The following is a 72,089-nucleotide window of genomic DNA, read 5'->3' on the forward strand; positions in this document are numbered from 1 at the left end:
CAACGACGAATTGGTACTAAATGATTCAAGCACTTTAATATTTAATTCATAATCTCGCACGCCACCGTTTTATCGCCGGCCCCTATAAAAGTTGTATCCCTTTACGACTGTCCTTGCTTACCTTATGTGATTAAATTATTTATTCCTGTGTACCCACTTACTTAGTTACGGGTGATGGGACTTCCCTTGCTGTTTATTTGGTCCTTTGACCATTGGATGTTCTATTCATATATTTTATTTATAAGCCTATTTTCTAGAGGGATGGGCAGATTATGATAATTGATGCGACCCTGATAATCCTTTACTTTTTCCGAAAAGGGAAAATCTCCAATGATTCTTTATAAGGTGCATTATTTTCTACCGTAGTCCATGCAACTTGTTAAAGTATATTATTGCTATTAGGGATAAGGTAAAATATAATTATTAATAAAATATAATATACTTAGTTAATCCTTAAATGCATGATTTTTTTCTTTTAACTAGAAATTAATAATGTGATAGACAATGGTTTTCTGACTCTAGGAAAAATAATAAAAAAATATTTAACATCGATTTTAATACTAAATCAGTGTAAGAAGTAAAATAGGCTAAATCTTACTTATATAAATATATAATTACTAGTAAAATTTATAAGATAACTTTTACTACTATTAAAAAGGTACACTATTTGAGAAACCCCTATGATAAAATGATTAAACATAAAATAGTTACTAACTCTGAAAAAATCTGCCTGTATCATGTACTAAAAATCACCATCATCCAGTTTTTTCACACTTTTCCGCCATTTTTTCTTAAATAAAAACATTATTTTCAACCATTTAAGAAAAAAAACCGGCCAAGAGCGTGTCGGCCACGCTCAGTGTAGGGTTCCGTAGTTTTTCGTATTTTTCTCAAAAACTACTGAACCTATCAAGTTCAAAACAATTTTCCTAGAAAGTCTTTATAAAGTTCTACTTTTGTGATTTTTTTCATATTTTTTAAACATATTGTTCAAAAGTTAGAGGGGGGGGGGACGCACTTTTTTTCCTTTAGGAGCGATTATTTCCGAAGATATTAATATTATCAAAAAACGATCTGTGTAAACCCTTATTCATTTTTAAATACCTATCCAACAATATATCACACGTTGGGGTTGAAATGAAAAAAAAAATCAGCCCCCACTTTACATGTAGGGGGGGTACCCTAATAAAACATTTTTTTCCATTTTTTATTTTTGCACTTTGTTGGCGTGATTGATATACATATTGGTACCAAATTTCAGCTTTCTAGTGCTTACGGTTACTGAGATTATCCGCGGACGGACGGACGGACGGACGGACGGACAGACAGACATGGCGAAACTATAAGGGTTCCTAGTTGGCTACGGAACCCTAAAAATGGCGGAAAAGTGTGAAAAAACTGGATGATGATCCTACAGATCTAAGAAAAATAAATAAAAAAGTCCAGCTTATATTTTGGCTAGTTTATTAAAAAATACATGCATTGTAGCCAAATGGCAACAATATGCATTTAAGGGTTAAACATTTAAATTGTGTGTATAATTGTTTGCAACTGTATAATAAAATTATTTTTTGTCTACTTCATCTATACCTATAGATTAATAAGTAATGTTATTCTCCTTTATTTATTTTGCTTCTTAGGTTAAGCTGTTTATAATATGAATATAAAAGTAAAATACAAAACCACATACAAAACAATACAAAATATATAAACACATTATAAAAAACCTAACCTAGGGTGCCGCCAGCAGCGGGGCAGGGCCCAAGCTGCCGGTGGTTAGGGCTGCAGAGAGAGGAACCGTCGAACTATCCGCGCTGAGTCCAAGATCACCGCCTTCTGTATCTGGCCCTTGATCCAGCCACCTAGCGAGAGTCTCTTAAGATGTTGGTCGAGACTCTTCGCTATGAGACCGTTCGCTGAAACGACTATCGGAACAATGATCGTTGAATCAACATCCTACATGGCGGTTATCTCGTGAGCCAAGTCTAGGTACTTACTGGACTTGTCCTTCTCGGCTTTCACGAGATTCTCATCATGGGGGATGGTGATGTCAACGAGCACTGCCCGGCGTTGCGGTCGATCTATTATCACAATGTCAGGCTTATTGGCTACAATAGTCCTGTCAGTGATAATAGATCGATCCCAATAGAGCGTGGCACGACCATTTTCGAGAACTGGCACAGGTAAGTATTATTAAGAAATAAATAAATCCATAAATAAATCCAACCCATAAATTAACTTTCACCACTAGCACTTTCGTATTTGACTCACATTCTTACACACCACTTTTTATTTTATAATCTAATTGAAAAAGACAATATTCAAAGAAATAAAAGTTATATAAAACAATTATTTTATATTTATTCCCTAAACATTAATCCTACCAAAATATTGCATTTTCGAACAAGAATTGACGCGACCGCAATGCTGCCGCTCCTTCAGAGCGGGACAGTCGCGGCCCTCGTTCTGTCTCGCTCGCACAACTGTTCGCGTCCGGAACTTGTCTCCGAAGCCGCAGGTTGTCGAACACGGTGTCCATTCGCTCCAGGTCGATACTAGGCAATCGTCAGCTGGAACAATACAGTAATTTATGAAAACGAGAAATTGAAGATTGCTACCTATCATCAAGCAGCAGGTTCTGGACATATTCAAATTTTAAAGTCGAAAACTTCAAGGGACCAGATAAAGATAGGCTGCTGCTAAACGTTCGCGAGCGATCCACCTGACCTGGATTAAGAGCCAGTTGCATCAACCACATTTGACAGACACATCATCGTCACGCAGCGGACGTCTATGGAACTTCCCATATAATAAAATTTAACGAACGCTTTAACGGTGACAGACGGTTTGATGCAACCGGCCCTTATATTATGACATTTATGACTGAAACAGTAGCACTATACCTATGGAAGACTGACAGAGAGACTGTAGGTAGTCGAAGCGGGTTTGTAAAATTGCTGCCAAACTCTGACTCGAGTGGCTCCTGTACTTATAGTTCTTAAAACAAAATACATAATATACTTACGTTGTATCTTGTTAACTGCGTGATGCAGTCTTGACCTGAAGTGCCGAGGCAAACGCTTGCCCAGACCCATCCTGTGGCCTTGGGCTACGGCTAGTACCACGTCATCCATGTTCGTTAGATCTTTGCCAAACTCTGCTTCTGTTGTTGTGGTCCTGAAAGTATAAATATTTTAAGGCGTTCTCAATATGCGCTTGCATTTTTAGCGGTCTAAAAGTTAGGTGATAGTGAAAAGCTCTGTTGAGATTATGTCGTCATTATAAAAGTAACACCGATTACATACATTTATAAGTAGTGGACTTATAGAAGAGGTCATCTTAGTAGACGTGCTCTGTATACTCAAAGAAGAGACTGGCCAAAAGATAAAGGTTCTATCAGATGACTTACGTAGTAGGTGCCTGAGTTACAACGACAACATGATTCTCGGGTAAATCTGGTGCTGGTGTACCAAATGGCTCTTCCTCCAAATCCATAAGTTCTTGAACTGAGTTCTTTGTAGCTATTTCTTCTGAGTCGTCATCGTAAATCAATGCCCGTAATTTAGGATGCCCTTTACGGTCGTTCTTCTTACGTAATTTATTAATAAGTTCCTTTCGAACTAAGTTGTTGATATCGATAGTAGAATAAGCTTTAATCTGAAATATCATTAACGTAATATTAATATACTAAAAGTCAAATTATTAAAGAATAACTAATTAAGAAAATTCCCGTTGCCTAAATGGATTCGAAAAGTTGGGAGTACCTAAATCTATTCGAGCGTGCCTATTCTGCAAAATAAATGAATACCAGCACGGGAAGCATGGTCGCGCGATAGACGATAAAATAGCAGGCCGTCCCTATCGCACTATTTGTAAGTGCGATAGGGATGGCCTGATATTTTATCGTCTATCGCACGACCATGCTTCCCGTGCAGTACACAGTCCTAAATGAGCTAGGTATTATAAATATATCAGGCCATGTCGATCTTCATTTATGATTTCTATTATTTATACCACGTTAAGCCGCACGCTTCAAGAGATCTTCTTAGACTAATCCAGGCAGTGTCAATCTCTCGTTAGGTAACTAATATTTTGAAATCTATTTATGATTTTCGAACACCAAGCTGAAATGCGAAGCCAATCATAATTAATAATTCGAATCTTTTAGTAAGAAATATGCGTTATTTCGATGTTCTAATGAGACTAAGTATAATAAACCGCATTTTCACACTTTATTCTATTCACGATTTTTACATATTATAAAATTATAAACGGAACTCAAGGGAGAGGAATAATAGTAGATTAACTCGTGTCGATTTAAAACACCCCCTTCGGTCGTGTTTTAATTTATCGCCACTCGTTTCGAACTTCCTTTTTTACGCACTTTTATCGTACGACGTTTTTCAGTACAGATAAGCCTCCGAAGTTTCGACCTGGCATATAATGAACCACTTCTCGCACTAGTGCGTAAAAAAAAAACACCATCTGTACTGAAAAGTTAGTTTTAAAACTGAATTATACGCGATTAAGGATGCCTTTCCACTAGAGATTCGCTACGTGGATGTGTTTGATATCCACCAATCAGGTTAGTCGAACCGCTTAGCTTCGTTCTGGTGGGATCGGATGCGTCCATAGCAACGTAACGTAGCACACTTCTGGTAGACAGGCACCCTTAGTCCGTTTTCACATTATCCGATCCGATATCCGAGGTTTTCAATAGAAAAAATCCAATATATGGCGCCTGTAATGTATGGGATATCGGTCCGACATCCGATATCGGATCGGATAATGTGAAAACGCACTTAGCCCCGTTTACGATTGCGTTTTCATAAAACTGCTATTTATACCTTAGTAAATTCCACTTTAGCGATAGCAGGCAGTTCCCTCAGTGATGGATAGTAGAAGCCAGACGCCGGATGGTTGGGGTGACGAGGTTTGTGCTTGAAGACCGGCTCCGGGGGATCGTTATCCCAGCGAGGAGCGGTGAACGTTAGGCCCTGGGCTGCTCCAGCGTCCAATGGGTACAGCTGCAATGGCAATATTTACAGTATTTTTTATGGGTTGTTGGGAGTTGTTGTAAGGTAATTTAGATTAAGTTCTTTTCGCCAATATGATTGTATCTAAGGGAAATATAAGATTTTGCATCTAAAATCTCAGTATAAATACATAGAATTAATACATAATACGTCTACATAATGAGTTAAACTTCCATCTGAATTCATTTGCCAAGTCTCTTGTGAAAGTTGCATGCATCCTATCGTAACTTCCACAGGGGATTCATACTTAGCTTTTGCATTTTGACTTACTTGTAATATTACATGTTTTGTGATTAATTTAACATTATACATAATAGTCAATACTCACGTCTAAGGTGATTTGATCTATCCATGAAGAGTCGACACATAGGTTGAGGCTGTCTACTCCAACGAACCAATCAGGAGACGGTATAATGCGGGAAATTAGCGATACCTGAAATAAACGATGTAATCATTAAATTCAAGATACTTTAATTAATTTAGGCCACGTTTGTCTTTTCTATGGACCAAAACCAAAGAGTTTCAGACAAGAGTACATAAAAACTCCCAAAACAGGACCTCAAATTATAAGAGTCAGTGTCATGTAAATGTCAGTATGGGTATTGCACTTGTATTTGCTTTGAACATATTTTTCATGCGAATTTCATAGCACACTATAATTATTACCTACATGTGTTTCTGTGATGAGCAAGTGAATTTAAATCATATTTATCTGCATGGAACGTAACATATGTTTTACATGGTGAACCTGAATCCAGTAACCTTTCTAAAATAACACGATGTTATAATTGTAGCGGCTCGTAAACCTTACGTGCTACCAAATATCGAGAAGTATCTACAATTTCTGTATGCGTTATGATTACGGTTCCTGAGTTATTTGTGAACAATGTGTGGACTCTGGAGTGCAAAGCGCGCAAAACTTTGAAGGTAAATGTGGAGATGACCGTCTGTCAGGTAAAATGCCTAAATTATTAATTTATTACTTTTGCCTTTGTGCATGTGCACATACCTACTCCACTCTGCTTAAGGAAGGTCGTAGAACAGAAGCAAAATTCTTTTCACCACACCAACTGTTAAAGGCTTACTTTGCTATTCGAAATCATTTCGCATTTTATCCAAAAGAGTGCAATGCAAAGTAATTTCGTACAAATTTTAACTTGATGCCTTAAGCTGGCTGGTAAAATTTACCTATAAATGATGATTTTGAATCATAAATATTGAATAAATTGATGGATTTGATTTAATCTGATGTTTTATAGTTAGTATTTTGTTCGTGTTGATGTGGTGAAAAATTTTGTGTTTCACTCGGTGGCAGAGTTTGTTTAACCTTCGTGCCTTGAAACCGTCGCAACGCTGAAGATTCCACTTTTCGAATTCGGGTATCAATATTGGCACGTGCGGTTAAACAACTACTTTGCCCCCTTGTAAAACAAATAACTATTGTCTGGCTGTGTGTTGAGAAATTCAATAGTTATTTGTTTTACAAGGGGGCAATTAGTTGTTTAACCGCATGTGCCAATTTTGATACCTGAACAAGCGAAAGATTCCAATATTGAACCGCGAGCGTAGCGCGAGTGGTTCAAGAAGTGGAAACTTGAGCGTTGCGCTTGCGAGGGCATCAAGGCACGAAGGTTAAACAAACTTTGCCACCGAGTGAAACACAAAATTTTTCACCACACCAACACAAACAAAATATTGACTATAAAACATCAAACTAAATCAAATCCATCAATTTATCCAATATTTATGATTCAAAATCATCATTTATAGGTAAAATCTAGCAGCCAGATTGACATCGAGTTAAAATTTGTATGAAATTACTTTGTCCCCTTGTGGATAAAATGCAGTTTTGCTATCTGTTTTCGAATAGCAAAGAAAGCCTTTACCAGTTGGTGTGGTGAAAACAATTTTGAGGTCGTTCCAATAAAAAAAAAATTGTGCACGTGCTGTAAGTAATAATAATAATACGTATAGCTTTGTGCTAAATTATGTCACTGAAGCCCCTAAGGGAATAATAAAAATCACAGTATTTTGTACTACAGAGACCCATTAAATTAACGCCATATATCTCCATACCCCAGCGGACGAGACCTCAAACTTGTTGGCATAATTATTTATGTAGATTACAAACTAGTCAAACTATCAGTATGTAAGTGAACCCACGTCAGGGTTCGAACGAAAGGCTAAGTGGGGTCGAAGTCTAATTAACAATAGTGTACGCAGATATAGGACTTACGAGTAAGTACCTTGTATACACACGGGCCTTTATAAGGAAAAAAATCATGCTTACAATGCATGATTAAAAAGAGGTCAGACAAACTAGACTTTACGAAAAATTAGGTACTTTCCAGTAAGCTGGGGATGGTTTTTCCCTCACGGGACAGGCCTAGCCTAGTGTGGGGGTCATTATAAAATGTAACTTTGTGTACCTTTAATTTGGAAATAAACCATTTTGTTTTGTTTCTTTGTTTTGTTTTGTTTAAATACCTTCATTTGACAACGTACGCTACGTCAATGAAATATTAAACTGTAATCAATGCCTTATCAAAATAATCTGCAAGAAAAGTCCGTACTCCGTGCTCTTTGCAAATCGATCACGTTCTTTATCGTATCTTGTATCGTTTTGGCGCTACAGAGCCAGTTACGTTATGTTCGCCATGAAACGTTAACAATTTTGAATTTGAATAGGTTAGCAAGTAACCCTGAACAACAGCCGGCGTAGCCGAATGGCAATCGTCAACGCCAGACGCCGACAGAAATGCAGTCTGCAGGGTTAGCACAGGATTTCCGCGAGAATATGTCGCCGCGAGATAGACTATCCGTCCTTATGTCATTGATACAGTTAGAAGAAGACATGTGATCTATCTCGCGGCGACATAATCTGGCGGCAATCATGTGCTAGACTAGCTCTGTCGCGCCAATACGCAAGAGCTAGAGATACATAGCTACGAGACAGATTATCGTGAGCGTTTGTGCATTTGGATACGTACCCAGGGTACGTAGCAGAATGGCACAAACGCTCACTTAACGAAACGCTCGTAGATATTTATTCATATTCATATTCATTCATAAATGAATATGAATAGATGTAGATATCTATCTCTATCGCCTATATATCTATCTCTATCGCTCTTGCGTATTGGCGCGACGGAGCCAGACTACTATTTGCGGCTTTTCGTTTTCGTTTCGCGTCGCAGAAATGCCTTTCGGCTACGGCACCAGGTATATTTTCGTTAGAGTTCGCCTTTCAACGCTAAAAAAACTCGGCTAGTAGCGGTCAAGTCGCGGGTGTACTAAAGTACCAACCATGCTGTGTTCAGCGTCCACAAACACCGTGTTCTCCGTCTCGCCCACGCCGGCCGCTATCCTCGGCGCCGAGAACTGGTCGTATACTCGCGGTTCGTCGTCGCCTTCCGCGACCAGCGCGTCCAGCTTACCGAACTGGGCGAACTGGCGAACTGACGGGCGAGCGGTGTCCCTTATACGGAACAGTTGCCGATCTACTAAAGTACTCACCATACTGTGTTCAGCGTCCACAAACACCGTGTTCTCCGTCTCGCCCACGCCGGCCGCTATCCTCGGCGCCGAGAACTGGTCGTACACTCGCGGTTCGTCGTCGCCTTCCTCGACCAGCGCGTCCAGTTTGCCGAACTGGGCGAACTGGCGAACTGACGGCCGAGCGGTGTCGCCTATACGGAACAGAGTGTATGTAGCGCTGTGAGATTGGCCTGGAACATGGGAAATTGTAGGATGTTTATTTAGGGTGGAATGTTCGGTGTTATTACATATTCCTACACTGAGCTATTTTGACCATGGGATCAAACTAGAAACCTTAGCAAATGAAGGCAGCGAAAAAGAGCTAGGTTTTGTAAAATTTTGTCAGCATTTTAATAAATAATAAAGTTAAACGTGATTTGCATTGGCTCCTGAAAATTTACTAACAATATACGCAATGAAATGGTTCAATAAATATATGTAGTTTATTTATTTATACAAAAAAAAAATACACAGCATTACAGCGGACTAATACACTGTGAAATTTATAACAGACAGTATTTATACAACTAGGTACATAATACAATCTCAAAAGGTAAAAAAGAAAAACACAGATAAACTAATACAAGACAGAAGATTCACGTTTACATCTCACAGAACCTCATAATTACATTCTTTACACAGATCCAACCAACTACTTGCAAAATACATCACATTCCGGTGCTGATGCGAGTAGAGCATTTATATACTGTAGAGCGCGGACAAGTGGTGATTTGCTATGGGATACAGTACGAGTTTTGGGTACAGCTAAAAGTTGACAACTTCGTGGTCTGAAATTAAATTGGGCCTTAGCTATAGATGTAACGAACAAGCGCACAGCCTGTGCAACCAATTCCGGGCAGAGTTTTCTCGTAAGACATTGTAATGTTTCAAACAACCTGTTGTTTACAAAATTGTAACACTTTGTAATGTTTTGAATCTAAAAACGTTTATTTTCCAAGTAATGGAAAAAAAAAACACTAGTTTACTTCAGGATTAACTTAAATGATTACCCGCACGTAGAACAAGAGAAGAGAATACACACATATAACCAGGGAATACATTTTGCAATTTAAGTCCTCCTGAATAACTTTTTATCCTTTCTTAAAGTTATTGTAATTCAGGGCAATTCAGTAAAGTACGCTATCCTCACCTCAGCTCCCGGGCTGAGACCGTTGCGCCGTGAGATATGCAAATCAAGTCATTCCTTGGCTTTTATGGCTGCTCCTTCCTAATTATGGAGCGTTCTCTTTGTGGCTATAACCTTCATTAATGCAATCTAGAATTAACAATGTAATAATGTGCACAACTATGTATGGAACTAATCGTTAAACTTAATTGGAAATATTTTTAAAGGTATCCAAGTTAAGTAGAACCTAATTTTGTCGAAGAGGTATCAATTAATTTATTATAAAAAAAATGAAAAAAATAATTATTTCAGATAAGTAGGTATAAAAATTATGATTTCTTGGTTATAAATATATGAAATGACAAGCGCTAAAATGATGGGGTTAGGTTAGTTGTGACATCATAAAGTCTTTTAATGTACGGTTGGCGGAATAACAATGAAATACGGAGCTCGATTACATGTGTTTATTGTTCAAACTCAACTTACAGACTACTCAATACATGGATGATACATGACATATATATCTATAGATACACATACACCACACGCCCCCTCTTCATTTAAAAAAAAAATACATAATAGAGAGTGTGTTTTTTTTTTTTTTTAGGAAACATATGGCTTAGTCCTATTTTTGTGCAATATATTTTGCTTATTTTTATTATCTAAAATGATTACATTTGGTTGTATATCCTTAACTACCTTATATGGGCCTAAATATAAAGGGTCCAATTTATTGGCGCGAGCTTCATTTTTTACCAAAATTAAATCGCCTTCTGCATATTTTACAGTGTTTACATCAGTGTCGTATCTGTATTTTCTTACCTCTTTGCTTTTACAAAGATTTGTCTTAGCATCTAATTGCGACTTTTGAATCCTATATTTTAATTCGCATGGGTAATCGTTATGGTTATATAATGGGTCTAAAGTATCTGTTAGATGTGTCGGTATACTACATAATTTGCCAAAAACAAGTTCAAATGGGCTATATTTAGTTTCACTGTGTACAGTGGTATTGAAAGCAAAAGACCAATAAGGTAACCATGTACTCCAATTTTGGGGTGCGTTGTTTGTTTGAATACGTAAAAAGGAAATTAGATTTTTATGACTATTTTCTAACGCACCTATAGTTTGATGATGATAAGCGGTTGAGGTTAAGTGTGTAATTTTTAAGAGTTTGCACACTTCTTGCATGGTAGCTGAAATAAATTCCGTCCCTCGATCGGTAACGATCTCACTAGGTATGCCGTAGCGTAGAATGAAGTTGTTTACAAATGCAGTAGCAACCGCCACCGTTTCTTTAGTTGTTAGGGGATAGGCTTCGACATACTTTGTGAGGTCGCATTGTAATGTTAATATATAATTATAACCATTGTCATCCTTAATTAACGGGCCAACTAAATCTAAAAATATTCTACTAAAAGCTGACTTACCTGTGTCAGTTATTGACATTGGTTCTCGTATATACTTACTGTGTTTCTGTCTCTGACATGAATCGCACTTTTTCACGAAATTTATGACATCTTTTTCCATGCCGTTCCAGAAATACAGTCTTTTAATATTGTTTAACATTCGCCTAATGCCAGCATGGCCACTAGTTGGCAGCATGTGGTAGTCATTTAGTATGACACGGATTGTGTCTGTATCGGTAATCCTTTTTATTCCTCTTAAAATATGTAACCGTGGGCCGGTCCACGTTGGTAATTTATTAATGGCACGCGTTAACTCTTCTACTTTTTCTTTATTATTGTCATTCTTTATAACATACAAGTTATTTACATTTATATTTGTACAAAACAAACTCAACGCCCTCGCAAAGGCAGCTCGTGCGCAATACGATCGGGATGATGGTTTGACGTAAATTATAGACTTCGTTTCCAAAAATGCGAAGTCTTCGCTCTCTTTTGTGACATAATGTTGCAAATTATTGATATCTTTGTCATGTAGATTTAGCAAGAGTTCTGTGTAATTATTTGGTACTTTTAACATGTCTACCACTCGGGGTTGGGGTGTTATAACTACTTGACTGTCAGGAGATTTATTTTGTGGTTGTAACATATTTTCATGTTTCCTTCGTTGAGCCCTAGTTAGAACTGCTATGATGTTTTCATGCATTGCTTTTAATTCGTCACTACTGATTCTTATACGAGATAATGCATCGGCTGCGACATTGTTTGTCCCTTTGACATATTCGACGTCAAAATCGTACTCTTCCAGTACTAAACGGAATTTCATTTGGCGACTATTTGGATTAGACATATTAAATAAATATATTAGTGGTTTGTGATCTGTTTCGATTTTAAATTTCTTACCATACAGGTATGGTCTAAAGTATTTTATTGACCAGACAATCGCCAAAAGTTCTTTATCTATAGTAGAGTAGTTGATTTCCGCTTTATTCAGAGTGCGACTGGCATAAGCTACGGGTCTATTATCGCCGTTACTCAGAATCGCACCCAACGCATAACCACTAGCATCAGTTTTCAAAATAAATGTGTTATTTTCGTCAAAGTTTGGGTATTGAAGTATGGGTGGATTTGCTAATTTTTTTTTTATTTCATTAAAGGCTGCATTGCAGTCATTTGTCCAAACAAATGGTACATTTTTCCGGCATAGTTTTGTTAATGGTAAAGTAATTTCTGCAAAAGAGGGTATGAATTTTCTGTAGTAGTTTGCGAATGCAACAAATCTACGAACGTCATCTATATTTTCTGGAGTTGAATAGTTATCAATAGCTTTTGTTTTTTCTGGATCAGGTTTGACACCGTCTGATGACACTATATGCCCTAAATATAATAATTCTTTCTTTAAAAAGTTGCATTTATTAGGATTTAATTTTAGATTAACTTGCCTAAGTCGAGATAATATGTCTATAAGATTTTTATTGTGGGTTTGTAGGTTTCGGCCGTAACAAATTAGGTCATCAAGGTACACAAGACATTTTTCATGATGCAAACCCGCCATTGCAATTGTCATGGCCCTGGAAAAACAATTAGGGCTTGTTTTCAGACCTTGGGGTAATCTAGTTAGCTGGTAATGCCCTGAGTGTGTAGTGAATGCTGTTAGTTTTCTACTATTTGGATCTAAATTTAATTGATAATAACCTTGGCTTAGGTCAAGATGTGAGAAATACATCGCTCCTGAAAGCGAGTCTAAAATGTCCGTTATATTAGGAAGCGGAAATTTGTCATCAACGATCTGATTGTTTAGTTTTCTAAAATCTATAACTAATCGCCATTTTTTTACGTCAGAGTTAGATTTTTTTGGAACTAGGAGAACTGGGCTAGACCACTCACTATTGGATGGTTCGATAATGTCGTCTGCCAACATTTCTTTAATTTTTTTATCTATTTCATCCCTATGAATTTGTGGCAACCGATAGGGTTTCACATAAACAGGAACGGAGTCTGGTTTCAGTGTAATATTAGGTTGATAAATGTTTGTGGTCGACAACTTATCTCCTGGTAAATGGAATACGTCAGAGTATTTTGCGCAAATATTTTGTATTGAGCGTCTTTCCTCTGTATTTAAATGAGACAAATTTAAAAACGACAGCATTTTTCGAACACGTTCACTGTCTATATTGTCGCATTTTTCAAAGTTACAAATATTGTAGTTGTTTAAAGTAGTCAATTCCGGATTTAAGTTCGTTAAGGTCACGCCATCTTCCCGGGTGTTAAGTATTTGTATGGGAATTTTTCCATTAATAGGCGGACTAATACTTCCTGCAATGAAAATCCCTTTACCTATTTGTTTCGGAGTTACTATACAATCTTCTTCGAAATTTGTCCTTATAAATATTATTTTTTCGCATCGCGGCGGTATGAATAAGTTATCATTGTCATCCGGTTGTCTTGTACATATTGGTAACGTAATAATCTTATTTAAGTCATGGTTAAATAATGAGAACATATCGTCGTAATAATCTATGAAGCAATAATATTTTTTAAAAAAATCTCTACCTATCAATGCATTCGTCCAACACGGCCAATCTTTTATGACGTGAAACTTGTGTTCAAATTCCGCACCATTTATAATGAAGCTAATGTAAACATATCCTTCGGTATCGAGACGTCCCCCGAGGCCATTTACGGGAATGCTACTTTTAGTAATCGGAATGCTAAGCTCAATTACAGTTTCAAGGCTTATAGCGCATAATGATGAGCCCGTATCTAATAGCCAAGAACATGTTACGTCATTGACGGGTAATTCTATGTAGTCACTACTATCACATGAAAATATGTTATGCACGAAAAAACTCTGATTCATTTTCCTGTGTTGCCGGATTATTTGTAGTCTCGCTTGAATTGGGTAAATTTTGGTTTTCAATGTAATTTACACTCGGGCGGTTGTAGTTGTAATTACCTCGATACATGCTACGCGAGTAACGATTACCCCGGTGCATGTGTCCTCGATAGAGCGGGCGCCCGCGGCTGCCCGTACTATAAGTCGCAGTCGAATCATTTCGAGTTGCGTGTGAGTAGGCGTGTTGACCCCTACTACTTTGGTTGTACCATGTGTTCCTGCCTCGGCCTGTAAATGGACGGGTGTTATACTCACCTGAGGGTCTTCCTCGGGATCCCGTAAACATCTCCTCTTGCGACTGCTGCTCCCTTGAAGAAAGTTCTTCGTCTTTAGCAGCTCTTATGACGTCCTTTAAGGATTTGTAGTCACGCGCTGTTAATATAATGCTTAAGTTACGTGATCTCAGGCCGTCAGTGAAATTTCTAATTGCTAATTTTTCATTAATCGGTTTTAACACGTCGAATGCTTTTTTGTCACCGTCGGCCTGCGATATCGTTAAGTCTACGAAAAGTTTTTCTAATCTTTTACCATACTCATCGATAGTGCTAGTGCCTTGTTTTTCTTGAATTAGTTGAGCGTGAAGCGCGGTAGGGGATTTTTTTGTTAATAAATGCAATTTTAGGTCGTCTATCAGGTTTTTACAGGACGTATAAGAAGATGATAGGCGTAATTTTGCGCTTTCTGTCAACCTAGTTTTTAAAATAAATTTTATTAAATTCGGTTGACTATCCGAGTCAATCATGTCACTGTACAATTCTATGGCGTCAATCAACTTCTTGACGCTGTCTTCATCGCTCGTTATTTCAGGCAATAAAGACACCGCCGTTTTAAGGTTAAACTTTTCCATGGTGTTTTTGCTTTCAATGCCCTGTGCCGTACAAAATTCTTGTAACTGTACGTACAAGTTTTCTATTCGAATACAAATTTCTTTAATAGGAATTATGTCACTACCCTTAATAAGATTTTTTGATATATCTGCATCTAATGTCTCTGAACACTTTAGGTATTGTGTATACAATTGAGTAGCTTTTAACAAGGTATTTTGCAACACATTAGGAGTTCTTTTAATTTTTGCTAATTTTTGTGTATTGTCTTTAAGTTTTTTTAAATTGTCGAAGACACTAGAAAGTTCTTCCACCATTACATACTATAACTAGGACACATTGCACTATGTAGCATAGCACACTGTTTTTTTTTCTTACGTGAATTTAACACTAACTATTACGACACCGTTGTTTAACACTGCTCCTGCATTTCCTCCTGCACTAGACGTCGTCGTCTGCTGGCCGCTTATCCCTTCTAAACGATCTTCTGAACATGACATGATGGTTGATTTCTCGTTGAATCCACTTCTTGTGGCACTTATGGTATATTTTATATATTCCGTAAAGTAACGTCAGCAAAACAATGAATAATATAATGGCTAGGATGATGTTGGTGGTGGAGGCATGAAATTTCAATTGTTGCAAGTCGTTATTGTTGCTGCCCCTGCTGCAGTTTGAGCGATTATCACTTCTTCTTTTTTTCAGTGGAAGTTGAAGAACCCATTTGGAATTTTCGTTGCACTGGTGTTATTAGACACTAAAACTTTTCCTGTCTGTTCTAGTAAGGCCGCAAACAGTCTCGGTTTCGAATCACTCGCGACGCACATATTTGGTCTGATCACTGACTTATTAGGCAAACACGCGCGGCGCGTGGCGACTGGCCAAGGGTCGCCATGTACGGTTGGCGGAATAACAATGAAATACGGAGCTCGATTACATGTGTTTATTGTTCAAACTCAACTTACAGACTACTCAATACATGGATGATACATGACATATATATCTATAGATACACATACACCACATTAAAAAATCATATTTTTATTTTGAATGCCATGCGAGGTGTCAAATAAAAGGTATTTGTGAGTAGATTGCAAAAATGCAAACATAATATATATTAAACTATAATTTGTCGAAAGTGTATTTTATTACTCGTTATCAAGGACGATTATAAAGGACCAGCAGAGTCCATACTAAACACCGTACCCCGTTGGCAGCCGTAAATCTATGTCGCTAGATGTCACTAAGAGTGTCATTTGAATAAAAATGTCGTTTTTTTTAAAATACGCACGCGGTAGTTCAACGGCATTACAAGTGATACAGTGAAAAGTATATAGATGACGCTAGGGGCCCGTGTCATGTTTCGGTCCCTGTTTACAACGCAAGCCATCGTTCTTATTTTGAATTATGACAATCATGCAAAAGAGTACCATACTGTCAAATTTTCTATCTCTTTCATTTTGAGCGTGACGTCAATGATTAGTAATATTACTTTCAATATATTTAAAATTTAGATTTTAATGAGGCCATTTCGAACGGTGTTTATGATAGATATCATGTTGACAATCAATCTCCTGACCGTCTCGCTCACACCAATCCTATCCTGATTCGACGACCGGTCTGGCTCAGTCGGTAGTGACCCTGCCTGCTGAGCCGCGGTCCCAGGTTCGAATCCCGGTAAGGGCATTTATTTGTGTGATGAGCACAGATATTTGTTCCTGAGTCATGGATGTTTTCTATGTATATAAGTATGTATTTATCTATTTAAGTATGTATATCATCGCTTAGCACCCATAGTACAAGCTTTGCTTAGTTTGGGGCTAAGTTGATCTGTGTAAGGTGTCCCCCAATATTTATTATTATTATTTATTATTATTATCCTATATTTGAACAAGTGTGACCGAAACAGTTGAGTATTATTGAAGATTTTTGAATGTCTAAAATCTTATTGGTAGTTGTCGAAAACCCGCTTTTTCCATAAAGTGTTGGCGCGACGTCAAGTGGGTGATAGGCGTACGAGCAAGTACGCGTTGGATGGTCGACTACTATGCGCGGCGGTTTTTACGCGTACTTAGACCGTTTTCACATTATCCGATCCGATATCGGATGTCGGAAGGATTTCAATAGAAACAATCCAAGATGGCGCCTGTAATGTATGGATTATCGGTCCGATATCCGATATCGGATCGGATAATGTGAAAACGCACTTACGGTGACACATAATCGAAAAAGGTCGTCGAGCCATAAGTACGCATACTTGCTCGTATCGTACGTCTATCGCCCACTTCAAACTGCGTTTCGATCGGCGTTTAGCGTCAATGATTAATCAGCTCGGCTTCATGGCTTTACGAACCTTAGCTCGGACCATCGAATATGAAACTTATAAACTTCTTTGTACACAAGGGTATAAAGAAGTTTATAACCAGGTGCTCCATGACACCATTGCACCAATCTGTCGCCAGCACCGCTACACTTCAACGGCCAAGTCACGTCAAGTATAAATGGGAAAGTGTGTGTCTGTTTGTTTGTCCATCTTTCACGGCAAAACGGAGCGACGTATTGACGTGATTTTTTAAGTGTAGATAGTTGAAGGGATGGAAAGTGACATAGGCTACTTTTTGTCTCTTTTTATATCCCCCCACTTCCTTATAATGGAGGATGGAAGTTTGTGGAGAGATTTTCGAATTTAACGCGATCGAAGCCGCGGGCAAAGGCTAGTTAACTATAATAATAAAGAAATCGCAGTAAGGAACTTTATGTAGATTTCATTACTTTTTAGAGATAAACAAGCAGCTCCATCGAGACGGCTATTTTTTACAGAATGTTTTTGGTGGGATATACATAGGCATAGGTATATAACACTAACAAGGTATCTATTGTCTTAGTCCGTTTTCACATTATCCGATCTGATATCGGATGTCGGAAGGATTTCATTGGAAAAAATCCAAGATAGCGCCTGTAATGTATGGGGTATCAGTCCTACATCCGATATCGGATCGGATAATGTGAAAACGCATTAAATTTAGTCTCATTAATTATTACTTATGTCAGAGTTTAGGTTTATACGAGTACCAAACGAGTAGTATACGAGTAGAAAATATATTACCAAAACAATACAAACTATCATTAATTTATTATAAAAACGTAATCCAAAGTGCCACACCTAGTCGGCCAGTGCATGGCCTACGCTGCCGATGGTTAGGGTGCTCGGAGTGACATACAAGAAACGCTGAACTATCCGCGTTGTGTCCAAGACGAAGCCTGACCGACGAAGCTAGCAAGTCTCTCTACATGTTAGCTGAAATACTGTCAAACCGTTCACTGTGATTACTCAGATTATTATAAGCAAAATGATCTTCGAATGAACTTTCTGGACAATTGAGATGCATGGGCGCAGTCGAAACCAGCTCGCCCCTTCAGCCGTGTCCCGTTGAAAATCGGAAAGATTCTTTTCCTTAGCACATTTAATGTTTACAAATTGGATTCGCCTTCTGTCACCTAAACTGGTAAATTTATGTATGAGGTCATTGGTCATACAATTATTAATTTATACCGTTATTAATTCTGTATCTCTACTCGCATTGCTGCTGCGATTCTAAAATATTTAATATCCATATTATGAATATTCAATAAATCATACAATGACATTTGTGATGTGACATGGATGTCAGATGTCACATCTGTTGGCACAATGATTGCGTTTTGTTGAACGTATTTGAGCTCAACATATAGGTTTATTATCACTAAGTATATTATATTAATGAACAACGAAACGGATGTGACATTTTCCTAGTCCACCAACGTCATCTAGTCATTTTATTTGGCAATAATTAGACAACATGCGAACAAACTTAGCCAGCGAAGCGATCACAACTACGTCAAGGCCGACCAAAAATTATAATTTGTAAAAATTGTGTTTTGAGCCAATATTTTGATATTAAAATAAAGTTTTTTGATAGTTATTCATAGTATAATATAAAAACAAGTAAAAATATGTGTGAAAATATGTTTTTTTCCACTCCCGGGTTACGAAACAACGCCATCTAGTTTTAAAGCAAAAACTAAGCTTTTTTCAGGGGTACGCTTTTTTGTATGGGCTATATCAGTCTAGTATTAAATGGTCCTTGCTCGTTATTATTTTAAAATTGTATTACAACTACGCATCCTTTAAATTCAATTTTAAATTACGATTCTTAACGAATTCCACGAATGTCACAGAATATTAATAAGGCCCAGAGGAATTTCATTATTGTGTAATTTTGCTATAAAATAACTATATAATATTAAAAATGCCAATGTTAACATTTTTGAGCTAATTCGTTTGTGTTCGTGTAAACTGTGTCGTCTCATTGAGTATTCATTGATGTACTTTAGGTGTATATGTTTGGCAGTCATACTTAATGCAATTTTTCTACTCGTCGACTTTAATCTGTCAATTAGGACACCACAGGCTAAACTATATGTGCCGACTTTTTAGTGTTGGATAGTCTTTGACACTTAGACAACTATAATATTTCATTACACTTCACTTTAGTTAACTGAAAAAAATTCAAAAATAGAACTTCATACAAGTTCTATACTAATTTGCGATATCTGGCAAATTTTTCTGTATCTGAAACACATTTTTTAAAATCTATCGCGTTATCGACCAATCAGAGACGGTTATTACAAACAATTGGTTGCTAGGTAATTCGATGTTGATACAACGGTGAACGACGCTATTAACATTAATTTTAACTTGAATGATGATATTTTTCGTCCATTGATGATGAAAATGATTACTCATAGAAAAAGTATTGTATACAATAGTAATATAATTAAGCTTTTCACTCTCGTACCGTACTATTAGGCCACTCAGCAAACTTCGTGGCCTAAACATTGTACTCGACTGAAAAGCTTTGTATTATATCACGATTGTATAAAATATCCTACTATTAGGCCTATTATCTTAAACAAAATGACAGATGATAAGTATCTTTAAGACGCTACAGGAGTGAAAATGCTAAAATGGAAAGGAGCCCCCCTTTCAATTTGGGAATAGTTAAATATACTAGTGTTATTAACTAGATTTATCGAAAAAAAATTGTCGATTAAGAACAACTCAGTTATAAGATATTGCGAAAAAAATCTTTAAAATCGAGGTTCCGCTTTCGACTGTTTCCTCCTTCAAAACTTACTCAATCGTAACGAAATTTGAAAATCTGAACAACAATGAAATAATCTGTGTCGGACCGTTAATTTTTTTTGGCTAATTGTTACCAATCTTGAGTATCACACCTTTTTTTGCGCCATAATGAAAAAGGCCGTTTTTGGAAATTTTTGGTCTTCCCCACACTGACCTTATCTTCAAAAACCAGGAAGGAAATAGTCGAGAGCGTTTGTATGGAGAATTAACCCCTCCTGTATCGTCTTAAATAGGAATAGACATAATGTATTATTATGTATCAGTATAAAATTGTAAAAAGGATCATTTATTTTTATAGTAGTACAATTAATCATTACCATTCTTATAACTGTAATTGTAAGTTTTCTACGGAAATATAATACCTACATATAAAAAAAATAGAATACGATGACTCTCAAAAGGATCTCACATAAGACTTATTCTTTGTTTGTTAAATTATCTGATAAAAAATATAAAAATGAGTAGGTAATTAATAAAATTATAAATTTCCTTAATAAAAAAAAAACTAACTTTATTTAGACACTTTATGAAAAAAAATACTTTAGTAGACTGGATCTACTAAAGTTATGTTTTAGTTCGCAAAAATTATAAGCTTCTTGACTGCCACGTCTGCTATTTCTTCCTTTACAGTACCAAGAAACAAATTGACAACCTTAAAAGCAAAAAGCCATTAATAATTCTTAAAACCCCAAACGTTCCACACACCCCTGCATCCCCTATGAAACGTAATTTATTTACAATATACCAGCTTCCTTCTAAATCCGTACAAGTCTCTCCACCCTTGAGTGTTTACACGAAAATGACATCGGCGCACAAAACAAATTATATTTGTGTAGCATACAACTATTTCCTATGGCAAATCCATCTGATCTTGTTCTGTGTACGTGATAGGGCTGTCACGCACTTTTTATTAGGATTGGGTAGTTAACGAAGCAACACTATACGAACATCACTGGGCTATTTATGAAGAATAAAATAGGAAAAACCGCACAAACCTGCATGAAAGCGTCAGTAAACAAAGGAGCAAACACTTGCTGATCGAGACGAGATCATTACACACTTGGTGAGCCTTTTTCACATGTTATTCTATCGAAACAAAATTGGAATATCGTAATTGATATATCAAAACACACGCACACATACAAACTCTTTGAAATAACTGCCAATTTTGCGAAAAAACAATTGAAATAAAGAGGTAAATCAACAGCTGTGCCGGTATAATCTTTATTGACAGAACCTGATAGAAATATAAATGTTCATATTGGTAGTTTATACAACTCAAATCTCATTCGATTTTGTGTAGATTTATGCATATTTTTTCAAAGTTTTCTCTAACGCGGAAAGGTTATGTTTTTTGGGATAGTGATGTGTTGTGTTTTATCGACCTTGCAATAATAACCTATCGATATGCATACCTTTAAAACGACATCAATGATTATTGTTCTTTGTTATGATTCTCTTGTTATTTAGTTATCTCGCAAATTCTAGCATAGTGATGTGATGTGTTTTATCGACATTGCAATAATATATCGAAATTCATACCTTAAAAAATACATCAATGATTACTGTTCTTTGTTATGATTCTCTTGTTACTTAGCTATCTCCCAAATTCAACTTTATATATTTCTTAGATTTCCAAAAGACGAGCAATTAAAACGCTTATGGATTCAGCGAGTTAATAGGCAAGATTGGTCTTGGAACAGCCATAGTAAAATATGTTCAAGGCACTTTTCATCGGACTCCTTTCTGCCAAGTAAAACTACTAAATGGAGGAGGTTAAAAAGTCAGGCTTTACCAGAGTTGCACTTGACAAACACAGACTTTTTGGTAATATTTAAACGAATATTTGTGGTTTCAGTAGTTAGACTAGTTAGCATCTAGCAATAGGCAAATATTACTTAGGTATATAAGTCATATTTTAATTTAAAAGAAGTGCTCCTGATCCTAATGTTCCTATACATGTAATCTCATGTATCAGTTATTAATAGGTACAGAAGTCGCCGCAAAATTGGAAAAGTAACATAAATTATATTTTTTACCTCGATAGGCATTATTAGAAACTATAGGAAATGGGTTTAGGAAAATAGCTAGTAAATTTGATTTCATAATATACATATAGTGGATTATTTTTCTTTGGGTATAGTGATTTTAATTAGCTTAGTTATATTTCTCAGGCAAATAATCCAGTGCCTATGGATATATATGATACCGAACAAATAGACACGTCCACTCCGAATGCATCAGGTTCACAGATAAATACTGATATCCCCTTGGAACTAGTAAGTTTATTTGTTTCATCTTTCTTTTCTTTTCTTATTGCAAAATCGTTTAGTTATAGCGATTTTAATTCATTTACTTATATTTTTTAAGCTAAATGATCCAGTGCATGATGTGCCTATGGATATATGTGATGCCGCAAAAATAGAAATGTCCAGTCCGAATGTATCAGGCACACGGATAAATACTGAAAACCCCCTGGAATCAGTAAGTTTATTTATTTCATTTTTCTTTTTTAACCGCCGCCTCAAATCTCTCAAGGAAGGCGGTTCTCAATTCGTGTGTATGTTTTCCTCCGTCGTTACTGGACCGATTTTGAATTTTTTTTATTGAATGTATATGTATACAGATAGATCCCATTTTTCACAGAACCCAGTTCTGATAATGGGATCCTGGAGAAATTGGGGGAACTTCTCAAATCTGAAAGGCACACATATGGTGATTTTTGTGTTTTTTAAGGAACAGCATGCATTTACATACAAAACAGTGACATTTAGAGCAGTGAAACTGCTGATGATGGTCAGAACGGAACTCCTCAAATCTGAACGGCACGCTTATAGTGACTTTGATATTTTTATAAGAACAGCATGCACTTATGTCCAGAACAGTGACCAGTGACATTTGGTGCAGTTGAACTGCTGATGATGGTCAGAACGGAACTCCTCAAATCTGAACGGCACACTTATAGTGACTTTGGTATTTTTATAAGAATAGCAAGCATTTAAGTTCAGAACAGTGACATTTATTTAGTTGTGTTTGTAAAGAATATTGAGTTTTCAAGTCAAATTTTGTCAATCTTCGATTTCTTTTAATTGGATTCATGAGGAATTGAGGAAACTCCTCAAACCTTAACGGTATACGTATATTCATTTGTGTTGCTATCAAATAATTAAAGCATTAAAGGCAGTTTAAAAAAATACCTACACATTTCTACATAATCCAACATTCGCCAGTAGCTTTTACCAGAACCCCAAAGGCGGTGGTTTTTTTTCTTAAAATTATTTTATTGCACATTCGTTTGGTTATAGCGATTATCATTCATTTACTTATATGTTTTAAGGTAAATGATCCAGTGCCTGGTGTGCATATGGATATATGTGATACCAAACCAATGGAAATGTCCAGTCCGAATGTATCGGGCTCACGGATAAACGCTGATATCACCTTGGAATTGGTAAGTTTATTTATTTATTGCACATTCGTTCGGCTGTAGAGATTTAATGTAATTTAATTATATTTTAAAAGGTGAGTGATCCAGTGCCTATGGGTTTGTGTGATACAGAACAAATAGAAATATCCAGTCTGAATGCAGTCTCCGGAAAAAATATTGATATCCCCTTGGAATTGGTAAGTTTATTGAATAATTATTTCGCTACATCATTTTTGTTCTGGAGGAATCCTCTACCAGTCAATCAATAACAGTACCAGTAAACCAATAATAAGTTGTAAATACTGCCTGTGGTCTACCACAAATGATTTCGGGGTTGGTATGTACCCCTTGATAAAATATAGATACATACATTTTTTATTCAACCACAAACTTAAATTCTTTGCAACAAAAAACAAAATAAAAATAAAAAAAGAAGAAGAATAAAGAAGTTGTTTAATGATCTGCGGGGTGTCTGAGGATATCCTGTATAATGTTTATTTGTTATTTTTTACGGTTGTTTTGCGGTGCTCATTGAATTGCATAAGTACCTTGAAAGTATAGGATACCACATTAGAGATTTATACTCATGTTTTAATTTCTAGTCAATTGAGACAACGCCACCTATATTGGAAGTCACGGATATGAAGTCAAATGTCGACTGTGCCGAGTCTAAATCACATTCCAATAATAAACTGGTAAATTGAAGTTTTTCTCCATCATTAGAAATATATTCAGGCACAAACATGATCCCCCCCCCTTCCCCTCTGTGGCGCGTGTGGTGACGAGTTAAGAACTTCACCACCCCCTTTCTTCCCGTGGGTGTCGTACAAGTCGACTGTGGGATATGGGTTAAATTGTGACAAGGGTGGCACTAAAACTTAGTAGTTCATGTGCTCTGTCTACCCGTGTATGGGATACAGGCGTGATTATAAGTATGTATGTATGTATGTAATAGTATGTATGTACAAACATGACACCATACTTCATTAATAAACACTAGTACTTTAGTAATTCAATATTACACATAAGAATAATTACGTATTAAACCCATATTTTGTACATTTAAACGTACATATAAATAATAAAATTGTGGTCGTATTTTGAGGAAGCTGGTAATAATGAACTACATTCCTGTATTGTTATATATTTTTCATTATAGGCACCAAGCTTTAATGCAAAACTAGGATACAAGACGTCAGCATCTTCAAACAGTCAATTTGTACCAAAAATTTCAAGAGGGCGGCATGAATTAAATAGATTTAAAAACATTTCCCCACGAAAAAATATTATGACCAAATCGTTTTCTGCCAAAAAAGAGATATGCAAGACGCCTGCATGTTCTACATGCAATCAACATGAAGGAACCATCTTAAGTATGCAAAAAGAATTAGAAAGAGTTAGGAAAGTTTCCCAAAGACGCTTGCAGAAAATCAAGTCTTTAAGAAAGCGTCTTTCCCGCCTAGGGAAGAAGACAGACGATCTCTATACCATTTTAATTAATCGGCTTAAAGAAGAGAATGTTGATACCGAATACATTACACTGTTACATAACATTAATCAAAATGACATTATACGAAGATTTTTGCAGAAACAAGGAGGTGAAGCCCTAACGAGAGAGTACAGCCATGAAATAAAAAAATTTGCAGTGACATTACATTACCTTTCGCCGAAAGCGTACTTATTCATCCGTGAGCAGTTCCAAGACGTCTTGCCACATCCGAAAACTATTACTGCATGGTACAAGGGAGTTGACTGCAATCCCGGGTTCACCTCCGAATCTTTTGATAGTATCAAAGCTCGAGTACAGGAAAACCCGAAAAAACAATTGTTCTGTACATTAGCCATTGACGAAATGGCGATTCGCAAACTTATTGAGTGGGACAGTCATAATCAAAACTATTACGGCTTCGTTAATCTCGGTTGCGAATTAGATTCTGATTCAGTCCCCGTTGCGACACAGGCTTTAACATTTATGGCTACATGCTTAAATGAAACTTGGAAAATACCTGTTGGATATTTTTTTATACATTCCATAAATTCTGAACAGAAAGCGACCCTAGTTCGACAATGTGTAAATCTACTACAAGAATGTGGCATCTCTGTCGTAGCACTCACATTCGATGGGGCAGCTTCAAATATTGCCATGTGCAATAATTTGGGTTGTGGTGTAACTGCAGAATCCACTTCGTTTCAGTGTGGCGAATCCAATTCAGAGATATGTTTATGGCCAGATCCTTGTCACAACATAAAGTTGGTGCGAAACGCACTCGCTGATAAAAAAACATTGAATGTGATTCTGACAACAATATCATCTCCTGGACACATATAGAACAGCTTGTTAAATTACAAGAAGATGAGGGATTACATCTTGGCAATAAACTAAGGCGATCACATATCAACTTTATAAAACAAAAAATGAAGGTCCGCCTTGCGACACAGCTTTTTAGCAACTCTGTGGCTGATGCTTTGCAATATTGCAAAGATAAGAGGATCCCCGGGTTCGAAGATTGTGACGGTACCATAAAATTTATTAGAATCTTCAACAATCTCTTTGACATATTTAACAGTCGAAATTTGAGAGCCAAAGGGTGGAAACGGGCACTGTCAACCTTTAACTACGAAGAGACAAAACTATTCTTTGAAGCAGCCGACTGGTACATTCGAAACTTGAAAATGGATGACGAAACATACATAATTGATTCAAACCGAAAAACTGGTTTTAACGGCTTCTTGGTCTGCATGAAGTCACTATTAAAAATTTTCGACAATACAGTAATCAAGAATAAGTTAAAATACCTGTGCACGTATAAGATGTCTCAAGACCAGATTGAACTCTTTTTTGGAGCAATAAGAGCAAAGTGTGGTTCTAATAATAATCCCTCTGCTCGGAACTTTCAAGCCGCTTACAAAAGACTTCTAGTGCATGCTCAATTTAAGGATGGTTCTACCGGAAATTGCATACCTTTGGAAAAGATTAGTATTCTGAACTACAAGCCTAAAAATCCAGTCGATGCTATAAACCAGAGCAGTGGAAATGTATGTCTTGTACGTGATGCTGAAAACTCAGAATCATCAAATATAATGCAGTTCCATCTTGAAGATCACGACTATGTTCCATCGCCGAGTCTGCTGAGTGAATATTCAAAAGACATTGTACATTACATGGAACAATGCATAGAAAGTCTATACAGCAGAGAAAAAAATTCAGAGATAATAACATTGATCAGTATTAAAGACCGAGGCGGACTAATAATGCCATCCAAAGATGTGTTTAAAATATGTGAAACCACTGAGAGAATTATAAGGCAGCAAAAAACCACCGTGCGCGCCGAATTTTTAGGCCGTCAAAAACATGTAATGTCCATCATAAATAAAGTCGGAGGGACATTTATAGGAACTAGGCTTTTTGATAATCTAACGGTGCATTCACATGAACAAGAATTTGAAAACAATCACAGGATGTTGCTGATAAAGGCTGTGTGTAAGGTATATCTAACAGCACGCATCCACCACATCATCAAGCAGGCTTGTGAACCTCGTGACAAAATAAGAAGCTTTTTAACTAAAACCATATTATTTAAGGGTCAATAACTGTGAATTAGTGGTCACTGGTATTTAAAATAATAATATTAGGAATGATTGATAGATATTTGGCTTAGAAGATTCGTTGCCACTCGTACCTGTTAAAGTATGTTATGTGTATTGTATTAAGCTTGTGATGTATATATGCTATTATCTACCTTGTTGTGTAAATTGTGGCGTAGGCGAGAGGCTGGCAACCTGTCAGTGCAATGTCACAGTTTCGTTTTCTTTCAACCCCTTATTTGCCAAGAGTGGCACTGAAGCTTTAGTAGTTTCATGTGTTCTGCCTACCCCTTTATGGGATACAGGCGTGATTGTATGTATGTATGTATGTCTTGTGCAAATGATGAAATACAATTATAAATAGAACAAAAAATAACAAGTTCCAAGAAAAAGAGGAAAATCCAGTATTTCTTGTAAGTATCTGAAAGAAATTTGAGTCCAATTTATTTGCTCTTGTTAAACTAAATAGGTTTTGTCGTTCTCGAAAATCAGGTATATCCGTTATTAACATTCGAAGAACAACAGAGAATTGATTTTGCATGCAATATAGGTAATCCACGATCACTTTGAACGAAAATAGTTGAAAGTGTTGAACTTATTGAAGTAATAAATTATATTACCTACAATGCCGTTTTGTTTTATTTTCTATTTGATAGAGAAGCTATTATTGAGGTAAGTAGATTCTTCAGTGGTGGACTAGAAATTAGATGGATGCTACATGAATTATATTACTTAGGTCTTTGCGCAAGGAGAAGAGAAGAATGTATTTATTTATTTTATACTCGTATTTCCCATCTCTATTTTTACAGACTAAGCCTCCCCACAGACGAGTCTTAATTTTCATAATCTTAAAAAAAACTTGTATGCAATCTGACAGTTCAAACTGACACTGACAAGACACTGACAGATTTGAACTGTCAGATTGCATACAAGTTTTTTTTAAGATTATGAATTTTTAAGACTGTCTGTGGGAAGCCTTAGGCTCCCCACAGACAGTCTTAAAAATTCATCTTAAAAAATCTGTCAGTGTCTTGTCAGTGTCAGTTTGAACTGTCAGATTGCATACAAGTTTTTTTTAAGATTATGAATTTTTAAGACTGTCTGTGGGAAGCCTAAATAGGCCGATATTACACTATCATAGAAATATAGTCATAGACAACATGTCGTCCTTTTTATTCACGTTAAAGAAAAAGAGAGGCATACAGACCTATGATCAAAGATATAGGTATGATCTAAATATATAAAAGAAGAAGCTGACTGACTGACTGACTGACTGACTGACTGACTGACTGACTGACATATCAACGCACAGCCGAAACCGCTGGTCCTAGAGATTTCAAATTTGGCACGTAGGTTCCCTATATAGTGTAGAGGAGCACTAAGAAAGGATTTTCCAAAATTCACCTCCTAAGGAGGTCAAATGGGGGTTCAAAGTTTGTATGGGGAAACAAGATTAGTTTGACTAATTTATTCGAAACTTCACAGGAAGATTCCTTAAGACATATGACTGAATACGTGTTTCAGGTTTTTTGAAAATTTAACCCCTAAAAGGGTGAAAAGGGGGTGATAAAGTCAAAAAATCAATATGGGTATCGTTTTTATGGTTTATCGGGTCGCTGATCACGATAAATACAACGTTTTTAAAATCTAACGAGGCGGAAGTGAAATACCTTCTCCCCTGTAGTGGTGCAATGGGGTTTAAATATCAAAAAAATATATAAAAGAGGATATTGACTGACTGACCGACATATCAACGCACAGCCGAAACCGCTGGTCCTAGAGACGTCAAATTTGTCAAGTAGGTTCCTTATATAGTGTAGAGGAGCACTAAGAAAGAATTTTCCAAAATTCACTTCCTAAGGGGGTCAAATGGGGGTTCAAAGTTTGTATGGGGAAACAAGATTAGTTTGACTATTTTATTCGAAACTTCACAGGAAGATTCCTTAAGACATATGGCTGACTACGTGTTTCAGGTTTTTTGAAAATTTAACCCCTAAAAGGGTGAAAAGGGGGTGATAAAGTCAAAAAATCAATATGGGTATCGTTTTTATGGTTTATCGGGTCGCTGATCACGATAAACACAACGTTTTTAAAATCTAACGAGGCGGAAGTGAAATACCTTCTCCCCTGTTGTGGTGCAATGGGGTTTAAATATATAAAAGAAGATATTGACTGACTGATTGACATATCAACACACAGCCGAAACTGTTGGTCCTAGAGATTTCAAATTTGGCACAAAGGTTCCTTATATGGCGTAGAGGAGCACTAAGAAAGGATTTTTCAAAATTCTCCTCTTAAAAGGGTGAAATGGGGGTTCAAAGTTTGTATGGGGAAACAAGATTAGTTTGACTATTTTATTCGAAACTTTCGAAACTCGAGGATTTCTAAAGAAATTTGACCCCTAAAGGGGTGCAAAGGGGGTAAAGTCAAAAGCACAATATGGGTATCGTTTTTATGGTTTATCGGGTCGCTGATCACGATAAATACAACGATTTTAAAATTTAATGAGGTGGAAAAGAAATATTCTCCCCTGTTGTTGTGCAATGAGGTTAAAATATCCAAAATAGCCATAAGTATAGCTTTAGTTTTTATCTTTACTTCTGGTTCAAGAGATTTCAAATTAACACGGAAGTTCCTTAGAGGAGCACTAAGAAAGGATTTTTTATAGTTCACCTCCTAGCATGATAATTTGACAGGGGCAAGGACAGGGACAGGGACAGGGACAGGGACAGGGACAGGGACAGGGACAGGGACAGGGACAGGGACAGGGACAGGGACAGGGACAGGGACAGGGACAGGGACAGGGACAGGGACAGGGACAGGGACAGGGACAGGGACAGGGACAGGGACAGGGACAGGGACAGGGACAGGGACAGGGACAGGGACAGGGACAGGGACGGAACGGGATAGGGTTAGGGATAGGGATAGGGATAGAAATAGGGGACGGGGACGGGGATAAAATGCAGGTGGCTCAGTGGGAAGGTATTAGTAAGTAGGCATCGGCGAGTATCCTGCATCCGTAATAACTATTACATTCAATGTGCTGTAAGAAGATCGTTGTTTGCTTGCCTTTTATATGTTTACGTTTGCAATAAGTATAAGCAAAATGGAAAAAATTGTAAGCGATAATGCAAGGAAGTACTTTCTACCCTACCGACCATAGCGTCGAGATACTGGCTATGTGGGTTGTATGAAGTTTCCCCAGTATCTGTGCCGGTACTGTCATTGACATGTGACAATTGTGACAACTGCGTATTTGACAACTTTGACGTATAGATGACAACTAGAGGGTGCGTTCGAAAACCTAAGAAAAAAGGTGTTTACGAAGATTGATACATATTATACTGAACAAAATTAATAATTAATTTCTAAAAATGACACCAAACACTAAAATACCAACATGCAAGTCCTGCCAAAGAGAAATAAGAGAAAAACACTATTTAACTTGTTCAAAATGTACATCTACGCTTCACATTACATGTACAACAGTGTCCAATCAACTTTATGATTTAATGAAACCCGGAAATCGGAAGTCTTGGACATGTAAAAAATGTTTAAAACTTTTGCAAAAAAATAAAGACCCTGCCTCTAATAACCTTCCCAGTACCTCTGCAAACAATTCTCCTAGGGAACAGCAACTTCATAAAGATATCCCTAGCACAAAACCGTTCACAAATGTTGTAACCAGGAGAGCTCATCAAAATAAAAATAAGTGTGATCCCAAGCCAAAGGCTATATCAGATGTTGAATCAGAAACAGATGTTGATGAGGATACAATTTCACAAACAGACCCAGATAGCCCTCGAAGTCTGCCAAGTATGTCCGTAACTGGAGACCTACAAGTTCAGGAATTAAACTTAGAAATAGAAAATCTATCATTGGAACTGGAAAGTGCTCATGAAGAGATATCTCGTCTCAATATGGATATAATAAGCCTACAAAAAAATAGCGAGGAGCAGCAAAAGAAAATTAATATGTACAAACAGCTTTTGAGCGAAACGCCGCCGGCAGCTCTAACGACACCTTTAAAGAAACGTAAATCTAGAAACATAAAAATTACTTCACCTCTCGTCAAACCTCAAGTACCGAATGAAAACCTGCTGGACACAGTAAACAAAACTAATATTATAGAAATCGATATTTCACCAAATAGTCCACAGCAAATCCCATCACAGGTGAAAATCAAACAAACAGAAATAAGTAGGGACAACAGGAAAACACAAAAGGCAGCCTCTAGACGTAAATTAGTAGTACTTAGTAGCAATAATAAAAACAGAATTACAAATATCATTAGTAGCGAGGCATCGCTACAGAACTGGGACTACTGTCATTACATAACACCTGGAGGAGGAATAAGTAACTTATTAGAAAATATAGACAATAAACTGTGTCAACTAACAACTAGTGATTATTGTGTGATTTTAATAGGAGAAGAAGATTTTAGCCGAAACGCAAATCAACATGAACTAATCCGACTTATAAATAGTACATTGAACTCTATGACACATACAAATATTATCATAGCCTGTCCTACCTACATTTGTGGAAAACCTATATACAATACAAAGGTTGAAAACTTCAACGCATTACTGATGAACAATACGGCGTTTCACAAACGGCACTACTCATTTGACTCAAACCTAGACTTAAGTGCAGAAATGTTTTCTACAAAAACAGGGAAAATTAAATATAGCGGTATGGCCAATATCATACGCCATATAGGAAACTTTATAGCTTGGAATAAAACACCCAACATACAAAACAGTAGGGAACATAAAGCTAGCAGAATGATACAGAAGAAAATACAAGACTACTATAAATCAGAGATTCAATGCACAAAACCCAAAAAGGTTACACAAAGCAACATTTTGGATTACTTTAAAACACAGATACCACAAGTAGAAACAGATTCTCAGAGTAAAGCAGAAAATGAAGTTAACAAAAATATGTTTTTTCGAAACGCAGTCAACACAATTGAGTAACATGGTAATTCTACATCAAAACATTGCGGGGATTCTTAACAAGAAAGAAAATTTAGAAGCAGCATTAGATGAAATGTTTACAACGGGAAATGATGTGGACATCGTATGCTTAACAGAGCACTTTATAAAAAAGGGTGAACATACAAATTTGAACATCTTAAACTTTAATGTGGCCGCCATTCACTGTCGGAATACAAGAAGGGGGGGCGCGTGTATACTAGTAAGAAAGGGAATAGAATATAAGGAATTAATAGAATTCAAAGAACTATCTGTAAATCTTGTATTTGAATGTTGTGCCGTTCATCTACTTAAGGATAATATAATGGTTGTTTGCATATATAGAGTACCAAATGATGCTAACTTAATTGAATTTATGTATATTTTGGAATCAATGTTAATAAAATTGTGCAAGTCATATAAGAAAAAAATTGTAATTTGTGGTGACTTTAATATCAACATGATGCAAGACACTAAAATATCACGAGAATTTGAAAACCTACTGATAAGCTACAACTTAAAACTGGAATTTAAAGAAACCACAAGACTAGCAAGTGGGACATGTGTAGATAATATTATTCACAACATTCACGGATCCCAGAGTAAAGTTTTACATCTAAACCTATCAGATCATTCGGCGCAAATTCTAAAGTGCCCAGTTAAAAATAAAAATAGTCTTGACTCATGGTATGTTAAAAAACGAGATTATTGTAAAGAAAACTTAATTAAATTTCAAATGTGTTTAGCAAGCCTTACGTTTTCTGATGTATATGACAATGATGATTGCAATACTGCGTACAATACTTTTTATGATACCTTTAAGTTGTTCTATGATCTATGTTTCCCATACAGACTAATAAAATGTAACATAAAACGAAAACCAGCGTGGTTGACAAAGGGCATAAAGAAATCGTGTAGACATAAAAGAAAAATGTATCAGCAATATCTTAAAAATGGAGAGTTATATAGCAATCACTACAAAAATTACAATAAATTGTTGAGAAAAGTAATTACGTACTCTCAGAGACTTGAACATTTTAACTCTATCAGTAAGTCTAGCAACAAAAGTAAAGCCATATGGCATATTATAAATCAGAATAAATACAAAAACCCTAAAGAAGAGATAAAACAGATCAATTACAAAGGTAACATTCTACACAATCCCTTCCATATAGCGAATGCTTTTAACAACACATTTGTTGAATTAGCAGACACATATTTTAAGCAGGATACAGAAACGATACCTGAAAACAGCATAAACACTGTTGAAAATTCTATTTTTATGCAGCCAACTTCCCCAAAAGAAATCTCAAACATTATAAAAGGCTTAAAAAATTCAATGAGCGTAGGACATGATGAAATATGTACAAAAGTAATTAAAAACTGTTCGAATATGATAGCAGAACCACTCTCGTATCTAATAAACTTAAGCATAATAAATGGCATATATCCAGAAAATCTAAAGTTAACGGTTGTTAAACCTATATACAAAAAAGGAGACAAAGAACAGTGTGAAAACTATCGTCCGATAGCTTTAACTTCAATATTTTCCAAAATATTTGAGCGATCCATATACAATAGGTTAAGCAAATTCTTTGACAAATTTAACATATTAGCAAAAGAACAATTCGGTTTTCGGAAAAATAGATCGACTACTTTAGCAATAGTCGAACTAATGAACACCATCTCAGAATGCTTAAATACTCGACAACCTGTCACAGCTATCTTCATGGACATGACGAAAGCATTTGATTTTGTATGCCATAAATTGCTACTTAACAAAATTTATAAATATGGAATACGAGGACAACTTTCGATCTTATTAAATCATATTTAGAAAATAGGAAGCAATACACAGTTATAACTCGAATTGATAAAAAAGCAAAACGGAATTCACAATGAACTCGGTGCAAAGATCAGTAGAACGAGGAGTTCCACAGGGTAGTATATTAGGACCACTATTGTTTTTATTATTCATCAACGACTTGCCTAACGTAACTAATAATCGTACTGTTCTCTTTGCTGATGACACATCCATCCTAGTTACAGGGAGTGATAGAGATACCTATCAAGATAGACTGGACATAGCGTTAAACAATGTTATGAAATGGTTTGCTAGGAATCAACTAGTTGTAAACCTAAGTAAAACAAAATTTATGCAGTTCTACCTACCACAGTCAAATCCAAAAGAGATTACACTAAAATACGATGGTATTGCGTTACAGGAAGTATCAGAAATAAAATTTCTTGGATTGTTATTAGACTGCCATGGAAACTGGAAAGCACACACAAATAATCTTTGTAACAGTTTAAGTAGATATGTTTACGCTCTTAGAAAAATTTCAACTGTATCTTCTCAAAATACTGCGCTCAGTGCTTATCATGGACAAGTATCATCTATTTTAAGATACGGCCTACTGCACTGGGGTAACTCTTGTAATAAAAATGAAGTGTTTATATTACAAAAGAAATGTGTTCGATCTATTGCTAGAGCAAAAACGACTGACAGTTGCAAGCCTTTATTCAAGAAACTTAATATTTTAACTCTGCCATCTATGTTTATATTGGAAGCTTGTATGTTCGTCAAACAAAATTTAAACCTTTTTAGGATAATACATAAGAACTTTCCCCGTAATCATCAAAATAGATATGAGATTCTCCCAAAAATCCCTGTAAAAACAGCATATTACAATAAAAGTTTGTATGTAATGGCTGCGAAACTATTTAATAAATTACCTGATGCAATTAAAGATCAGGATGACAAATTATTTAAAAAATCTATAACACAAGTGTTAAAAAAAAGGATGCCTTACACTATAGATGATTTTTTCAATATAGATTTCTATACAACGCTTTAATACAAGCTGGCGTAAGGTTTAGTTTAAGCATACATTGTAAATAGAATTGTAAATAGTTAAACTAGATTTAAGTAAAGAAATATTGTACGCCTGACAGGCAAATTATAGTGATACCTACTAAAATATCACCCATTATGTAAACCTATAATTATACAATAAATGATATCTTATCTTATCTTATCTTATCTTACAGACAAAAGACGTTTTTTGCCTCGAAAAGAACAAAATGCCTTTCAAATGCCCGCGCTGGAGATTTATATCCGGAGATAATTCAATATCGCCTTTCATAAAATAATGGAGACGGCATCGTTTCGGCTTAAAAAAGACGTTTTATATTTTTAGGTGTTTTTAATGGAGTTTATTAATGAAATATCTTTGTCTTGTGGCTTTTATCTTTGTTTATCCGTGGAAAATACAGTATCATTTGAATACTTGTCTTGGTGATATTTTTACGACAAAAAAACTCATTGACATATAATAATACAGCAGCGAAAAAGTATTGTTTTCGAAGTATAGGTACAGTCAGCCAAAAAAGTGGTTTACTACTTTTCGACCTTATGTGTTTCAATGGTATTATGGTAAACCACTTTCTTGGCTGACTGTACAGTCACCGTCATAAATAAGTGATGATTTCTGTACCTTGTCACATTAACTTTTTGTTTGAAATGTCATACGAAGTTGTCAAATGATTAAAAGCGACAAGGTACAGAAATCATCACTTAATTTTGCCGGTGACTGTACCTATGTTTAACCGAATTTACATTTTCCGAAAGTTGCACAACTTGCCGTTTTTTCGCATTATGTTTGTAAAGAGGTCATCAGATAGCGTTCTGTAAAGGTAGGAACAAATAAATACAGCCTTATCTTAACGCCACCAAATGTCTCTTAACTACTTCAAGCAAACGTCACAAAGTTACTTTTGCGCGCGACTCGACGTTGCCGGCGAATGAACAATGTTAGGCCATGGGTACACTGGGAACAAAAGTCCCACAAAAAGTGGAAGCGTCAAGTCAATCGAACTGTCGAAATCGATGTTGCTTGAGATATCTAGCAATATTGCGCGCATTACAGACAGGTTGATTTTAACAATTAAGATACAAAATGAAGATTTTGATGATCATTAAACTTTTAGTGGATCAGTAAAGCGGTTTTAACTAAGGTAACAGTAACACACAGTTAATAAACATATGATATGACAGAGATAGGTACACCAGGGAACAATTAAATGTAAATGTCAAGCGACAATATTTTTAGGTTTATAGTCATTTACCAGACGTTTTGAGCAAAGTCTGGAAAATTCGCGTACGCAAGCGACACATGACGCCAGACATTCTTCACCGTAGTGTAGCCCTGGTTTTACACTATATCCAGTGTAAAGTGTACTTACGAGTAACAGGAAACTTGGTATTTTTACCGCCCAGTTACCACATTGGATTGTTTCATTAATTACATTGAATGAAAATACAACGAGTGGGCCAATTTGATTTTATCTGCGGATTGCGATCTTTCAGCTATTTTCCAAGAATTTCGTTAGTAGCCATTTATTGTTGTCGAAACAAAGACGTTTTTATTAAAGTAATTGGTTGGGACAAGGTTTTGCCGCTATTTCCGAGTGTATTTGCTCTGCGAAAAAAATACGAAGAACACATTCTGTTCTACTGAAATGACATGCACGTTTTTATAAAACCTAAGAACTATGTGTTTTTTTGTTCGGTGGGTGGTACTTTCCAGTAAGGGAATAACAATATCGCTGATCTTTAATAGTACATTACGATACAAGTGCGTAAAAAAGGAAGTTCCTTTCTTTTCCTTTTTGCACGTGTATCGTACGACGTTTTTCAGTACAGATGAGCCTTCGAAGTTTCGACCTGGCATATAATGAACCACTTCTCGCACTAGTGCGTAAAAAAAACACCATCTGTACTGAAAAATACTTATTTGGTCAATTACATGTGTTAGGTACCTATTGAAATCACACTTGCTATCTACAGGTTAGTGTTTTAGGTTTCTCAAAAGCCATAAACTAAAATGCATTGATCTCTTCAACTGCTCTTGACACAGCGTTACAAATATCTGTTAATATGCATTGACTACTATAATTGAAACTATACACCCTGTTTTTATTGAATTCCGTTAACTTTAAGGGAAGATTAAAATTACATCAAATACAATTAATTTCTCTAAGAAACTAGCGTCTTAACTCCTGCGGTTATCGAGTTATTAAAAAATAAAGATGATTGCTGAACACGTATGTCACAGCTTTTACCAATTCCTAATGTTATTTGTTTTGACATGTGCCGTCAATCACTTGACACTAAATTGAATGTTATTCTTAAGGGTCTCTCGCACTATTCAATTTATTTATTATGTATGAAAATGATGTTTTTTTTTGCTACAACATAATTTCCTGATAATGAACCTAACGACGTGACAAATTTAACGGAAAACAAAAAAAACGTGGTGTATTAGTTTTCACACTACTAGTGCCAACTAGCCTGTTGTGCGCCATAAAATTAAAAGCATTTTGCAAAAACACTTGAATAATGATTATTCTCTTTGGTTGCAACTAGCCACGATACGTCTCAGCAGAGACAGGACACGTTTTCACATTATCGCGTGAAAGCCATCCGTGCGCTACTCTGCGAACATGCCGTATGGCCTGGTTCGAATGGTTGTAACGTCAAAAATTAGGTTCAGATACGATATATGGATCAGACATATGTCAATGTTTTGACGATTCAATCATCAGATCATCACTTTTGACATTGATATATCGCATTGCAATGCCCCGGGAATCTAACAGCATCCTGAAACTGTTGTTGTGTTGGACACGCCGGGCGCTGTCATGTGCCTATGCTTTTAAAGTACACTGTACAGTATAACATCTACAATCGAACAATCACAGTTCAACCAGTAGGGTCAAGGGTACCATCAGGTCACATCATCAAAAAATGTCGTACCTACAATAGTCATGACTACAATAGTAATAAAATTAAATATTTACATATATCAATTCAATGTTAGCTTAAGTATAATGATAAGACAATTCATTTATTGGATTGAAAAACTATTATTTTAACGGAATGACAAATTTCAACGATAAATTTAATGTTTTACAGCTACCGGCAATAAATTTAATGACGCGCAGTTGTGCATCAGCAGAAAAGTAACGGGGACGTTGGGGACATTCGCAATAAGTGGCTTCAGTGAAATAAACTTACACTAATAAATATATTTACTGCAACTGAAATAGTCACCGTGTAAAATTAGTTTTAGATGCTTTAAAAATAATTACTGATAAGTGATAATGACGTGACGATGGATGTAAAACTAAGTATCATGCGACATGTTTATTTCAAGAAACAGCTGTTTTTAGGGGGTAGGAGAAATACTCTGAATATACTCGTAATATACCTTCTCTGCCACTCCATTATTTAATATAAATAAATACGTCATACATACGTCAACATAATTTTGATGTGGATCCCAATCTTACCAGTATATCAATACAATGCAAATCATGCAGGTATTGTAAATAGATTTCGACGAAAACATTAGTGTCTTGTAATGTGAATATGAATTGATTTTCATAACGGTCAGAGTTTTTAACAGAAAAGAATAACCATATTCTTACCAAACACTGGAGACCATTGCGCCTTCGGCCAGTTGTCGGGGTAGTCCTTAGGAAAAGTTTCCTCGCTCCACAACGTTCGAACGGTCACTTTGTACGCCGCCACATCGTCGTCATCACAAGCCCAACAAGCACAGATAAAAAACAAAATGGCCGCCGCATACCGGCTGGTTCCCATTTTGAAAAAGTTTCGGGAAAGGTGTCGTTGTTCTTTTGTTTACATATGCTTATTTAGAAAATAACCGGTAGATATTACAAGGCTGGTAATACAAGCGGCACCGGACCGGCGCGTGCGATTGCGTTGGGCGGGCGCAGTTGACTTTTCTATTTTGGAATCTCGCCGTTTGAGGACGGAAATAAACGCGGGCAACGTACGAATATTATTTTAAATTGTTTGGAATCTGAATGCATGGTTTCCGGGAATTTGAAATAAAATAGAAAATAATTTTATTTGTAAATCAATAAGATCGTTTTTATAGGGGGCCACAATGTTCTATTTACAACATTACAAACATTGAAACCAAAATGAATTGAAAAATCTATTTCATTATTGAGAATAGGGTTGTTAGTAAGTTAAGAAAAAAGAATCTGAACCAATATGAATATAGAGGCAGGTAGGTATCTAGATAACTACCGAAGTACAAGTGTGTCAAGTAGTTTTCTCATGAGTCACAGAATGCAATGAATATGATGTATGCATTAAATCATAAAACATTAGGTACGCTGTCTAAATTCTATATCAAAACAATACTACTTATCTACATTTTCGGCAACACAACACACGTGTAGATTCTAAGAATAAAACGACTTCAAAGGCGAAGTGTCCTCTGAATTATCTACACCCCAATAAAACCTAAATCCCAAATTGCTATCATTCCTTCCACTTAGTCACGCATGGCTCGGCCTATAATAATAATTTTCTTACCTTTAATAATTCAGTATCGAGTGGAGTCAGGTGCGGTTTTCCAATAATTTCTCCCCTAAATAAGGGTGTTTTTCTTCACCCTTCCACGTCCGGGCCTGATTGATTGATAGTAGTTTAAGATAAGATGGAATCTGAGACCGAAAGGAGTTTTAGTTTCGCGGAAATTAAATTGTTTCTGCGAGGTCTTATTGATAACTACAAAAATAAACTGCTAATAATGTTCGTTTGTATGAAACTGTTAGTTCTGTTTAAACACTTATAAAGGAACTGTAATATTAAATTATGTACTTGTCATTAAGACATTTGGTTTGGAAAAGTAGGACGAGACGAGTAGGACTTTCCATTCCTTCTCCAGAAGACATAGTTATACTCCGTATCCTTTTTAGCCAGGGGCGGCTCACTCCGCGATTCTATAGCCGCGCTACAAGTACATCATGTCGGCGGCCGCGAGTTCGCGGCCCATTCAGTGGCGACGACGTTCGCGCGGGTGCAATAAAATTCAAAGTCGTCTGCTCGCGTGCGGTCCGTTTGTCAATGTTGGTTAGAATTTAGAATGGCGGCATTTTGTGAACATCAAAGGAGTGAGCCTTCTGTACTTGTATTACTATTATGTCTATTATATATTCTGTGCTTTAGCTTCATAAAACTGTGAGAAATGACTGTAAGGTATAATTATTTATTCAATGAACTTTCATGTTGGTACGAGTAAATAAGTACGTAAAATAAGTAACAATATTTTTTATAGACCACAAAAGTTTATTTGAAATCGCACGCCAGCAATTTTCGATAAATAATGTTTATTCCCGTATCGGTTTCCCATTACCATTTGTTCGACAACATTATTTTAATTGCGGTACTTTGTTTCATCGTAGTTCTGAGCTTCCATTGCCAGGAAATCTGATGATATTTACATTATGACAGTTTGAATAAGGTACAGCGGGACAAATCTCGACGGGGCAATTGTAACTGATCCGTTTTTTCCATTATTACACTATGATGTTGAGTTCTACATGTATCCACTGAACACACCTACCATACACTATGTATAACCGGTGGACACTCTCTTTAATAATGCAAACATTGTAAAACATGGAAAAAATGGACCATTTATATTTGTCCCCCAGTCGAGATTTGCCCCGCGGTAATTACAGATTAGAAAATTATGTGGCATAGAACTATTAAACAACTTTTTCTTAATATTTACAAAAGGTATGGTTTCACGTAAACGAAACTTCACTTCTAGATTTTGAAAAACTTTAGTTCCTACTCAATTTTACAAAATTTTGTGAAATTCACTTAATTTAATAATTTGCCGATCTTATATGAGAATGACAAACAAAAAATGTCTATACGATATATATGTAATGTGATTTACAAGTATCTTTAATAATGTCGACCATTCAGGGAAATTCTAAAAGCGAATTTGATCCGTGACGACCCTGGCCCCTCAAGATTACCTAAATCAAACTTAAAGTGCGTGCGAGACCGCGGCAAGTCATTAGAGTAGCCTATACGCTGTGATGTTGCCCGGACATGTCTCGACCCGTCCTCGAAGTGATCGAGATTGATAGTCACCCCCACACTTAAAGGTGTCTTCACTCGGTTCCACTTCAACTGGTTGAGTGATGCTGCTTTAAAGTGTTTTGTTTTTGTCGCGATGGAGACTTAATGTAGGATCAATGTGTAAACCAATGTTTACACAATGATCCTTGAGTGTCAATACACTGATAGACAACTGAGACCGAGGCAGTAATTAAGACAAAAAATTCTTTCTGAATGATCGGAATGATATTAGCGTTATGTAGTTGCTCAAGCGTAAGAAAAGTTATAGTATATAATATAATTTAGCAGATTTTTCTCTGTAAGATCTAATAAACTCTCTGTTCCAAATATAATTTAGACTAATGTTAATTGCTAGTGTATTACAAATATTATTTTGTTGACAAAGGTCAACAAGAAACAAAATGACCGTGACACCAATCGAGTCAACAAACAAGCTGTATTTTTTCGCGGAGCACACACTTCAGGCCCCGTAGCCGAATGGCATTTCTGCGACGCTATACGCCACAGAAATGTAGTCTGGCTCTGTCGCACCAATACGTAAGAGCGATAGAGATAGATAGCTGCAAAAGAGATATTATCGTGAGCGTTTCGGAGCGTTTGTGCATTCGGCTACGCAAACAGATGTTATTATAGAAAAGGTAAAACATGTTCCAATGTGGATTGCCCTTAGGGAGTCTTGGCGTCATATACTTGGACGTGTCGGCCCGATCGTGCCGAGTGGTTTTAGGCAAAGGGTTCACTTGACGGGATGCACTTACTCGTAATGTGACGTGATGGATGAGGAGAATAATTTCCGGTTAAATATAATATATGACTCATTCAATTAGCTTTTGGGTTAAAATTACTCGGAATATAATTATGGCATATTTAATTTCAGTTGTATGTTTCCATTTGAAATTCATACAGAAATCCTGATAACCTGGTACATTAGGCCCGGAAAGGCACAATTAGATATTATTTAAAGGTCTTTACAAACTATACTATTTTACCAGAGACGAGAGCTTATTTTATGCTTTTGCCCGCGACTTCGCTCGCGTTAGAAAGACAAAAAGTAACCTATGTCACTCTCCATCCCTTCAACTATCTTCACTTAAAAAAATCACGTCACTTCGTCGCTCCGTTTTGCCGTGAAAGGCGGACAAACAAACAGACATACACACTTTCCCATTTATAAATAATTTATTTATAGTGCGGATTATGTAATAGTGACAACATTATCCAGACACCGTAAGTTCTCAACCTAAACATTATTTTTTGTACTTTTTGATATGTATAGGTACATATTAAAATAGTTTGGGCATTTTTCTTATACATAAATAAATACCTACTTACAAATCATGCCTGTATCCCATAAAGGAGTAGCCAGAGCACATGAAGCCATTCAAGTTTCAGTGCCACTTCTGGCAAATAAGGGGTTAAAAGAAAACTAAATTGTGACATTGCAGTGACATATCCCACAGTCGGCTTCTATGACACCCACGGGAAGAAAGGGGGTGGTAAAATTCTCAACCCGTTACCACACCGGCCATTTATTTTATATAACGCTATTTATCATGTTTGAATATAGGTACCCTCATATAAACGAACCCAGAAAGAACTTAAAGTGTCTCCACAAAACGAGAGCACTGAAGACCGTTATAAAAACTTCAAAATTATACACTAGAAAGTTTGAAATGGACTGCTGAATGCCATCGAATTGAATACGAATAAAACTCCAACTGTATCGAACTAGCAGCAATAACGCAAATGAATCGAACTCTGCTGGGCCTAGCCAAAGTGACAATCGCTGACCCTACGTGGCGATGGAAACGTAGTCTGGCCCCGTAGCCGAATAGCCGCCTTTAAACAGACGCTCTATCGCGCGTGATACAGCAATCGCGTGTTAAAGAATGGTGTGTGTGTGGATTGAGTGAGCACCTTCCGAAAATAAAAAAAAATATGCTGATCATTTAGTAAAAGTTCTAAAACAATTGTAAAACGAATCTCTGAATTTGTAAAAAGATAAATCAAAAGATACAGCCATTAACATGTGCTCACTCAGTTCTCACAAACTACCAACGAAAACAGTGAATATATTCATTTAACATATAATATTTATATACTAACATTTAGTAAAAAATAGGCCAACCTACCTCTATAAATATTAGATCACCTAGTGACGTATTAAATTTTTTACAAATAGTTTCTTATGCTCACTCAATCCACACACTTTTGAAAAGCCGAATTTTGATGAAAAACATAAGATTTAGACCGCTATTATATGTGTATAGTTTAGTAAAAGTGAAATGGGAATTTGTAAAATACAAAACGAACCACTAACGTGTCAGGTTTTTTTATAATAAATTTTTGTAAGTGCTCACTCAGTCCACACGTTTTGAGAAAGTTAAAAATGTAAATATCTTACGATTTGTAGCACCTAAGACACTCGAAAGTACTTCAACATTTAGTAAAAATTTTTACTAAATATCCACCATCTAATATTTTATATTCGTTGTCTGGTTTTAAAGATATTCAGACATAACTTTTCTCATACAAATGTATCAAGTAGGGTGACCACACTATGTCGGCTCCTGATTTGCCCCACCTTCCCATTGTCATATTGAGATTGGGGAGTTTCCTTCGTTCAATTTTGATAATATTAAACTAATACCATATTAATTCTCCATCTGCAAACTGTTTTTAGGTTATGTTCTTGGCCTAGTGATGATGTGTATTGTGTAATTTTTATCGACGTCAGGATAATAACCATATCGACATGCATGCATTAAAAAGGACATGAATAATAATTGGTAAGAAACAAAGAATATAATACTTCACTAGTAAGAAACCAGAACCTGGTAATCTAATCGCGCTAACAGATGAGCGTACCGGATCTGTAAGTGGGAGCGAGAAATAGTTATTCTTTTCTCGCTCCCACTTACAAATCCGGTAAACTATTATCAAAATTGAACGAAACTCCCCAATCTCAATATGACAATGGGAAGGTGGGGAAAATCAGGAGCCGACATAGTGTGGTCACCCTACTTGATACATTTGTATGAGAAAAGTTATGTCTGAATATCTTTAAAACCAGACAACGAATATAAAATATTAGATGGTGGATATTTAGTAAAAATTTTTACTAAATGTTGAAGTACTTTCGAGTGTCTTAGGTGCTACAAATCGTAAGATATTTACATTTTTAACTTTCTCAAAACGTGTGGACTGAGTGAGCACTTACAAAAATTTATTATAAAAAAACCTGACACGTTAGTGGTTCGTTTTGTATTTTACAAATTCCCATTTCACTTTTACTAAACTATACACATATAATAGCGGTCTAAATCTTATGTTTTTCATCAAAATTCGGCTTTTCAAAAGTGTGTGGATTGAGTGAGCATAAGAAACTATTTGTAAAAAATTTAATACGTCACTAGGTGATCTAATATTTATAGAGGTAGGTCGGCCTATTTTTTACTAAATGTTAGTATATAAATATTATATGTTAAATGAATATATTCACTGTTTTCGTTGGTAGTTTGTGAGAACTGAGTGAGCACATGTTAATGGCTGTATCTTTTGATTTATCTTTTTACAAATTCAGAGATTCGTTTTACAATTGTTTTAGAACTTTTACTAAATGATCAGCATATTTTTTTTTATTTTCGGAAGGTGCTCACTCAATCCACACACACACAAAGAATGCGCGTGTAAAGGTGGCGGGTGGGGAGGGGGCTGCCAGTGCGGGCGCGGTTCGCGTGGTTGAGATTGTCTTTACATGTACGTTCATTCGCGCGCGCAAGATGGCGGACATATGCTCGTGGACTAAAGAATTAGTGGTTAAATTACTTACTCTTTATAAATCGATACTATTAATAACAATAAATAATAATAACGCGTTCTATAGCGCACGATAAGCCTTTACACGCACGCTCTTTCAGTTCTCAAAAACTTCGACGCGCAAGCACACGCGAAAGAACGTGAACCTTAAAAACCAGCACAGGCTTAACCGCGCGCTATCCTGTACGCTCCGGGAACGCGTGATAGAGCGACTGTGTAAAGGCGGCTAATGGCATTTCTGCGACGCGAAACGAAATCGAAACGCCGCAGAAAGGTAGTCTGGTTCTGTCGCGTCAATAGGCAAGATTAGAGCGATAGAGATAGATAGCTACGAAAGAGATATTATCGTGAGCGTGTGTGCATTCGGCTACGAAGAGCGATAGGGAGATCTAGCTACGATACGCTTCCAAAACGTAAGCGATTGTGACTTTGGCTAGGTATCCAACTCATGCTACCCTGTACTAAAGTAACTTTTGTTACCGACGCATAAAACCTAATTTACCGTGGCGCTTTAGTTTATGAATTGCAATCTGAAACTGTCCGTGAAATATACCTTTATCTCTAAATTAGAGAAATATGGAGTGTGCTGCGTTTAAAATAAGGATTTTGAAACGTGAACGTGAGTTTGTATGGATGCAGGGCAAAGTTAGCCAAAGTTTCCGCGAGAGAGACGGCAGGGATCGAGTAAAGTTGTAGGCGATTAACTCGATTCATCGATTGAACTTAATTTATAGCCATTAAAGTTGGAATTTTAAAACGGTATTTTATGCTAATGAGAACGTTGAGTTGACATTTGATAAAGTACGCTAATTAGAGAAAAGTTTTCACAAAACGAACTTTGTGGAAATAGTAATTTATTATTAATGCTAAGCGGGGGTTTGGCTGAAGCGCTTTAATTAAAAATCAAGACAAGAAAATTACTATAAGTAGCTACCTAAAGCCTGACCAGAAATATACACCGTGTTTTTTTTGTTTTCCGTTAAATTCGACACGTAGCTAGGTTCATTATCAGGAACCATCCTGTATATCACTTTTAGTTTTCATACATAATAAATTAATTTATTAGTGTGAGACACCCTTAAGAATAACATTCAAGTTAGTGTCAAGTGATTGATGGCACATGTCAAAACAAATAGCATTAGAAATTGGTAAAGGCTGTCACATACGTGTTCAGTACAATTATCTTTATTTTTTTAATAACTCGATAACCGTAAGAGTTAAGACGCTAGTTTCTTAGAGAAATTAATTTTATTTGGTCTAAAGAACCTTCCCTTCAAGTTAATGGAATTCAATAAAAACAGGGTGTATGACAATTGTCAAGCGGGCGCTGTTATTCTGACGTATGGGGTGACAGTTCAGTTTAGTATGAAGAAAATAGTTGTAATGAAATTCCGCAAGATGGCGCGTAGGTATTCTGGTCAGGCTTTACAGTTTTCATGTACAGTTATTAGCTTCTTCTAAGTGTATTCTGCCTGACTTTCAAAATATAATCAACGGAATATTTCCATTAAATTAATTAAATAATTTGTGTGCTTATCAAACCTGCAGGGTTAGCATATGATTGCCGCGAGACTATGTCGCCGCGAGATAGACTACCCGTCCTTATGTCATTAGCATTAAAGACTGTATCGATAAGTATAAGGACAAAACAAACCTCGTCTAAATGTTGACATGTGCATAATTTTATATTATTATGTTCCGAGAGTATGATCTGAAGGTATTGGTAAGCACTATTTGATATAAGAAGGTCTAATTTTTATTTTATTTTAGAGACTTTATGGTACTTTCATTAAGGTCTAGCAAATAAATTTCGGACAACCCCTATCTGGCTTAATTTGAGAATATTTCAATGACTGTTTGCACGATTTCAACAAACAAAGGTTAATATGCTGCCAAAATATATTCTTTAAGAGTCCTCTTCATGGTTTTTCAATTGGGTACTTGCAGAATAAATGCGGTGAATTTATATAATTAAAAAAAACGCTATTTTGAGCAACGTTCCGGATTGTCGTAAATTTTTGATGCAAGCAGGATGAGAGAAACAGATAAAAAAATTAGCCATAGGCCAAAGTCTAATTGACATTCACGGTGTTTGAACAGTGCCTAAACCAAATCGATATAAACAGTGTATGATAGTTAAATTCGACATCAAAGTCGGAGTTAGAGGAAGCACCATGCCACATTCTCTAAATGGCCGCCATACACAGATCCTGAACTTTATTTCTTAAAAATAACTATGGCTAGACTATGTCCAGATATTCTGCTTTGTGGATCATAATATGTCGTTGAGGTTCACACAGTACAATTTTTTTTCGCAATCGTATCGTTTTTTACGCACTTTGTGAATTTTCTAGTAGCATTTGTCCGGAATCGTAATTGTTACTCGGGAGGATTAAGTCAATACTGTCTAAACCACTTGCTTTACGTCGAGTTTCTAGGACAAAATGTGAACCTTATTATGTGCCTTATTAAGCCTATGTCTTGTTTTAAGAAAAAAATATAATAGCAAATAAATACGGCTACTCAAAGTTGTCCTCATACTTAACGATACAGTCTTTAGTATAGTTAGAAGAAGACGTCTCATCTATCTCGCGGCGACATACTCTCGCGGCAATCATGTGCTAGGCCTACTGCTTATAAAGTCTCGAGAGTCGCGTCAAGAATCAGTTTATTCCCTGCCAACGTTTTCGTAGCGTTACGGTTTGTAGCCGATTCTAGCGTTTCCGCTTTGTAGAGAATAGCTACTTCGATTAGAGAACTTTCAATCGAGTTTGAAATAGAGTTTCTATTTGTTTTCGCTAACAATAACCTAACCACAAAATTAAAAATATGAAAAGCCCTCAACCGCGACATAAAAGACCAATTTTCATGAAACATGGCTAAGAACACTCACGACTAACTCAGCTTTCAGACAAAAAAAAACTAAATCTAAATCGGTTCATCCGTTCGGGAGCTACAATGCCACAGACAGACATACACACAGACAGACAGACAGACACGTCAAAATTATAACACCGTCGTTTTTGCGTCGGGGCTTAAAAATGATTTTAAATAGGTTAGGTATATTGATATTATTTTGTTCACACGAACAACCAATACGATGGAGTAGCACCATAGCGCTTCAAATTTTTCTCCCTGATTGTTCAAAATTTACCTGAGTGTCGCCTTTGAATGTAAGTAGGTATTATTTCAGTTTTGCGAGCTGCATACCGTCAAGTGAAGACTTGCTGTTCCCATTTGTAGTTGCGGCAAAAACTTGAAATTCAACCAACGAGAGAAAGATTTTTCATTCCGTTAAACAACAATGCAGCTGGCATAAATTCTCTACCACGAGATTTTCACGTATATGGATACGTTATTCGACAAAGTCAATGTCACAGAATAACTACTTAATATAAATAATTTTTCACCTCACTAGCTCGGAAAGGACTTTTTTATTCTTTAAAAACAGATAGCAAAATCGCATTTTATCCACAAGAGTGCAAAGAATATTTGAAATCCGAACGTGTCATTAGTTACTTTTTTAAATATAAATTCTTGTAAAGGCATGTCCCAGACGGGACAATTTTCTCCCTGTGCTTAAATTGTCTTAACAAATCATGTGATGTGAACGTAAAAATAATTTCATATCGAATTGTATCCGACTAAAAACACTAAATTTAAACAATTTTATAACATGATTAATTATAACACTTGAAATCGTACAAAAAATTGTATTTTTGACTTTTCCACTGTATTTATTCAGAACGCACCTTAAGTAACATTGCAATCTCAAAAACCGGAACGCACCCAAATAGATTTTTCTTCTTGATTCTTAATTTGAAACTTTTGTGGTGTCGGTCGGTGCATAGTGGAAATTGTAATAAACGCAAATTGACTTATTTCTGTGCAATTGTGTCGCTTAACTTCAAACTTGGGTAAATCCATTCTGCTTTAAGGTTGAATATATAAAAAATATAATATGATCTGAAAGATAATCAACCTTATAGCAGAATGGATTTACCCAGTTTTGAAGTTAAGCGACACAATTATATTCCAGTTGTTTTTCAACCCCCGACGCAAAAACGAAGGGGTGTTATAAGTTTGACGTTTCTGTCTGTGTGTATGTCTGTCTGTCTGTCGGTCTGTTTGGCTGTCTGTCTGTCTGTGTGTGTGTCTGTCTGTGGCATTGTAGCTCTCGAACGGATGAACCGATTTTGATTTAGTTTTTTTGTCTGAAAGCTGAGTTAGTCGGGATAGTGTTCTTAGCCATGTTTCATTGAAATCGGTCCACTATATCGCGGTCGGGGGTTTTTTCAAAATTTTAATTTTGTGGTTATATTGCGTGTTTCCTCGCTTTAGTGAGGTGGAAAGTAATGTGTTACACACGGGATGCAAAGTTATTTTACCTCGTGTGTATTGTAACACTCCCTACGCTCAGGATTCTATTTTCGAACCACTCGCTTCGCTCGTGGTTCAACCATAGAATCCATTCGCTAGCTCGTAGTTCAACCCTAGAATCCATTCGCTAGTTCGTGTTGCAATTCCACACTCGGTTAAAATACAACTTTGCTCCCTTGTATAACAAATAACTATTCATTGTAGAGAACTTGCATGATAACGCCCTGAAAGAGTTACTTGCTAGAAGCAAAAATTAAATACATTTTTTCTGATGACGATATCAATTAATGCATACTAAGGTAATATTATAAATGGGAAAGTGTGTGTTTGTTTGTCCGTCTTTCACGGCAAAATGGAGCGACGGATTGACGTGGTTTTTTAGGTGGTGATAGTTGAAAGGATGGAAAGTGACAGGCTACTTTTTGTCTCTTTCTAACCCTCCACTTCCCTAAAATGGGGGTGGAAGTTTGTATGGAGTATTCCACAATTATCGAATTTGACGCGAGCGAAGCTATTTTCTAAAAGAGATTGTAAAAACCCCTAGATGATAGGTCTGTGACGTCATCATGGCACCACTTTTCCACTTTGACATTATATCACCAAGCATTCACATAATTTTCATTAAAATATTGACTTCTTAGAGAGCAAAAGCGGTACTACGGTATACTGACTGACTAGCAAGCTGATGCTGTAGAACTGTAGGTAGCTATCTTTCACTACGGTATGCTTCACTAGTGTACAGGTTAAAGGTGATACAATGTTATTTAAATCCTGCTTCAAACCTTTCATCTATATTTTTCTACAACATGAAATACCCATGGTACAGGCGAAGAACACAAGTTTGCGCATTCACTTGCATCCCGAGTTACTCAGGCGTCTCGCTATGAGGCCATCATTCGAAACATTCTTCAAACTTTTTTAATATCGGAGCTAACCTTTGTTGTTGTTTTCGTGTTCCGATAATTCTAGAAACTGGTGGTGGAAGTGAATTGGAAGTCCTGGGTGCGTAGCCGAATGGCACAAATGCTCACGAAACGAAACGCTAGTAGATATCTATTCTATCTCTATCGCTCTTGCGTATTGGCGCGACAGAGCCAGACTATCTTTTGTTTTCGTTTCGGCTACGGGGCCTGTCCTGGGTAGCTAGCCAACGTCATAATGGCTTACGCTTCCTCCTCTCTACCTATCGCAAATCAGATCTGTAGTGGCGCGACAGAGCCAGACTGCGTTTCGATCGTGACGTAGCATCAACCATTGTCCTTTCGGCTAGGCCGGCTGTAGTTTTCGCTTGGTTTAAAGTTTTGTGTTTGAATTACGTACAGATGAATTGAACGCTTTTGACAATATCGTGGGTGTTTTAGTCATAATACGATCCTCGGAATGTCTGAATAGTTAAAACGGGGGTCGGAAAGCTTTGCGCGACTTTGCTTTGTGTGAAACATGAGGCGCCTACGTCATATTTGACGTATAGTCAACAACACAGCTGTGTATATAGACAAAGCGCCAAAAACATGTATATGTCACCGTAAAATTGTAAAAACCGTTAGTTTATAATTTCACTAGCGAGATTATGAACTAACGAAATATTGTGAACCGTAAGGTACAGTTCACAATTTGACGGATTATTTTTACGTTAGATTATAATCTAACGAAGCGAACCCGTCAAATTGTAAACTGTCATGGCGTCGGAACGAAGCTAGCGCTCTGATTGGTCGGTTTTATAGTAGATCGTTCTGTGCCCATAGAGTGACACAAATAGACACTGCAATCACAGATGCCAATCAAAAACCTTAATTAAACTTTTACTATCAAAATTCGATATATTGTTTAAGGAAACGGTCGAACTTGCCAAAGGAACAAAATTGACATTTATTTTGCTTGTTATGTGGCGGCTTAATTTGTATATTTTACGGTGACATAAACACACCTTAATGTACAGGCAATAAAGTTCTGTATAAATTTTTTGGCACTTTGTATTCACAGCCGTGTTGTTGACTGTATGTACATTGCAGAGTCGCCACATACATAGGAGCGTCCCAGGTGTAGATATATCTCTAGCATGTGACATGCCGGCGAGACTTGGGTGACCGATGACTGTCGCTTTCTGTACGATACTTCGTAGAGCGGATCAGGGTGCGTAGCCGAATGGCACAAACGCTCACGAAACGCTCACGAAACGAAACGCTAGTAGATATCTGTCTCTATAGCTCTTGCGTATTGGCGCGACAGAGTCAGACTAACTTTCGCGGCGTTTCGTTTTCGTTTGGCGTCGGAGAAATGCCATTCGGCTACGGGGCCAGATAGCTAGATCTTCTTAGAAAGTCAGCTGCCATTTCCACGTTGGTTTCTGATTTTTCACAAATTACAAAATATTTTCACCGCAATACGACCGGCTGATGATTATTTTTGTTTTTAAGAACATATATTATAGCCTATCTGACAAAGGATAAGATTGGAAGACCAAAAACATCGGCACTTAATATTCGTATAAGTAAAGTAAGCACGACTATCTATGCATCATATTCATTTACTTACACAATCGTTAATCTTGGTCACAGGTGCGTGACACGGGTTAACCCTTAACGGGTGGACCCCATTGACTTATTTATTACAACGTAAGGACGTGGCATACGATCTAAAAATATAAAATCAATGACACCGCTGCACGCGAAACAGCAAAGCGTCCAGTCTATTCAAACAAACGCGCGCGTGATTCGAACTCATCTCTTATCGACTATCGGCGCTGTGAAGTCATAGTGTTCCACTAAGGTCCAAGGCGCATCAAATTAGAACTTTGAATCGAAATGATATGAATTACGTACTCCTTATTTTTGATATCTTTAGTTTATCCTACATTTGGCGAGCGATCTCAGGGGAATCCATCACACTACTCCGTGACGGGCATGTCGGAACTAGCGATAATGAAGTTTAACGGTGGAAGTTTAAATTTAATAGACCCTCATATCATAGGTCATTGTTATATTATAAACCTTGTTTAATGTATAAACTAGGTTACAATTTGGAACATTTTTAGGGTTCCGTAGTCAACTAGACACCCTCATAGTTTCGCCATGTCTGTCTGTCTGTCTGTCCGTCCGTCCGTCCGTCTGTCCGCGGATAATCTCAGTGACCGTTAGCACTAGAAAGCTGAAATTTGGTACCAATATGTATGTCAATCACGCCGACAAAGTGGTAAAATAAAAAGCGGAAAAAATGTTTTATTCGGGTACCCCCCTACACGTAAAGTGGGGAGTGATTTTTTTTATTTCCAATCTTAACGTGTAATATATTGTTGGGTAGGTATTAAAAAACGAATATTTTTTTGATATTGTTAATATTTTCGGAAATAATCGCTCCAAAAGATTAAAAACATTTTCAACCATACTCTGAGCGTGGCCCGACACGCTCTTGGTCGTTTTTTTTTGGCCTCGTGATAGTCAGCAATCTTAGTTCTCAATAGACAGTAAATCCTCTTGTAAATTGTAACTTGTAGCTTCGAGAAAAGGGCCCCTGCCCTGCTACTTCTGTTTTCTCTTTTGTAAACCAGTAAACATAAAGAAAGCTACACTTATGCTCATAGTTACAGTACCTACGCGTATTTTTTTTTATATACCACGTCGGTGGCAAACAGGTATACGGCCCGCCTGATGGAAAGCGGTCCCCGCAACCTATGGACGCCCGCAACTCAAGGGGTGTCACGTGCGCGTTGCCGACCCATTAGAAACTTGTACACTCCTTTTTTGAAGGACCCCATACTGTAGTTCATACGCGTATGTAGCACTCATAATATTGTGTGGACAAGGGCAGTTGGGTCGTGAAGGTTGGTCGCCGGAAATTATCTCAGGGTACCTAGTCAACGTGAAAATCGCCTAGGCTTTGTTCGCCTATTTTTTTTTTCTTGTGTTGCTTATCTACTTATTTACTATTTGAATTTAAATCGTCTTATGATATATCAGGGGCGGCTCACTCCGCGATTCTAGCGCCGCACTACAAGTACATTCAGTGGTGACGACCTTTGCGCGGCGCTATAGAATTCAATGTCGGCTACTCACGAGCGGTCCGTTTGTTAATAGTCATAGTAATAGTCATTTATTCATGAACAATTTACATTGTGTGTGAAAAATCTTAATCTAGGTAATATTTTAGAATGGCGGCATTTTGTGAACATCAAAGGAGTGAGTCTTCTGTACTTTACTTTTATATATTCTGTGACGATTTTAAAGTATATACTTAGTATGTACCTAATTTAATAATCTGTGCATAAATCTAACAACTAAAGTGGCCGTCAATGGAACTTCCAAACAATGTAAACAAACGGCATCACATTGTTTTGTCACTGTTTCTCCTTGAATTCTCACACTGCCTCACTAAACACCACTGAAACCATACATTACTGAAACGGTCCTATTATCGTAACATGCAAAACCTTATATTAATAACTTAATCTGGAGATTTCATTAAAAACTTGAAATGGTTTAAAAGTTAGGTTATTATGGCGAAACAAAATGACGTTATTGTTTCTTTTAAGTTCTACAATTGTCTATTATGGATAGGGCTGGGACTAAAGTTGCCGATATTGTAAAGCCAGCTACACACTACCCAACTCACGCTCTATACCAACCACGTAGTGATTCAATACTCTTTTGTACCAACCATCATTGTTTAGGTAGGTAAAAAAATAAAAAACCGGCCAAGAGCGTGTCGGGCCACGCTCAGTGTAGGGTTCCGTAGTTTTCCGTATTTTTCTCAAAAACCACTGAACCTATCGAGTTCAAAACAATTTTCCTAGAAAGTATTTATAAAGTTCTACTTTTGTGATTTTTTTCATATTTTTTAAACATATGGTTCAAAAGTTAGAGGGGGGGGACGCACTTTTCTTTCCTTTAGAAGCGATTATTTCCGAAAATATTAATATTATTAAAAAACGATATTAGCAAACCCTTATTCATTTTTTAATACCTATCCAACAATATATCACACGTTGGGGTTGGAATGAAAAAAAATCAGCCCCCACTTTACATGTAGGGGGGGTACCCTAATAAAACATTTTTTTCCACTTTTTATTTTTGCACTTTGTTGGCGTGATTGATATACATATTGGTACCAAATTTCAGCTTTCTAGTGCTAACGGTTACTGAGATTATCCGCGGACGGACGGACGGACGGACGGACGGACGGACGGACGGACGGACGGACGGACGGACGGACGGACGGACGGACGGACGGACGGACAGACAGACATGGCGAAACTATAAGGGTTCCTAGTTGACTACGGAACCCTAAAAATGACGGTACTGACAGTTCCAATATTATTTTACTGCTTTTCTTGGCATGTAAGCATGCCGATGCCGCGAACGCGAGTGTGGACTTTTTCTGCATATCGAATATCGCGCGAGTGTGGAGAGCGCTTAATTGACGTTTGGACAATATTTGACAGAGTATTTTCGCATCACTAAGAAATTCATCATTCAGAGACAATTTCAAAATGGCGGTTTGTTTACATTGTTTGGAAGTTCCATTGACGGCCACTTTAGGTAAAAAGCATTCATCAATTTGTTGAATAACTGATAAAAAGGATTTCGCTGAGTCTGGTTAGGTTTGATGCTTTCATAGGATTGATATTATTAGGTTGCTAAGAAAGTAATGAGCGATCGATTGAATTCCACATAAAATTTTTGAGAGAGTTCTAGAATCTTCTATGGTCAAAAGTATATAAAGGGCGAGTCGCACAGTTTCTCGTCAGTCATTCACTAGCTGTCGCCGAGCTAATATAAGGAAGAAAATGGACGAATTAAAAGTGCATGTAAGGCATTGCTTACTATATGAATTTCAGTCTGGCCATTCAGCCGCCGAAGCAGTGCGTAATATATGTCAGCGTGTTGCTCCTGAAGTTGTGTCTGAGGCCACGGCGAAACGATGGTTCCAGCGGTTTCGTAGTGGCGACTTTTCATTATCAGATCAACCTAAGTCTGGTCGACCGGTGAAGATTGATGTAGCCAAATTAAAAACCTTAATTGAAGGAGAACCGAGGCTAACGAGTCGTACTCTTGCTACCGAGTTAGGCTGCTCTCATGTCACCATAGAAATATATTTACACGAGTTGGGAAAAAACTACAAATACAGTGTTTGGATACCGCACGAACTTGATAGAGATCAACTAAACCGCCGTGCCGATATCTGCATACAACTTCTGTCTTTTCGCCGCACATTCAACTGGTTGGACCATCTTATCACTGGAGATGAAAAATGGGTCTTATATATAAATCACACACGCAAACGACAGTGGCTAGCTCCAAACGAAAAAGGAATAGAGGCACCAAAAACAGAGCCTCACCCAAAAAAAGTTATGCTGTCCGTTTGGTGGGATATTCATGGTATTATTCACTGGGAACTCCTACCAAGTGGAATGACTGTTACCGCATCAGTATACTGTAATCAGCTTGAAAATTTAAACCAAAAAATCTGTCAGAATCGTCCACAGCATGCTAAAGTTTTATTCTTACACGACAATGCTCGCCCACACATTGCAAAAGTGACTCGGCTAAAGCTATTGGAGCTAGGTTGGAAAGTGATACCTCATCCACCGTACTCTCCAGACTTGGCACCTACGGATTACGCATTGTTCAGATCGCTAAGCAATGCCTTGAATGAAAAAAATTTCGAATATCAAGCCCATCTACGACAGTACATAGCTGAGTTTTTTGAATCTAAACCTAAGAACTTCTTCGCCGATGCTATTCATTGTTTACCAGAACGATGGAGACAAGTAGTAGATAACGAAGGCCATTATATTTTTGATAAATGATTAAAATAATAAATTAAATAAAAATTACAATATTGGTTATGATTCGCTCATTACTTTCTTACCAACCCAATACTTGGAACACGGCTCGCTCTGCAGACACTTGAGTTCCGGGAAGAGATATCGCGATTCATCCTTTCAATATAATTTGATTACTTCTTGCCAACAATATTAGGCTGTGGAAAAAGATATTCAGTGAAATGCGTATAAAATGCACTCAAAAGAGATGACTACCTATATAAAGCACCACATAATGAGAAGAAAAATACGCACAGTAGTTATGTTTAAACACAATTTCTATTTAATAAGTCAAAGAGAAAGATATAAAGTAAATGAATTGACCGTGACTCTTCAGTATTTCATAGTAATTACATATTAGCAAATCGTTTTGACAGTTCTCAAAAAGAAGCTGATTTGACTAGTAGGAAACTAGCCTATTACAGATACCTACCACACATAAAACAAAACAATTGTGGTTCCACTTAATATAATAAGTAACTACTACTAATTATAAATTGATATTTTCCAATCGCTTTTCGATGAAAGAAAATGTATATGTATTAATCTCAATAAGGCCATGTTAACCCTGAACCCTGAAGTCGTTCTTGTAACAAAATATCCTGCGCCAATTCTACGCTGTGTGCAAATTAATAGCAGTCAATAAGAAAATAAAAACTAAGGAAAAATTCCAAATTAATAATTTTAAATTGTGGTTTTTATTAGTTTTCATTTTCTTATTGACTGCTATTATTTTGCACACACAGCTGTATATGCTCAAGGTTCAGTGCCACTCTTAGCAAAACAACGAAGGGGTGGAAAGGAAACGAAATAGTAAAATTGATGTTGCTAGGTTGCTAGCCGTGTTAAATTAAACGTACTTATTCTTAACTGAGTTATTTGAAGTTTCACTACAAATTGGCGCCCGTGCCTACACCACAATTTAACCCATTATCCAAGTTATCCAACAAACGACTTCTACGACACTCACAGATTTAGGTATATTTATTCAAATAGCAATGCACATGATACTCGTAATACAAATATTTCCTCTAAAATATCATGTCCCACCGATTTAACAGTCAAAGGACACGTTGACAACTATTGTCGAGTGCTCTCCTGTATCTAGACGGGCAATCAGCGTGGAACAACGATGGTGGTTGTAAACTTTGATAAAATCTTTCATCATTTTCTTGAAAATATCCTGCTCCGTATATTACAATTAGTCCTTCATCCCCTGGAGCTTTAATAGTTGGATTAAATGTAACAGCTTGGCTGTCATCGTTTATATAACTGACACTTTGGGTCGCACCATTTTGGGTAGTTTCATCTTCGTCACCAATGGTTAGTCCAAAAACTTTTAAAACTAGCACGAGAAATACGGCACAGTTCATAGTTGGTCGAGGAGACTGAAAAATGCGGCATGCGTTGTAAATAAAAGTTGTGCAGTAGAATTATTGTATAATGAAAAGGATTATACATATTCGTAGGTATTTATGCAATGAAAAGTGTATGCTTTAAAATTGCTTAATGTTTTCATAAGCGCAGTACTTTGGCACGTAATTATTGTTCGCGTTATGCAATTTTCTGTATTTATCCAAACTACTCGAATGCGTCATGTTATTGACACAATTCATAGGTACCCAAATAAACAGTTTACAACTTTACACCTTCAGAAATACCAATAACACGTTGACAACTGTCATCTAAGGCTCTCCGATACCCGCTGGGACACATAACCTCAAAAACGGAGTGATGAGGAGCGTATAAAATGTCATAATTTGTTTCAGTAGTTTCTTCGAGACGCCCTGCTCCGTATATTATTATCAATCCTTGGTTCACTGGAGCTAATATATCAAGCGAGACAGTTGGGCTATCGTTAGCCAAATCTACTTCTGCATTTGTACCATTTTGGGTAGTTTCATCAGCAATGCTTCGGCCGTCAACCGCAAACCCGGTTGGGCCAAAAACTTTTAAAACTAGTACGAGGAATACACACTTCATTGTTCGAGTAGACTTCGACAAATGCGAGAATGTGAATAAAATTTGTAGAATGTAGAGTAGTATTTATGATGAAAACAATTATATTGGGTTGGTAAGAAAGTAATGAGGGATCAATTGAATTCCACATAAAATTTTTGAGAGAGTTCTAGAATCTTCTATGGTCGAAAGTATATAAAGGGCGAGTCGCACAGTTTCTCGTCAGTCATTCACTAGCTGTCGCCGAGCTAATATAAGGAAGAAAATGGACGAATTAAAAGTGCATGTAAGGCATTGCTTACTATATGAATTTCAGTCTGGCCATTCAGCCGCCGAAGCAGTGCGTAATATATGTCAGCGTATTGCTCCTGAAGTTGTGTCTGAGGCCACGGCGAAACGATGGTTCCAGCGGTTTCGTAGTGGCGACTTTTCATTATCAGATCAACCTAAGTCTGGTCGACCGGTGAAGATTGATGTAGCCAAATTAAAAACCTTAATTGAAGGAGATCCGAGGCTAACGAGTCGTACTCTTGCTACCGAGTTAGGCTGCTCTCATGTCACCATAGAAACACATTTACACGACTTGGGAAAAAACTACAAATACAGTGTTTGGATACCGCACGAACTTGATAGAGATCAACTAAACCGCCGTGCCGATATCTGCATACAACTTCTGTCTTTTCGCCGCACATTCAACTGGTTGGACCATCTTATCATTGGAGATGGAAAATGGGTCTTATATATAAATCACACACGCAAACGTCAGTGGCTAGCTCCAAACGAAAAAGGAATAGAGGCACCAAAAACAGAGCCTCACCCGAAAAAGGTTATGCTATCCGTTTGGTGGGATATTCATGGTATTATTCACTGGGAACTCCTACCAAGTGGAATGACTGTTACCGCATCAGTATACTGTAATCAGCTTGAAAATTTAAACCAAAAAATCTGTCAGAATCGTCCACAGCATGCTAAAGTTTTTTTCTTACACGACAATGCTCGCCCACACATTGCAAAAGTGACTCGGCTAAAGCTATTGGAGCTAGCCCATATAACCATAATCGGTCGCCGTTCCTACGCAAATCCTCCTATTTTGTGTACACACAGGTCTTCGGGTCTCAATGCTTAGTTGCAGTACGGTCGACGTTTAGTCGCGGAGACCCAAATGGGGACGATTGGTAACAGGCACAAATGGTCACAGAAGTGACAGAAGTGTGCACTACGCGTGCACACATTGTTACCGTTTGGCGACTACTTTCCCGAAATCATTAGTTCATTTCATTCTTTTCAAATGGCGACTGTCAGAGACGTCAAAGTAAAAAATAAATAAAATCATTTGACATTAAAATGTAATGGCGTAAGAATTTGTTAAAGATAAATATTGTTTGCATTTGTAATATAATGTGGGCTAATTACCATGGCCAATTAAATTGCTCGAGTGATTTCATAAAATAAGTCTAAATTTATCAACGCGCCATCAATTTACCTCAGTTTAACCAGTAATAATATTATTGACTACTCGGTGTTTGCGTGTTATGTATATTGATTGGTGAAGTTTTAGTGCTCCGGTGCATATACTATACTGAAATAATAAAAATAATTTTAAATTTAAAAGTGGAAAATGTCTGCCTTGGGTGAGACTTGAACTCACGGCCTCTGGATGGCCAAGGCAGACATTTTCCACTTTTAAATTTATTCTAAGCCTAACGGCATCGATTGCAGACGTTTCTGCTAATCAGAAGTTAAAAAAAAAAATATATAATGCCTAGAAAACCAATAAAGTTGTTAAAATATGGATTAAGACGGTAATATTCCATGTAAAAAACAGTCGCCAAACGGTCACCAAGCGGTCGACAAACGGTCGCAAAATGGTCGCAGCGTACACGCGTGACCGAAAGCAGTGAATATTTATTATATTTTCAAAATGGCTTCATGTATTAATTTTTTCCAGGTATCCTCAAACTTTATAAACAATTAAATATGCCGTCGTACTCAGTAACGTGCATACCGAGCTGCTGGGTTGTAAAGGATCGGGGATCATATTATTATTATGGTCTTCTATAGAGCAACTAGTATTTTGCGGCATTTCACAATTGACACTTGTTGAAGTAGTCGTCATTAATATTACTATCAACATTAATTTCAGCGATCTGTACTTCTTAAGTCAAGATTTTTGTATAGATAAGTGTCTACAAATTTATAATGTTAAAGAGACATAAATAAAACGTAGTAGATTAAATAATCGTCGTTGAGATTGCCAATTCCGTTATGTGCATTTTTTCGATTTTTCGTTTTTTGCAAATTTGCCTTTAAAATTGTATTCCACGTCTAATGCAAAAACCAGCATACGAAAATTCTACTTGGATCATGTTTTAACTAAACACATTTGTGATTTTAGCCCCAAAAATAAATACACATGTACTTCCAAGCACATACAGGTTTTGGTAACCAAGTAAAATAAACGAAATTGATAATTACTACTGCACATGTGTGGATTTAGTATGGATTGTTGCTTAGTGTGCTTATGAGTTTCGGTCATATGTCTTTATTTTTCAATTTTTGTGGTATTCAAAGCTAAATATTTTAACCGTAAAGCTGTTATACTTATTATGTTTAATATTGTGAAGTACCTTTTTGTCGTCGATTATTCGGCAAGTTTTTCACATTTATCGCAAAACATTTTCTAACACTGTAAGAGGGTAGCAATTATACTTCATTCTAACGTTCTTGATACTGATAAATTATGATAACTTCGTATCTGACTTATTTTACAGCTATTCCCGTTAAGTGCGTACATTTGGATCACGTCTCCGATTTGGATAAAAATTGGTAGGCTGATAGAGTCCATGATGCTGTGCAAGATCCACTAGGTTTCCCAAAATGTCCTAGGTTGATTGTATGAAACTTTCCTTTTTTGATACCGAAAATGTATAGAAATTTGGTAACAAAAAAGGAAGGTTCATACAAACTATATAGGACATTTTGGGAAACCTAGTGGATATTGCTCAGCATCATGGACTCTATCAGCCTACCAATCTTTATCAAAATCGGAGACGTGATCCAAATGTACAAACTTAACGGGAATTGCTCTTTAACACTATTTTAAAAGTAATTGTTTATTGGTGTAGTTAGGTATCATCTACTGTGTAGTATATCCGGCGTAAGAGTAGCACCAACCCTGGTAAGAAGAACGTGGGTGTTGTAAAAGGCAACTAAGTTCACAAACGAAGCAGCGAATAGCTAAAGGGGAGATGAGCCACTTGTCTTCGAGAAGGAAAACTACTAAGTCAAGCCCGGGATGGAATCCCCGTTAGGCGCGAGTAAGGTCCAAGCTGAAATATGTGGTAAACTCCTCAACCTCCAACGGCCAGTTTCCAAGAGGGTGGCGCAGGTGCCGGAATCACAGCGATTTCCTTGACTCCTCAGTCCCTGGTGGTGTGTGCGACAGCGCTGCGTTTTGGCTCCTACCGTGTACCGTGTGTGTCTTTGCTGCTTTGGTATTCATCTGCATACAAGAGCCTATAGAAAGTTCAAAGTTGTACAGCACATCACTCCTCAAATCACAGAAGAAACGCGAGGAACTTTTAATTGGCAGCCTTTATGCCAATACTTTATGCCGATGACGCAGCCTTTGTTGCTACCTCTGTGAGCTTCAGCTAATGATGGGTCCAATCTCCAAGGCAGAAATTCCACTCGATGGCACGCTGTTGGAGACCACTTTACGACAATAACCGATAATCTTTCGCCCTAGGCAGAGATTGACATTTGCATCGGCAAGGCAGCTACAACTTTTGGGAAGCTTAGTGCTCGAGTATGGCAAAACAGACTCCTGACTACTAAGACCAAGGTGTTAGTCTTTCAGGCTTGTGTATAGACCATACTCTTGTACGAATCCGAGACGTATGCCAAAGTCAAACGCCGTGGCATCTCCTTCTATAAGCGATGCCTGCGTAAGATGTTGGGCATATCATCACAGGTCGTCAAACCAGAGAGTTCTAGAAATCGCTGCCCAGTCTGATCGTGCTTCTCAAACAGAGGCGACTGCGTTGATGGAGTATATGCACAGGATGGAACCCTCTCGTTTACCACGCCGTGTTCTTCTGGGAACAGTAGCGAATGCCAAAAAAGATGTTGGGAGGTCATTGCTTCGCTTCAAAGACTGCGCCAAGAGGTGCAAAAGTGCATGGAGAAGTTAGGAATGAATTCATTGATAAATTCGCCATGCAATTTTGCAGCTGATAGGACATGGCTGCCTTTTAGATCGACTACCGAAACTAGGAGAGGCTTGCTAAGAAACGGAGGGAGTGGCGTAAGTGCATTGAAGATGGTCGCAAGTTCGTCCATGGACCTGGTTTGCGGCACTTGCAGACAATAGGGAAACAAGGTATAGTACCGTAGCAAACCATCTCAATTGGTTGCAAGTTTCCCTTGTCAGCTATGTGGCAAAGTATGTCGCTATCGCATAGGTTGTCGTTATAATTACGTTGAATTTAGCCAGAACGAGTTTTAAGTTCTTTTTTTATTATAAATGTATATTTCGTTTTCTTTCAACCCCTTTTTGCCAAGAGTGGCACTGAAACTTGAGTAGTTCATGTGCTCTGCCTACCCCTTTATGGGATACGGGCGTGATTGTATGAATGTATGTACGTAAATATATATTATTAGTAATTGACAAGGAAGGTCTTTAGTTTTGTCAGATACTGACATTTACCTTTGGATAATATCATTTATTTCTGATACAAAGTGATCATGTTGTTTTGTTTTTATTACCCTAAACGCACATAATTTACTCTGATAAACCTCAAATGAATAGTATTTATGATTCCTATGTGCATGACTTACACATATGTATTTAGTAAGCTCAAAACCAATACCCATATGTGCACAAAATTAAGAAAAACGAGTATATCTTAATTTGTGACTTATTATTTCCCATTTTTTTTCACACAACATATTTCTTGCTATTTTTGACACATTTTGGATATAAATTGAAATGATGTTTGTACCTAATTCTCTAGTAAATCGATTTTTTGTCTCTCCTGAAAAGTAGCTAAAATGCACATAGCGAAATTGGCAATCTCACCGACGTAATGTGTTTTTTTTTGTAACCCAAACAAAATACTTGTAGATACGAGTGCGGAAAAGAGGAAAATCAATACGAGTAGTGATAAATTAATACACGAACGAAGGGAGTGTTTTACTTCGACACGAGTTGTGAATGTCCTTTTCGCACGTGTATCGTACGACGATTTTCAGTACCTAAATCTAAGCTAAGAGTTTCGACCAGACAAGAAATGAATCATTGCTTGATTTGCTCGCACTACTGCGTTAGAAAAAGCAGCATGTGTACTGAAAAAAAAAACTATCATTGCGCAACAGAAATTCTATTAATATCACAGTAAATACTCTATTTCATTTGATTCCTACTTTTATTGTGTAAAGCAACACTACACTTCATTTTTATCAATAAGAATTAAAAATTATATATTTAATACATTAAGTAACTATAAAGTGCTTATCTATTTGTATTATCATTCTGCACTTTTCTTAACTTTCCCACATTTCTATAAAATGTCGAAGAGTGCTTAAATGGTCGTCGTCGTTTATTATTATTTAATTCGCTCATATTTAAATGATTCAAAGCAACCAGTCCACAACTTCACAAGACAGTTTGAGAAACCTTCGTATTTCAGATTGTCATTTGCGGATACAGTGGTTTAGGAGCAGTTCGGTAATCAGACCTACACATGTGTGTACAAATTCTGTCAATGTCACTGTCAGAAACCGTTCTGACAGTGACAATGACAGCCACAAATTCGTCCACATGTTGTTACCGTTATGTGTGCAAACGTCGACTAATAAAGTGTCGTTAAAAGTCATTCTGACAGTGACATTGACAGCCACAAATTCGTACACATTTTGTTACCGTAACGAGTGCACACGACGACTACATTTTGTTATTGTATCAATACGGTCGCATTGTTTGCACGACGTTACCACGCGTTATGTCACATTTGACAGTTAGTTACTGATTTGAAGATTTTGCGACTGAAATGGTTGTATGGGAGGTTGGAAAGTGATACCTCATCCACCGTACTCTCCAGACTTGGCACCTACGGATTACGCATTGTTCAGATCGCTAAGCAATGCCTTGAATGAAAAAAAGTTCGATGATCAAGCCCATCTACGACAGTACATAGCTGAGTTTTTTGAATCTAAACCTAAGAACTTCTTCGCCGATGCTATTCATTCTTTACCAGAACGATGGAGACAAGTAGTAGATAACGAAGGCCGTTATATTTTTGATAAATGATTAAAATAATAAATTAAATAAAAATTACAATATTGGTTATGATTCGCTCATTACTTTCTTACCAACCCAATAATTATGTATGCAATAATGCTGGGGTTTATAATTCGAGCAGATAATAAAAACGTAAGTCGGCATAGTCATTTTCTGTAATTATCTAAACTAGAGTAAAATATTTAACTGCTTTACCTAGTTTAGTAGATATTAAGCTGTATTGTTGTTCATATAAGTATCTAAACATTTTACAGATCAATTTCAAAGTTTGTGTATTCTGGTTGGGGGCTTGTACCTAAGGGTCATCAAAATGCCCAAGTTTAGGCAGCGAACATGCGCCGTTCTAACTAAGTTTTGAGGATCTTTCGTTTCAGCCTTTACCATTAATTGGTACAAATAAAACAATACACAAATCGCTTTACTATTTTACTGAAATTTACTTTCCAAAACGTCACGTAGCCAAATTATAGTTAAACTATGACACGTCTGCAGCTCTCATCAAGAGCTCTTCTGTACTCCGAGGGGCATTCACCGCTGAACACCGAATCAGACATTTCAAACCATTCATTGCGTCCTTCCACTCCTTCTACAGATAATGTTGCTCGAACTACAACAGAACTGATCCTGGATTAAAATTTTGCCCCGGAGCTATGTCAATCAAAACAGTCTATCTCTAGTCGACCGGCCGTTTGTATCATTTTGGGAATTATCTGTTGTGCTTTGGGCGTAAGCACTGTATACGTGCTGTATACATACAGTGAAAACATTTGGTAAATAAACTAGTAAAAGCAAATATGGCGCACTCCATATTTGATGGCTGATAGGTTTGAACATAGGTAAGCGAGAACATTTGTATAAAACGAATAGTGGAATTGTTGTAGAATGTGTATGACAGGAGCGATTATATTTAATTTTAATATCAGTCGTTAATGTTGCAGCATGTAAAATAATAAAATTATGCTAAATAATATGATATGATATGATAAGCGCTGGTGGCCTAGCGGTAAGAGCGTGCGACTTTCGATCCGGAGGTCGCGGGTTCGAACCCCGGCTCGTACCAATGAGTTTTTCGGAACTTATGTGCGAAATGTCATTTGATATTTGCCAGTCGCTTTTCGGTGAAGGAAAACATTGTGAGGAAACCGGACTAATCCCAATAAGGCCTAGTTACCTCCGGGTTGGAAGGTCAGATGGCAGTCGCTTTCGTAAAACTAGTGCCTATCTGCCTACGCCAAATCTTGGGATTAGTTGTCAAAGCGGACCCCAGGCTCCCATGAGCCGTGGCAAAAAATGGCGGGATAACGCAAGGAGGATGAATATGATATGATATGACGATGAATTTGCTTAAAGCAATTTTATTGCAGCGTGGTAGAAATAAAGGAGTTTATATTAACATTTATAATACTTCACTAGTTACTTACAACTTTGAACATTGATTTCATCGTATGGTCAAAAAAGTCCTATTAATACCTGCTTACGAAATCCGTGATTGCGAATAAAATTTTTATTAACATCAAACAAACACACAAGTCATCTCATCGATCCCACATTAATCCCGCGACCCCAACAACGATCAAAAGAGCTAATTGCCAATCAAATATGGCGTTCCACGCCGCAAAGGTTCTTGAGCGTTTTAAAAAAAAAATTAAAAATAAAAATAAAATAAAAAGTCATTTATTGTCGCAAATAATTTTAAGGTACAATTACTTAAGTATTTATTTCTATCATGCAACTAAGAGTAAGCTACGCTATGATACAGTACAATCATGTCTATATTCTATATTAGCTATGATCACAACTTTGAGGACTAAAATAACTAAGTAACTACCAACAGTTAAATACTAGGTGCGACAATAGGCTCGAGACTCAGCTTGTGCCGCGAGTCTAGTGACTGCACAGCGCTGTTTTTCAGCCCGTACCTATTTCTTTGAGTGTATGAAAAAAGAATTGCTAGCTATCAGGGGTAATGACTAACTTTTTTTTAACATGACACTCATGTTTAAAAAAAATACTTCTACCAAGAAAGATTTAATACTGGACCACACTGGACTGACAAGCCCATACAAAAAAGCGTACCCCTGAAATGTATGGGCCTTTTAGGCTTAAAACTGGCGCTGTTTTGTAGCCTGAAAATTGCCAAAATCATATTTTCCCCAAATATTTTTGTGTGTTTTTATTTTTTATAAGAACAAATGACATATTTCTTTATTTTACAATCATGACCATCACATCAATACACATTAAAAAAAATTTAGGCATCATCAGTGTAAGTAGTTATGATAGTATTTAATAGCTGACGCTAAAAAACCGAGGTATGATTCTTAGTGTGAAGTATGTAAATCCTGTATAAATAATTCTTGCTTTTACTACTCGTAATTTTACTCCGAATCATTTATACTCAGACCTTATACACAATCGTCCCAAAGTTTTGTATGAAAAATTAATTTTCCAGAGCGCCACGTTCATGCAATTAAAAAAAGGGAATATTTGGAGAGAAAATTTTTGGGACAGTTTTTCATGTATAGGCCTATGTAAAACGCGCCTAATAATTTTTAAGAAAAAAAAAAAAAATTGCCGCTTTTGGGGTTCTGGTGAAAGGTACTTGCGAATATTGGATTATGTAGAAATGTGTAGGTAATTTTTAAAACTGCTTTTAATATAAATCTTTGATTATTTGATGGAAACACAAATTTAATGAATATACGTATACCGGTAAGGTTTGAGGAGTTTCCTCAATTCCTCGTGAATCTGATATCCGATTACATATAAGAAATCGAGCTTGACAGAATTTGACTTGAAAACTCAATATGTAAGGCATAACAAAGAGAACAAATCTCCTAACAAATAAATGTCACTATTCTGAACTTAAATGCATGCCGTCATTATAAAAATACGAAAGTCACTACAAGTGTGCTGTTCAGATTTGAGGAGTTCCGTTCTGATCTTCATCAGCAGTTCCACTGCACCAAATATCACTGTTTTGGACGTAAGTGCATGCTGTTCTTTTAAATATACCAAAGTCACTATAATTGTGCCGTTCAGATTTGAGGAGTTCCGTTCTGACCATCATCAGAAGTTCCACTGCACTAAATTTCACTGTTCTGAAAGTAAATGCAAGCTGTTCTTATAAAAATACCAGTCATTATAAGCGTGCCGTTCAGATTTGAGGAGTTCCGTTCTGGTCTTCATCAGCAGTTCCAATCCACCAAATGTCACTGTTCTGGACGTAAGTGCATGCTCTTCTTATAAAAATACCAAAGTCACTATAAGTCTGCCGTTCAGATTTGAGGAGTTCCGTTCTGACCATCATCAGCAGTTCCACTGCACGAAATGTCACTGTTCCGTACGTAAATGCTTGCTGTTCTTATAAAAACACAAAAATCACCATATGTATGCCTTTCAGATTTGAGGAGTTCCCTCGATTTCTCCAGGATCCCATCATCAGAACTGTGTTCTGATAAAAATGGGACCAATCTGTAAAATTTCAAATTCGGTCACGTAACGACGGAGATATCGTGGAACAAACATAAAAAAAATATACAGACGAATTGAAAACCACCTTCCTTGAGATTTGGGTGCGGCGGTTAAAAAGTCAAACTTTTTCTAAAACACTTTTTAAAAAACCTAAAAAACCCTAAATACCTAATGTTTCACTTTACTTAGACCAATTTTATCAGAATTTCTGTTGGAATTTGGGAGTGAAAGGGCCTCAAAGAATGAGGACCGTTTAGGCCTGGAAAGCCACAAATTATGTTTACAATGCCGTTGTGTGGCAGCCGACCAATTATGTCTTGCAATTAATCCGTGCATGGACTGTCAAATAAATTAGGCCCCCTGATTGGCCAGATCTGTGTGCGACTGACGAGTGGATCCAATCAAGCAAAATAAAGGATTACGATGAACCAACATCAGGTATTATTGACGATTTTGCTGCTAATTGGGAATTATCAGCAGGACGTTGTCGGCTATATCCTGTTTTTATTGATTTCCGTTAATAAAGGAAGGTTCATTATTTCGAATGTTTTCCCAGTTACAATTAAGGCACCTAGTTTTTTAGAGAAACTGGGAAAGCAACATTTTCTTTGTGTTAAACAATATATATTAACCGAAACAAACAATAGTTATTTGTTATACAAGAGTGCAAAGTTGTATTTTAACGCCGAGTGTGGAATTGAAAAACGTGAAAGCGAAAGGATTCTATCGTTGAACCACGAGAGAAGCGAGTGGTTAAGAGAATAGAATCCTGAACTTGCGAGTTTTTCAACACACGAGAAGTAACATACATTTGCACTCGTGTGTAACACAAAACTTTTCCCCTCACTATAGCGAGGAAAGTACAGCTCAAAAAACGCGTTTATCACTGCTTCCAGTAGTGCCACAGGTGTTAAAACGTGTTCATCGCTAGATTAACCCACTTTTATCAATTTTAAAGCAGAAAATTTGCCTCTATTCAAGGTCAAATTACTTTATCCACTAGTGGATAAAATGCATTTTTACCCGATGGTATTAAAGGACAAAACACGTGTTTCCAGCTAGTGAGTGGAAAAATAAATATGTAAGCTAGCGACACGTGGCAATGATTATTTCGCGCTTCAACAAAAAACAAAAATGGCGGTCTAATCCGTCAAATGCTCGTTAAGGATCAAGATGTAATGGACGGCAAACATTGACACTTCCGAGACGTGACCACACAGCTTATGAAAGGATCAAAACCTTTTTCTTTCAGCCCCTTTTTGTACCTGCCTTGAGCACTCCATTTATTTGATACCTCTATTAATTCAGCATGATTTTCTTGTTATAAATGCGATTTATACAGTCTGCGACATCATGTTTTCACTTTCAGGTTTTTTTTAAATTGCGTAATTAATTAAATTAAACCACTTTTAGGAGCAGACAGAGTACGCAAATGTATGAAGGAAATCTGACTATACATGTTTTACTGTAACTCTATTGTCGTATTAAAAATATTAAAATATTATGTCATGTAACATAATAAACAGGTGACGTTTTTGCTTGAAAGAATCAGGCAGAAATGATTTTTGACTGTGTAATTTTATTTCATTCCTATAGTACACATATATCTAGACTAGAGTAAAGTTTCCAGGCATATTAAAGTTCGAATTAGGAGGAAGTTGGTAATTTTACATCCAGTACAAAGGCACAGACGAGACGAAATTTTAACTAAGCTACTTAACCAAATATATTCATAACAAAATTACTAACGCATCAAGTAGCCAGAATGGAAGATCAGTGAGGGTCCTCCAAGATAGTTGGGAAGTTCGAGCGTAGTTGCGAACTCTGTCCCTTACATAAAAGGTCGTAACGTGTAACATTTTACGCGTAACATACGCCATTTCGGACACTGTTGCGAACTTTCGACCTACAAGTTCCATCGTTAACCCTATAAACTGTCTTCGGCCAAGTGGTGATATGAGATGCGATTACATCGAAGTGGACTGTAAGTTGGATAAGATAATCTGCGCAGATGACGTGGCTGATATAAGTTTAGCGCTAAGAAGTGCTACGATTACGGATAAGTAGTTTAGTAAGGTTGGGTATGCTTCGTATTCCATATTTACGAAAAAATGCATGGATTAGGTAGGTATAAGTAGGGGTGGTAGATGTGGGAAGAAAGTGTGCCAGAAGATCTCCTTCAGCGTTATTCAACTGGTCGAGCAGGATCAAGAGGCAAGCTCTGTAGTTTCAGAAGTCAAGGTTATTTTTGGATCACTGAGCCAAAATAATTATTTAAGTAGGTACTACAAAATCACCATTCACCATCAACAATATCATCATACATAGGCGCAATATGTATAATTATGAAACGGCATTCAAAGCGGGTAGATACTTTACATTTAATATACATTTGAATTATTTGACATGTTTTCAGTAGGGATCAAAGACGACCTTTAGGAAGACGATTTGATCTCCACGTGTTAAACCAACATTAAAAAAAACGGGCCAAGTGCGAGTCGGACTCCGCCACCGAGGGTTCCGTACAAACTTTCTTTCAAACTACCTAGTAAAAATAATCTCATATTTTCATATAACTCTAATGACTTGACTAGAAGACAAAAGTATAGGCACTAATGAGTATTATAGTGTATAGCGCCATCTCCCGGTCAATTTGCTAACTAATTTGCGCGACCTGGTTTTTCAGGGATAATTCTTTATAATGTTAACCGATTTAAACAGTTTTCACTTTATTGGACAGAAGATGGTTTACGTAACATCTCGTATTAATTTGAAGTACGATATACCAAGGGTGGGTAAATTGAAAGTAAAAATCTGAAAAGTTTTTTGTGAATTAAAAAAAAAGTGAAATAAAACTATGGAAACGGATTAAATCGCGTATAATCAATTTAAAATACATCCCGACGTTTCGAACTCTTTACAGCGTTCGTGGTCAACGGGTGACTGAGGAAAAATTAAAATGTGCAAAAGCTACCCACTTACAAGAAATATTAACGAACCATGACCACAAATAATATAGATTTCTAAGGCAGGTTCACACACTATTAATAAAGCTAGTTATACAATATTCAAAAAATTTACCATTACTCTGTTAAAAAATAATTAACCAATTAATCTACACAAAATTGACAAAGAAACAAACTGCAAATGTCCAACACCATACAACACAAATGCCTCACAGCCTACGTCGTGCTTGTTCCATTATCAGATGTACTACTGGATCCCAAGCCGGTGGTAAAGTAAAGCCATCCTCTCTATTAAAGTTTGGATATTTCTTGATCTCAATGGCCTCTCGCAACATTCTGGGTATATATCGCTTCTCCTTAGCAAGAACCAGAGGCTTGTCAAACTTTATAGCATGATTGACTTTATCCATGACATGTTCAGAGACTGCAGACCTTTGCCGACGGTGCTTGACATCCGCTATGTGTTCCTTCACCCGTGTGGAAATGCTTCGTTTCGTCTGTCCCACATATGACAGGCCGCACTCACAGTCTAGCCTGTACACTCCCGCGCTTTGTAGAGGAGTTTGACATTTCACAGGCCTCAGGAATTGGGACATCTTCTTCATAGGCTTGAAATAAGTTTTAATAGAAGCCCGTTTCAAGATGTGGCTGATCCTATTTGTGACCCCTCTAACAAAAGGGAGAATTGCAGGCCGGCGCTCGACTGTAGGGATCTTCAATCGGGCCTTCTGCTTGACACGCGGTATCTTGAGCTCGTTCGCCAACAGCGCCTGCCTGGCATGTCGAAGCTCCGCGGTCAAATGTTGGTCGTCACATATCCTTTGGGCTCTCTGAAACAAAGATTTGCCTACAGTAGCTAGTTGACTGGGATGGTGGTGGGATTTGCCATTTAAGTACCTATCAGTATGAGTAGGTTTTCTATACACAGTGCGACCTAAGCTATTATCAGGATTCCTCAAAATGAGAACATCCAAGAAGGGAAGGGAACAGTCTTTCTCCAATTCCATAGTAAATTGTATTTTACTATGGATATAATTTAAATGGTCTAAGAAAGTTGAAACATTACTTTTAGGAAGTATAGTAAAAGTGTCATCTACGTATCTTTTAAATATCTTCGGCTGAACGGCAGCCAATGAGAGCGCTCTCTCCTCAAAGTCCTCCTTGAAGATGTCGGCGACTACTGGAGACACCGGAGACCCCATTGCCACGCCGTCCACTTGAAGGTAGAATTCACCATTCCATAGCAAGTAGCCCGATGTGAGGCAATGTTCCAACAACTTGGCGTAGTTCTCAGACATGTTCTGCTCTCTCAACCTCTTCTTGACAATTTCAATGCAGTCTTTCACCGGTAGATTCGTAAATAGCGACTGTAGATTAGTTGATTAATTGGTT

At 36.9% G+C, this 72,089-nt stretch overlaps 1 protein-coding gene across 2 annotated transcripts; it reads right to left on the reverse strand.

The window, feature by feature from the left end:
- Positions 1–2,343: 2,343 nt before the first annotated feature.
- Positions 2,344–38,799, reverse strand: LOC125229446 (spondin-1-like). 2 transcript variants are annotated; one of them, XM_048134284.1, is made up of 7 exons: positions 38,494–38,799; positions 8,553–8,725; positions 5,365–5,469; positions 4,848–5,027; positions 3,410–3,657; positions 3,026–3,177; positions 2,344–2,570 (listed from the first exon to the last, which is right to left on the reverse strand). In XM_048134284.1, exons 1-7 carry the CDS (start codon positions 38,666–38,668, stop codon positions 2,368–2,370), a joined length of 1,236 nt encoding a protein of 411 aa, XP_047990241.1. In that variant the 5' UTR covers positions 38,669–38,799; the 3' UTR covers positions 2,344–2,367. The 2 variants fall into 2 exon arrangements, with proteins under 2 accessions (XP_047990241.1, XP_047990240.1); XM_048134283.1 differs by having other exon boundaries at positions 8,553–8,764.
- Between the last annotated feature and the right edge of the window lie 33,290 nt (positions 38,800–72,089).

Source organism: Leguminivora glycinivorella, chromosome 9, assembly GCF_023078275.1.
Source record: "Leguminivora glycinivorella isolate SPB_JAAS2020 chromosome 9, LegGlyc_1.1, whole genome shotgun sequence".
Taxonomy (NCBI): domain Eukaryota; kingdom Metazoa; phylum Arthropoda; class Insecta; order Lepidoptera; family Tortricidae; genus Leguminivora; species Leguminivora glycinivorella.

Bases quoted from the DNA above. Each gene is read 5' to 3' on its own strand.
- LOC125229446 (XM_048134283.1), bottom strand. From the start codon at position 38,668: ATGGGAACCAGCCGGTATGCGGCGGCCATTTTGTTTTTTATCTGTGCT. The intron at 8,765-38,493 runs GTAAGAATATGG...CCCATGTTCCAG, and splicing joins GCAATGGTCTCCAGTGTTTG to GCCAATCTCACAGCGCTACA. The intron at 5,028-5,364 runs GTGAGTATTGAC...TTGCCATTGCAG, and splicing joins TAGATCAAATCACCTTAGAC to CTGTACCCATTGGACGCTGG.